Below are 63,009 nucleotides of genomic sequence, written 5' to 3' on the forward strand. Positions count from 1 at the left end.
AAAAAAGATTTACTTTATGTATATGAATACATAGGGCATCAGATTGCATTACAGATGGTTGTGAGCTACCATGTGGTTGCTGGGAATTGAACTCAAGACTTCTGGATGAGCAGTCAGTGCTCTTAACCACTGAGCCATCTCTCCAGCCCCACTCATATTTCTCTTAGGTTGGAGAACATGTTGATCAACAGAAATTAAGGAGATTTAGACACAGAGCTCCATCTGTGACAAAGGAAGTGTACATTCACCCTTTTGTCTTGTTATGTGGGTTTGTCTGCTGTCACTTACAGATAAAATAACTTTGGAAGCCACAAGTCCACTAGTAGACAAAGTAATGTTTGTCCTGCCTATGCAGAGCTGACTAGGAAAAACCATGAATTTTACAGCCTGATTCAGAAGGCTGCATGCTTTTCTAGTGCTTTCCTTACCCAGAAGGGATCTGGTTTCATCTTTGGGAGTTTGATGGGTCCCAGTCTCTTTTGCTTAGTTTGTGACCTTGGTTGGAATCCATTGGACTCACCAATGTGGACCATGTGGGCCAGTGGTACCCAGAAGCAGCAAAGAACTCATCCTTAGGGCAGCTGTGGTAACATGTACATCTGAATTCTTGAAGCCATAGGTGCAATGCTTCACAATTTGTGTTCTGTGGTAGAAATTTAGCTGTGGTGCCAGGCCCCAACATCTCCTTCATCCCAACTGATTGGAGGCTCTATGGACTCCCCCATCAACCAGAGAAATCTTTCCTACCTGTTTTCTGTTGCTTATGACTAAGACCCCTACTGACATACACAGCCTTCAAGCCCAGAAAACTCATCTTACCCTGAATCTCTTTCCTGATCTCCCCCTAGAAGCCACATGCTCTTCTCTCCAGCACTTCTAACTTACCTACTGTCAGGGACAGCTGACAGGTGACTTTAGTGCAGCTCCACCCCAGGATCAGAGACATCCGGCTGTGCTGAAACCACAGGCCTCCTGGACTGTGGAACAGGAAGTGTGTGCTGTTTCCTAGGGCCACTGGTGTGGGAAGGACAGAGAGGTGATGTCTCAGATTTTGCTCAGTGAGTTCTTGAAGGCAAAGACTTGGGGCAGTAAAGCTAGCAGGTTCCTAGGGACTGTGAAGGGAATGGGCAATCTCCTGAATTCAGCAGACTCTGTTTCTAAGGAAATGCCTGGATTGGGAAACAGAAGGATGGAGGCCAGTGGCTGGCCAGCTGAGGGGGAAGGAAGGCAAGAAAAGAGAGGAAGAGGAGTCTCTGGCACCTACACCAGCCTGTGGCTTCAGTGACAGAGAAGTCTCAGCACAAGTCATAGAGTCTGATGATGCCTGTGGCCATTAATAACATCACCAGGACACTGAACCAGTCCGGCATCCCCTACCTTTTGGCTTATTGGGTGAATAAGTGGTATGAAGTTGGGGCATTGCTAGTTAGCCATTTTAATCTTTGATCAACCAGATACACTTTAGTTGACCTATGTTCAACCTTCCAAAGCCTTCCTCCCTTTCTCTACACAAGCTAGGATGTTCCAGAAGTTCCCAACAGAGGCACATGTGGCCCTACTGGATGATTTAAAATCATTTGTATTGCCAAATAAGATGGATCTTATACCAACCCATCCTTCTCTCCCTCCCTCTCTCCTTCCCTCTCCTCTCTCCTCCCCCTCCCCCTTCTTCCCCTCCCCCCCCTCCCCTTCCCTCCTCTCCTCTTCTCTCTCTCTATCTCCTATCCCTCCCTCCCTCCCTCCCTCTCTCTCCCTCACTCTCTCTCCAGGATCTCATTTATAGCCCAGGCTGGCCTCAAACTCACTATCATCCTGTCTCAGATTCCCGAATACTGGAATCACAGGCATGCGTCACTTTTGGTATCAGGCTTCACCTTGTTCTCGGAGCCTGTCCTATGAACAACAGGAAGTAGTGCTAATAAATGCAGCTTATTTTTTTCTGATGCTAAATCCTCTCTTTGGATGGAAAACAGTCCATTCCAAGTTTCCATACATTCTCAATGGGGGTCCCCTCTCCAGGGGGCTCCTGGGTAGCATGTAAGTGCAGGAGGCATACTGCCCATATTCCGGTAAGACTGTGTGTTCACATGTTTTCACTGAAAGCCAGTTTTATTCCGTGACTTTTTATTCCATGAGAACAAGTCCTGATGCAATCTTATGCTAGTGTTATTTTTATGACACTCCAATTTTTTAAAAAAATGTTTCTTTATCTTATGTACATATGTTTTACCTGCACATATGTGTGTGCACCATGTGGATTTCTGGCCTACAAAGGCCAGAAGGTGGTACCATATCCCCTGGAACTGGAGTGGTAGACAGTTGTGAGCTGTATTGGTGCTGGGAACCAAACAGAGTCCTGTGCAAAAGCAATAGGTGCTTTCACCTGCTGAGCCACCTCTTCAGCCTCCAACACACATTGAAATTCCATAAACCCCCAAATTACTCTAAGAAAAGTAAAGAATAAAGGGCTGGTGGGTAGATCGGGCCTGGGGAGGCAGGTGAGATGAACAACTGGGCCTCAGAACATTTGGGTCTCAGTTTCCTACGTCCCTGGCTAGGTTTGTTGGCATAGATGTATCTGTCAAGGGTTATTGGGTCTTAGGGAACGACTCAAGGATATGACTCGACTCCTGGTGCCCACATGTAGGTGTCATCCCTAGCAATGGCCTAACTGAACAACTGTCCCTGTACAATGATTGCTGCTGGAGGCCTGGTAGGTGTTTTATATTTATGTGGTAGAGCTGGGATTCAAACCCAGTCTATCGGGGCCAAAGCTATTCTCTGCTCCCCATTGGAATCCTCCTTGGGGTAAGGTAGGGGACATGTGGGTTTTGTTTGAGTCTGGAGATTTTAGAAGAGGCATTGGTCTCTAAGCAGAGCCTATGGGCAGCTGAGATTCTAGTCCCACCCCCTGTGATCTAATAGATGCCCTAGAAACCATGTGAAGTTCTATAGGCACTGGGCACTCCCACATCCCATCCCTCATCAGAGAGAACAGGCAGTACAGTGCTGGGAAGAATGGACAAACACGGTGAGTGGGGTTAGAAAGGGTGTGGACCAACCTTGAGCAACCAGCCCATCACCATGATGATGCTGGAAAATTTGAACTTTTCCTAGTAATCCATCCGTGTTTCTACAACCCCTTGGCTTTCTCCTCCTTAAATATTCCTGTCCTCCTCCATCAGTTCTCTTATCTTTGCTTGTTCCTCTTCAGACCTCTCTTGTCTCCTCTGGCCTGGATGTTAAGGCTCTTTTTTCGAGGGGAGAGGCAGGGTGGGCAGGGTGGCATTCAGGAGGCAGAGGAAGGTGATTCTCTGTGAGTTTGAAGCCACCCTGGTCTACATAATGAGTTACAAGATAGCCAGAACTATAAACAAACAATTAAGAAAATTCCACTCCCAAAACAAAAACAAAATTAGAGTGTAGGGGGTTTAGACGGGACTCAGATTGTAGCCCAGGCTGGTTTGGAACCTATTACATAACACAGGATGCTGGTCTGAGCTCTCAGCAATCCTCCTGCTGCAGCCTTTCTTGTGCTGAGATCATCAGCATGAGCCACCACCTATTTTTTTTACAGTGATTATTAAAGTCCCCTATCCTGTTGTAGGGAACATGCTACAAGACAGTCTGCACATGCCTCAGAACATCAGAACATGCATGGCTTCCCATCACTGACAACCAGCTTCAAGCCCTAGCCTCCCCTTCCAACCCCATCCCCTATTCCTCTTTTTCCCAAACCGTCTCCAGCAACTCTTTCCGGCTGGGTTAGGCCTGGCCTTCACTACCATCTGTTTCCCTGTGGCAAGGCCAAAAATCCGGCGGTTTCAGATACTCTTGGTCACATTTAGAGAGACCCCTCCACGGACCACCCCTTAACCCCCATGAAAAGAGCTGCCAGGATGAAGCGGCACCGTGAAAAAGCGAGTTGAGCCCATAGTGCCTAACAATCACTTGCTTTTCCTCTTGCTGTGACAAATCCCTGACAGAAGCAGCAGCTTAAAGAAGGAAACAGTTATTCTGGTTCACCATTGAGGGTCTCTTGTGATGGCAAAATCCTGGTGGCAATGCGAAAGGTCACATGGCATCTGCACTCAGGACACAGGGCATCTTGGTTTTCTCCTTTGCACTCAGCCCACAGGACGGTGTCATTTATATTCACAGTGGGTCTTCCCACATCACTTAAACCAACTCAGAAACTCCTTCTCACAAACTCTTAGGTGTTTTTTTGATCCTGTCAATTTGACGTATTAACCATCACAGTGTCCAACACACACACACACACAAACACACACACACACACACTTTGTTGTCCATTACTATTATTCTGCTCAATTTTCAACCTGGGAAACAGATGGATGGGTCTACAGAAATAGTCCTGGATCTTTCCAGGGCAGACCCCAAGCCCTCCACCCCCTTGCTCCCTTCCCTGTGTGCTAGATGAATACCTGCTGAGGGAATGATGGATACCTCCCAGAGAAGGCCTGCTTGTTTTCTGTGTCAGCTGAGGAACTTGCTTCAGGCCCTCATCTATTACTAGAAGTTGTGTGTGAGCTGACAGAAGTGTTAGGTAGAGGGGGTGGTATGGCTGAAATCCACTTACAATTGGTCAAGTCTGAGACCCGTTTCTGGTTTAATCATCTATGCCTGCCCACCCCACCTCCAGTGAAACTGGGCTTCCTGCCACCAGGGAAAATCACACTTAGAAACAAACATACTCAGGAGGCAAAGGCAAGAGGATCTTTGTGAGTTACAGACCAGCCTGGTCTATATAGTGAAAGCTTCTTCTTCAGCTAGAACAACATAGTGAGACTGTACCAATAATTAATAATTACTAATTCATTTTTATAAACAACCACTTATTGAAATAACAATTGGTTTACTAATGTTGGGTAACCCTCCTCCTTCCGGGTTGGCAATATATGTTCGTTGATTGCTTGCCCAACGCCAGCAGGAAACTGCTTTACCCAGATACTATCTGAAGTCAGCCTCACAGACACTCTTGAGGTAGATGCTACTTTTCCCGCTTCAGAGACGGAAAAATGGAACTTGATGGAAGCGAGGTGACTTGCTTGGAATCCTTAGCAAGGAAGCTCAGGAGGGTGGGAACTCGGCAACAGTCCGGGAATCTGGGACTCCAAAGCCCTTTGGCAGGTAGCAGCCGGCCGGCGGCATCTCCCCCACAGCAGCCAGGGTAGGGGGCTGCACTGACCCTGTCCCCGCCTACAGGCGTGAAGGCCCCTTTGTGGAGGAAGGAGGTAGAGGATCCCGAGGCCAGAGAGGAGGAGCTGGAGGACGATTCATCATCGTCCTCGTCGTCGTCGTCGGTAGAGGAGAGGTCGGACCCGGAGAGCGCGACGGAGACAGAGGAGGACTCCCGAGACGCGGATGAGCGTGAGGCCCGCTCGGTGTCCTACAGTCCGCTGCGCCAGGAGCCCAGCAGCCAGCAGGTGGCGCTGCTGCGACGCTCGGATAGCAGCTTCTGGGGCTGGCTCAGCCCGTTCGCTCTGCTGGGTGGCCTGGCGGCCCCCGCGGACAGGTGAGACGCAAAGGACCTGGGGCCGAGCCTTAGGGAGGAGGGCCGCCGGGCTCTGAGCACACATGTCCCCGGCCCGCAGGAAGCGGGGTGCCCCGGAGGAACCGTGCGTGTTGGAGACGCGGCGGCGGCCACCGCGCCGCGGGGGCTGTGCGCGCTGTGAGATCCTTTTCTGCAAGAAGTGCAAGACTCTGCACAGCCACCCGGCCTACGTGGAGCACTGTATTCTTGAGCACCCTGACCTGGGTAAGGCGGAGGCCGCCGGCAACTCTGAGCACATCCACTCCCAGCCTCTGCGCCCTCAATGCTCCAAACTCTTCTATCTGTAGTGAGTTCCACAGAACTGTCCCTTCAAGCCGCCATCCTTAGCGCCTCCTTCCGGTGAGAAGTCCCTCTGTCGGTTCACGGTTCCACCTGTTGTCTTGCAGAAACTAAGCACTCCTCCCCAGACAGTACCCAGCACGTGCAGCCCTCCTGACCCTCACGCCTTCAACACAGCCTTACCTGCATCGTTTTCAGGTCCTCTGGCCTCTATCCAGGCAATGGCCTGGAGAAAAATAGCCTCGGGGTTTCCTCAGCCCTCTTAATAAATTGCCTCTCTCCCTCTAACTCGGCAATAAAGTCTCCAATCAGAGTCGCTTGAGGTGGAACGGAGTGAAAAACATGAGACTCTCCTTTCTCTCCCGCTGGGTACAACCCAGACAGCAGGAGGCCAGCTGGGCGGTTCCTCCATGTTTTCCCTGAGACAGGGCAGCACAAAGCACTTGCATCCAAGGGCAGTCAAAGGCCATTCTGTCCACTGCACAGAGAAGAAAGGAGGGCACATGGCCAGCAATGCCTCTGGGGAACTGTGGGCTGCTCCCTTGCCCGATTCTCCCCGAGAGCTGGCTGTTGGTGGTCACTGTGTGTGTGTGTGTGTGTGTGTGTGTGTGTGTGTGTGTATTTGCAGAGACACTGGTAGATGGAGAGAGAGGAGTGAGGGCTGGAGATCCAGATGCTAAAATTAATACTGAGACAGGCTGAGACAAAAGGGGAAGGCAGGGAGCCGGTTCCTTCTCCAGGAATCCCAGCTATTCTTGGCTAGACAGCATGAGCTTCGGAATGCTGCTGCGTGTGTGGCCTGGAGAATGGGGCCATTGCAAGCAAACGGGCCTCACCCAACCTGCAGAGTGCTATGGCAGCTACATCCTGAGCGGACCCCCAAGGACCCTCTTCCATCTTCCTGATGCTCAAGGTGTCCATCTTGGAGGCAAATGGGGTGGAGAGGTTCTGCATTTTGAAGAGAGGTTCGCCCCAGTCTCTCCATGATAACCATATACAGCTGGCTGGCCCTGGGTTGAATGTAAGACCGTGGTCCTCGTGTCTCCAGCACCCAGTGCCCATGTGCTTCTATTGAGAAGGGTGGATGATTCTGCCCAGGGAAGGCTGCTACACCTCTAGGTTGACCAACTGGGGAGTGCTTTTTCATTCGCCCAGACAAAAAGTCAGTCCCAGGAGGAACACAGTCCCTTCTGCTTTGCCTCCTGATCCAACAGAGAGCATCTGACAGTGGGGATCCTTGAGATTTCACTACATCCCTGCTTGCTGAGGGTAGGAGGTGGGGCAAAGTCTCTGATGAAATAGCACTCGATTTCCCAAGAACTGAGCCTGAAAGGCACCGAAGGGGAGGGTCTTGCAGATAGTCTCCTGGCTCAGCTGAGTTTTGCATCTTCCCGGGACTCAGCACTATGGACTTACAGCATCTTCACTAGAACAGAATCTGCCTTCCCACATACACATACAAGTGGGAAGGAAAGAAGTCCTTGAGGGAAAAGGCTATAGGAACTCTAGTTCTCCTTCCACCGCAGAGAACAAATGCAGACTGATTTCCTGCTTGGAGTCCTTGCTGCTCAAGAGCTTCTTGAGAGGTTCAGGGCCTTCCTAGACAGACCCCACCCCTCAGGCGGCAGCAACCACGGTTCATTCAGTGATGGGGAGCCTTCAGAACAGGGCACCTCCTGAGTTGGCATTCCAACAGCCCATCCAGGACAGCTCGGTGGCCCAGCGGCCGGAGCTGGTCACCCGCAGTTTGGCTTGATCCAAGTGCCAATAGTGGTCATCTCTGAAGAAGATAATGGAGCCGTCCGGCCTTGGCAGGGCGCCGCTGACCTCCTCAGGGACCCCGGCCCAGTCTCGCAGGCTGCGGGGATAGTAGGGCTCCACTTGCATCCCTCCTCGAGCCAGCACATAGTAGCGGGAACCCTTGAAGAGAACTAGGCGGCGCAGAGGCGGGAAGAAGAGAGCTGCGTCCGGGTGTCGGGGTAGACCACCTGCCCGGCAGAGCTTTGCGAAGCCCCACACGGACTTCGTTCCCTGGAACCTCCAACAGCGATTCCCTGTGGGGCATTGAAAGCCAGAGTGAGGTGGAGGCGCTCACTCATTGGCTCTCCACTCCATCTCTGTCACCCTGGTCCCTACTCTTTCTAGTCGGAGCCCTAAACGGTATCCTTGGAGCCAGGTGTAGTCTAGACTTCACCCGGCAGGTGTCGACAGAGAGCGGAGGATGCAAATGACCCCAATCCCAGGCTGGGAAGGGTAGAAGGGTGCTGAGCTGAGAATGGGCATGAGAGGTGGAAATAGGATTTCCTGCCTGGGTGTAGAATGGAAGATTGGGAATGCTTGAACTTGTCTTCACTTCCCAATTACCAATAATTTCCCGAGGGCAAAGGTGGACACAAGGAACACAGCATTGGTTGAAGGAATGGATGTCGCTCAGAACAGTATTACCACGTGTCCAGTCCACCCTTCAGTCGCTACAAGTTATCCGGCTTCCTCATCACACCTGAGTACCACTTTCTCTATCCAAGAAATACAAGTTCCAAAAGCTAAGCGACAGGCCAAGTTCACACTGCCAGGATGGCAGGGCAGACACGGCCAGCCTTTCTGCTGGCTTCAGACTGGAGAGCAGTCTTCTCCCTACAGTCTCTACACAGGACACCCTGGACACTTGATCCCAATTCCATCTCTAAAAGGAGACTTTCTGGGCCACAAATTCAGCTTGAGGTTAGTCCCTGAATTCACCAGGGACTCATTGTTGGGGACCCTCCCCTCCTTTCTCTGCAGGCAGGACACCCACCCACCACATCTCAATCTCAGCTGACTCAGGGCTGGTACCTTTGAAGAAGTAGAAGTCTCCATCTTCCAAAGACACGGCAGCAGCCTCAATACTTGGGGGCAGTCCCGGCCATCTTTTCTGTACTGGATGAGGCTCTGAAACATTGCCATCAGCCGTGACTTCCCAAAAGTGACTCCCTTTGAAGATGTACAGTCGCCATTGCCCATCTGTCCCGAGACAAGCGACGTGAGAAGAGGCTATTGGCCTCCTGATGATTTTGGAGGTTTCCCAGACAAGCTGAAGGTAGAATGCAGGGGGTGGGGAGGGGCTGAGGGAAGCAGGAGTTCTTTGCTCAGCCTGAGCTCGCCCATCTCTGAGGAAAGCGTGTGATTTCAGATGTCTATATTCTAGATATCCCCCTCACACCTTGTAATTCAGCTCTAGACCCCTGGAGATGTGGAGGACGGAAGAAAGATACCAGGCATGGTTGGGACCATCTTACCTACAGTGATGGCATCAAAGGAAGAGTGGCAGTATTTAGGACCTCTGGTTTCCGAGCGACTGCTCTGGGAGTTGTGGGGGTCCCAGGCCTCAAAGTTAGTGAACACCTTTCCGGGGAGTTGGGTGGTTACTGAGCGCCCCAGAGGCTTTCCTTAAGATCGGGGTGGGGGGAGAGACAGAGAGAGACATTCATGGGTAGGAGCATATGGAGGGCTCAAGACCCTTCCTTCTGCTCCGCCTATGATCTGAGACAGGTGAAGGAAAGAGTAAGGGGTGTGTGCGGCCCCAGTTGTTGGTTTTATCCAAGAGCTCACTATCCCAGAAATCTCTCCCACTCAACAGCCCAGGAGTGATTTACTGAGATGAGAGCGGAGACCGAAGGGTTTTGAGCGAAGGACAGCGGTTTGCTCTTATGGATTGCTTGGAACTGATAGATAAAGCAGAGCCGCGGATATTCAGATTTCAAGGGAGTCTTAGGGGCTTTAGGACAAGGAAGGACTGAGCAAGGAACCGAGGAGGGGTGAGGGTGTGGGTATCCTATTTGAGAAGCCAGAGTCCGAAGACCCCAGGGGCTGGAGGCTCACCGTACAGGCTCTGCACCGCCAGCACATCGTCCCAGCTGAGCAAGGCGTCGCGGCCCAGCTTCTTGTAGTAGGGCGCCATGAGCGCACGTGGCGCGGGCGAGTGCGTGAGACCGAGCGTGTGGCCGATCTCGTGCGCCAGCACCACGAACAAGTTGCGCCCACGGCGGCTCAGAGACCAGCGCTCGTCTCCGTCGAAATGCGCTTCGCCCCGGCGGGGCAGGAAGGCGTGCGCCAGGGCGCCCCCTGAGTAAAAAGTGGAGGGTCAGGGGGAGCCAAGACCCGGAACTCCCTCCTGCAGGCATCGGCTCCCACGTTAGGGGTGTGGTCTACTAATTTCCGTCTCTGTAGAGTCTGATGGATGCAGGAGTGCGGGCAGGTGAGCAGATGACTCTTAAGAGGAAGTACACTGTAGATTTAGGGGCCAAACTGCCTTGGTTCCAGTACTAGATTTACTTTTTACTAGCTGTGTGATCTGAAAATGGGTATGATGATGAACTTTTTCCTTATAAGAATGAACGTGTGTTACACTTGGTTCTTAGGACATAGCCTAATCTAGGAATTATTAATGTTGGCTACCAATAGAAGAGGGATGGTAAGGCTTTCTGAGGCTTCCTGACCTGGGCACTTGGTGTGTTTCTGTTCAGGAATCTGCATATTTAACAGTGTGCTTCTATGTGTGGAATTGAAGGCCAGCAGGGGGCTACATTAGAGAGACTGGTTTTTGTTGTCTTAAGTGTGTGTCAAATGTGACTTGTGGGGATCAGAGGACAACCTGAGGGACTCCGTTCTCAACTTCAACCATGCGGATCCCAGGGACGAAACTTAGGTCCGCAGGCTTGGCAACAGGGACAAGACCCTTCACCCATACTCCTGAGTCATACCAGGGTCTTATTATGCTCTCTCTCTCTCTGTGTGTGTGTGTGTGTGCGTATGTGTGCAAGTGTGTGTGTAAATTCATGTATGTTGCATGTGTGCTCACCTATGCAGGCCAGAGGCTGATACTGGGATGTCTTGTCTCAGTAACTTTTCTAACTTAAACACACACACACCTGCCCCTTTTTAATCTTTTGAGACAGTGTCTTTTTGTAGCCCTGGGCTGCTTGGAGCCCTTAGATCTTTCTGTCCCTGCCTCTCAAGTGCTAAAATTAAAGGTAAGGGTCCCTACATCCCCCCCCATTAAATGATCTAATTTATTTTATTTATTGTATTTTGTCTGCATGTGTGTCTGTGTGTACCACGTGTGCCTGTTGCCCTCAGATGCCAAGAGAGGGTGTGGGACACCTGCAACTGCTGTTACAGTTATGAGCCGTTGTGGATGGTGAGAGCCAAAGTTGGGTTCTTCAGAGGAGCCACTGGCGCTCGTAAGCACCGAACCACCTCTCCAGCCCCCCCCCCCACTAGAATATCATTGTTACTATCAATTTCGAGACAGGGCCTCTCACTGAACCTGAAGCTTGCCATTCTGGCTAGATTGGCTGGCCAGTGAGCCCCCAAGGTTTTCCTGTCTCCATCCCCCAGTGCTGGGGTTACATTCGTGCTGAGAATCTGAGCCCAGGTCCTCACACTTGCACAGCACTGAGGCATCTCCCCAGTTTCATGGCCTCCGGGGTGCCAGGGTTACAGGCATGTGCTACCACGCCTGGCTGATGTATCTAGTTTTGTGTAAACATGTGTCTTCCCCTGCCAGGGCTCCTCTAGGCCCCTCTCCCTGTTCATCATAGGACTGAGCAGAGACAGTAAGCTCCTCAGTGATTGTCACAAGTACATCTGGGTCCCCACAGAAATAACTAGATGTGGCTTCTAGGTCCTGCCCCTCATATACACCTTCCACTGAGGCAAGTGACCCTGACAGAGGTTAGCAAACAGTACTGTGACAGTGTTAGCCTAGGAGCTCATCAAGAGCCCTTCCAGCATTGCCTTCTAGGAGCCCAGGTGGGCAGGGTCTGACAGGCAGGGGGAGCACTAGCTTTAGCCATCTCCAGCACTGCTCAGCCTGCTCAGCTCTCACTGAGGAGCACAAATAGCAGGTAGTCAGATTCTGAAGGCCAGTGCTGAGCAGAATGGAAGAATGGCTCACTTTGTAGAGGAAGCCTTCAGGCTGGGGACAAATGGACCTGGCTGTGGCTCTGATCTCTGAAGCACTTCTGTGAGTGTAGGGTAAAGACTCCTGACTATCAGGAGACAGGGGAGGAAGGGGCTGATGGAGGCCTCAGGGTATCTTGTGAAAATCTACTCTGAAGAACAACAGAAGCACAGGTCTGTCTAGAAGTAGGAATAGACAGGATTCCTGAATATTCTCGAGGAACCCAGCATACTCTAGAGCTAGCAAAGTGCTTTCCACACCAAATCTTATCTGGCTGTCCTTTCAGCCATGTGGTACACCTTGGGCAGGGCCTGCTGTTCCCGTTTTACAGATGAAGTGATAGAGGGTCCTTTGGAGGAGGAACTTGGTTTGGCTGTGCTTTCAAGAATAGAAACTCTACTGCCACCCCCAGGCTGCCTTTCCTAGGTGGGCACCTCTCTCGCTTGTGGAAGGAGGCTTCGTGACAGCACCTGGGCCATCGAAGGCATTGGCCAGCCCATCATTGTGGTCTCCTTGGAAGAAGGTGAGGCGGATGTCAGCAGGGCCTGTGGCTGGGGCCTCCCAGAACTCCAGCGCTGACACATTACTCCACAGCTGGAAGGCAGCACGTACGGCCCCTCGAACAGCTGGCTCCGGCAGGCGCTCAGGCCAGTTCACCAGGCGGTAGGAAAGATGCTGTTTGTACCATTTGTTACCTGTCACCCAGAAAGGCCATGTGAGTCATACGTGCTACGGAGGCTGGTCCCCACAGGCCCAGTAGGATGGGTTGGCCCTGCCCCAGGAGCCCTTGATCTGATAGGGAACACTCAGCTCTTGCCTTGGGCAGCCTCCCATTTGATAGGTGGAAAGATATGTCACTGTGGAAGCAAGCTCTCAGCCTGGGCAGACTACCCTTCCCCTGAAGACTCTCCAATTTATTGGTCTGGGAGGTCTGCTGTTAGAGATGATGTAGCTTCTTCCAGGAAAAGACCCCCCTTCAAGGATCAGTCCGAACCCCTGGTCTCCCGTCTTATTCTTCTCCACAGCCTAGGCTGCGTCTGAGGAAGCTATATGCCTCTTGCTGACTGACAATCACTCTGAAGCCCAACCTCAGTGTCTGGATGGAGAGACAATGAGGGTCACTGAGGTCACAGCTGTGCCTGCCTCAGGCGCTCCATCCACCCTCACAGTCTCCTGCCACCTCCCAGAGCCTCCACTCTGCACTTGCGAGAACCTAGGGCCCACAACTGGCCAACAACCAAAAACCCCATATATTCGAGGTCTTTCCTTAACCCCTTGACCTCCTCTCCAATTCCTTGGGGACTTTGGCGAGCTCTGAGTTGAAGATGAATAAGAACAAAGGGTGTGTTTTGTCACAGGCCCAAAATAAGTTTTCCATCTCTTCTTCCTTAAGTCGCTTTCCCTTTGGCTCAAACCTCAGATCCTCCCTGAGGGCTGGGACTCTGGCCTCTGCTACAGCCCTAGGTCATTCATTACACTGGACTCATCTGCTGTTTTGCTGGACAGCCAGGAGCAGAGTAGCCAGAAAGTCTGGCTTCTGGGTTTGTCAGGGATGGCCTCTGGGCCCCATACCTCAGAGTCTGAAATCCCAAATGGAAGCCTTAAAGCTTTCAGGCAAGATTCCAGGGGCCCAGACTTTGATGCCTGTGACCCCAGGGGAAGGCTCCTGCCCACAGCTGCAGAACAAGAGAGGAACTGAGCTGGACACCCCCTCCCTACACCCTCCCACACCCTCCCTGAACCCCCTCCAACCCCTGGCCCAGGACTCCTACTGTACCACATAGATAAGCAAGCAATCCTTTCCACAGAGATGCCAGGCCTATAAATCTGCTTAAACATCACTTGGTCCCGTCAAAGCTTAGCAAGGGCTGAGATTTCCCCAGATGGAAGGGAGGTTCCTTCTGGCCCTCTCTACCCATGGAGTAGAGGTGGGGTGTGCCCCCTCTACTCAAAGCAAGGCTTCTCCTTGAGCTTGTTTGGCCTGGCAACCACCCAACTACTGCCTCTCAGCCAGTGACCAGTCCTTAGGGAGTGAAGAGGGAATTATTTTAAAGGAGGGAGACAGGGAAGGTGGAGGCAAGGTTGGGGGTCCCGAGGTATCCACCCAGGCAAGTTCATTCTTTACTGAGAACACCCTGCTGCTGCTATAAGTCCTCCCAAGGCACAGAACAGCTGCACTAGCCTTTCTTACATCGTGTTGTGACTCTAAGACTCGTCCCAACCACTGTCACCAAACCAAATTGTTAACCCTCTAGCAAATGATGCCATCCCCCTCACCTCCCTACCAGAGCAGGAAAGAGGGAGGGTGGTTGGTAGTCATTTTAATGGCCAATGAAGGTGATAGGTCTCCAGAAAAGAATCCTCTGTAAAGTGTGGTGGGGGAAGGGTAGGGAGAATGAATAGGAACAGGAACTGGGGGAGGGGAGAAGAGTGCTTTCCTCAGGAGGGACCAGGAAGGAAGGAACTGCCTGCACGGGTAGGGGCAGCACTAGGCTGAAACCTTGTCCTCTTTGACTTTGGCCCCCAGGAGATGCTGCCTGTTGAGGCCCTATTCTCAAGTCCTGCCTGGGCAGGGCTGCTTTTCAAGATAATCCCAGGCTCTCAGCATGTGGTATTGCCTGCTAGGTCCTCTCTTCAGGGTCCCAAAGGGACCAGGGAAGAACAGGAGCTAAGGAGGCCAGGGATGGGAAAACTAGAAGTTTGGGGTAGGAAGGATAGTGGAGGCCTGACTCCCAGCAGGCAACTATTGATTGGAAGGGTTATAGGCAGAAATTGTAGTCCTGCACATGCAAGCCCCCAGGAATTGGTGGAATCTCTCTGAGCCTCAGTTTCCCCCCTCTGTACAGAAGCCTTATCTTTTAGAATGGCATCAGGAAACTGCCTGAAATGCAGTGAGGGCTTAGAAAACACCCACTTGCTTTGATTTCCTTTTCCAACTCTGATGTACCACCCCGCTCCTCAACCCACCAACTCTGTGGAGAAGAGGTAGACTTCCCAGCTCTACTGAACTAGAACATGCACAGAGAGGAGCAGGTGCTTGACCTGAGGTTCCAGATGCAGCACATATGAATACGGCATGCCCAGTAAAATTTGAACGTGAAAATATAAATACAGTCCCTTATTGTTCATCTGAGTTCAGTTTTAACTAGGCATCCTGCATTTCTCTGGCAATTAGGTATTCCAAACTGCTAGCTACAAATGCACTAGATCCTACCTTGGGGGCAGGAGAAGGTAAGACAGCCAGAAAGAAACATCCCCAGAACTCAGGCTCAAGAGTTTCTGGGCCTGCTCACTTCCCACTACATGCCTACAGGCCATCCAGAACTTGGTAGTCTGGGGGTGGGGGGTGGGGGGTTGGTGGAGGTGGGGGGGGTGAGGGGAGGGTTGGTGGAGGTGGATGACTCTCCTTTGCAATTCAGAAAGGACTGACCCTTGTGTGAGGGAGGAGGAGGGATCAGAACTGAGTGCTATGACTTGGTTGTGACAACTGATATTTGAGCCCCAAGCTTCGAGTTCCAGTGTCCTCTCTGCTCTGGCCTGTTGTGAGCCTGTGCCTCCCTATTTTTTTACTTTACTTTTCTTTCTATTTCCCAGGAACACAATGGGATGTCCACATCTGACACCAAGGATATCTTTACCCCAGGGCCACGACCCCAGAGTTGACTGTGAATGACTATGGTCATTCAGAACAGGGCAGTCGGGGTGAATGGACATGCAGATGCACCAGCAATGGACTAGCACATGCCTGGAAACAGTCACCCAACAGCTGCCCACAATCTCCTTCTACATTAGCCAAGACAAGAAAACATATTCTGTGTACAGCAAAAGGAGCTGGTAAAAACAGCACAGTTAAAAGTGTGCACGGGGGCCAGGCAGCGATGGCACACCTTTAATCCCAGCACTTGGGAGGCAGAGGCAGGTGGATTTCTGAGTTCGAGGCCAGCCTGGTCTACAGACTGAGTTCCAGGACAGCCAGGGCTACACAGAGAAGCCCTGTCTCAAAAAAAAAAAAAAAAAAAAAAAAAAGTATGCATGGGGGCTGGAGAGATGGCTCAGCAGTTAAGAGCACTGACTGGTTTTGCAGAGGTCCTGAGTTCAATTCCCAGCAACCACAACCATCTGTAATGAGATCTGATGCCTTCTTCTGGTGTGTCTGAAGACAGTTACAGTGTACTCATATGATATACATAAAGAAAAACATGCATGGTCCAAAGTGTACCCAATACAATCAATTATACTTGAAAACTTGACGGAAAAACCATATCTTGTGAGCAACCTTGAAAGCTGCAAAAACTGCTCAAAGAAAAACTGATTTAGTCAAAGCAACCATGATACTAAAATTCCACACAGTAAAACTTATTTGTGGAAAATAGACAGAAAAATCAAATCTTCATAAATCTTAAATGGCTAGCATTTGACCCTGGAATATTTGACTGGGGGATGCAGAAGAGTAAGAGAAGAAAAAAAGAAAGAGAGAAGGAGGAGGAAAAAAGTATCAGGAGGGAGAGGAAAAAATGGGAGGAGGGAAAGGAGGAGAAAAGCAAGGAGGAAGGAGAAGAGAGAAGGACTGCGACATAGGTCAGAGGCATCACTCATGGCTCTGGGTTCAAATACCCCTTGGAAAGGAAGTAGCAGGAAGGGAGAAGAGGAGAGAGAAAGAGAAGACAAAAACAGCTTCCAACAAGAGAAACTGGCTGGGCGGTGGTGGCGCACGCCTTTAAACCCAGCACTTGGGAGGCAGAGGCAGGCAGATTTCTGAGTTCGAGGCCAGCCTGGTCTACAGAGTGAGTTCCAGGACAGCCAGGGCTATACAGAGAAACCCTGTCTTGAAAAAAAAAAGAAAAAAAAAAGAAAGAAAGAAAGAAAGAGAGAGAGAAACTGGCCAGAGCACACAGTAGGCTGTGATGAAATGTTCAAAATAGGCAGATCCCCTGAGACAGAAAGCAGATTAGTGGTTGCCAGGGCAGGCAGCAGGGTACAGTGGAGAGCTAACTGTTTGTTAATGGGCACAGCATTTCTTCAGAGGATAATGAAAACGTTCTGGAAGGAGGGATTAGCTTGTGGTAATGGTTGGACAAGTCTACAAATATACTAAACCCCATTGAATTGGATACTTTAAATGGGTAGATTGTGTGGTAAAATAATAAAACTTTTTTTTAAAATGCTATGAACAAAATAAAACTCAGTGGGTCACATCTTGGTTAATAAGTGTTATGAAAAAAATAGACTCTTCTGGAAATAGCGGCAACAAGATATACCCAAAAACTACTGTCAACAGCTTAACTGCCCTGCACAGAAAACTGATCAGAGAATTGAGTGGCCTTGATGAGGTTTAATCTGGAGAATATATGTACAATGAAAACTCATCAATGCAGATAAAATTTAGAGTTAAATATCTGTATTCCTGATTAAGATCCTTGAGTCAAATAATCTGCCTCCAGGGAAGAGGGGCTTCTCCCAGAGTTTTGTCTCAGTTCAGCCACTTTTTTTTTTTTTTTTTTTTTTTTTTTTGGCCACAGGCCCTTCTGGACATGGAGAAATCCCAGCCTGGTTGATTTTAATGCACTCACCTGACTTTGCAAAGCGTTTCTTACGCCTCGTTTTGGCTCGGTGTCCAGCAAGCAGGGCACTGGTCCTCTCTGTCCAAGTTGCATGACTGTCAGTATCTGCAACCCCACAGCGTGGGCGTGTCATCTGGCGCAGTGTGGCCTGGTCCAGCACACCACTGATGGGCAACTGGGATACCCACTGGAACTCTCTGTCAGGAGGAAGTGAGAGAAAGGACTGCAGAGGAAGGGTCCGGGGGAGCTTGTATCTTGCACTCCCTCACATCCCTCCATCATACCTGATGGCGTTACTGAACTGATCGGAGGCTGGAGATTTGGAACCCTGCTCACTGAGGTATCCGTACTTCTCCAGGAATGCCTGGGGGAGAGAGGACCGTCAGCTCTTCTCATCATGCTGCACTGCACCCTTGTCTCCTCTTGTACAAGGGCCTGAGGCACATACATCCAGACCGGTTTCCCTTCCCTGTCCCAAGAATATTTGTAAATGACAGCAGAGAAAGTTCTGGCATTAAGGTCAGAAGGGCATCATCGATTAGCTGGAATGTCAAAGGCAAACTACTAAACATATCGAACATCCAGCTTTCGTATAATCTCCTGGCATTGTCGGAAACCTAGTGGGGTGCTCTGGACAGGGATGGTCTCTGGAGGTAGGCTGGTCTGGATTTGAATTCAAACTTTTAAGTTACTTCTCTAAGCTACATGTTTCTCAGCTACAGAGCAGTTGTTATTAAGAACTTACTCTTTTATGAGAACTGGTCACAAAAGCACTTAATGTGGCTTCTGTCACAGGAGAGGCACCCCACACTGAGTAGCTGGTGTACCTGTTTTGCACATAGACAGTATCCATGTGCATTGCATTTGCTTTGAAATATCTAAGTGCTCTAGGAGCTAACTGGGTCCTGGCTCTGCCCTGCCTGGTCTTGCACAAAGTTATCCATCTGATTTCAGCTTCTTTCTAATTCTCTTCTCCTAAAGGGCAAAGACGTTAAAGCCCTTTGACATAAAATATGCTTACTGATATAAAAATACGACTTTCAGGGGCTGGAGAGATGCCTCAGCATTAAGAGAACATATTGCTCTTGCAGAGGACCCGGGTTCTGTTCCCAGTGCCCACATGGTGGTCCAAAAACACCTATAACTCTAGTTCCAGGGGACCTGACACCCTCTTCTGACCTCTGTGGGATCCTGCAGGCATGTGGTGAACAGGCACGTGCATTCACATAAAAGAAATAAGTATTTTTTAGAAACCAAAAGCTGGCACACACCTTTAATCCCAGACCTCGGGAAGCAGAGGCAGGCAAGTCTCTGACTTTGAGGCCAGCCTGGTCTACAGAGCGTGTTCCAGGACAGCCAGGGCTACACAGAGAAATCCTGTCTCAAAAAACCAAGATAGATAAAGAAATAAATAATAAATAAAATAAAAAATAATAAAAAACCCCAACAAAACAAAGCAAGCGAAATATTCCCATCCATCTTCAGTAACCTCAACTGTCGGACTTCCATCAGACACATTCTGTAAGGAGCATCGTTCTGGACAGCAGACCACTTCCCAACCCAGCCTGGCTGTTTCTCTGATGGTTTATTTGTGTCTCAGCACCCTTGTTTTCATCTTTCCCTTTGTAATATATATATATCATTCTCACACAAATATTGGAGTAAAGGAGTCCTAGGGTCTCAGTCAGCGAGATTATGTGTTGCTCACCAGACTTGAAGATAAAGAATGTTTCTAACCTTGACTCTACTAGGTGACAGGACATTATTTCTTTGAGCTTTCGTTTCTGTTCTTTTTTTGTTTTGTTTTGTTTTGTTTTCCTACAATGTGAAAATAAGATGAACCTCACAGGCTCCTCAGGATGACAGACAATGCATACAGAGTGCGGTAGGACCTGCCTGTGATCCCAGTACTCAGGAAGATGAAGCTAGAGGGTCTTTGGCTCAAGACCAGCTTGGCATAGTGAGTTCAAAGCCACCCTGAGCCACACTGTAAAATGCTATCTTAAAAAATAAAATAATAAAGAAAGCAATGCACATCTGGCAGAGTGCCAGACACACTGTAAATGCCCAGGAAGTGCCAGTTTCACTAGTTCTCTTTAGCAGGGAAAATTAACTGTAGGCTTAGAACATAGCTCACCTGTACCTCCGTGCTCTGTTCAGGAACTGCTACCTGGCACTTGCCTCACTTCAGTGAGGCTCCAGCTCTCCTCCCTACCCCTTCCCTTTCCTTTGGTGTGGCTGGAAAGAGGAATTTACACTGAAGCCTTTTAGCTGGACCAGTGACTTCCAAGAGACCCGGACACAGGTCAGCTTGGCTGGCACTCCCTTGTTTCTCTTCCCACAAACCCTCCCAGACTTTATCAGGGAGTTGGCTGAAGTTCTGGGACAGGGGGGAGGAGGGGAAGTTGTGTGGTGGGGCCCTTGTTTCCTGGCTGGGCTGCATTGCTTGGTACTCTGGCAACAAGTTGGGGCAGAGGCGGGTTCAGAGGTCGTTAGAGGGTGGAAACGCTGGCCTCTGTAGTGGTTCTGCAGAGCTGAATTCCCATTAAGGAGAAAGAACACACGCCCAGGACACCAGCCAAGCCGAGGCACCAGAGAATGAGAAAAAGGCATTTTAAGAATTTGACATTTTATATTTCCATAACAGCACTGGAATATTATAATGGAGATCATCTAGATTTATGGACTTCATGCTTATGCATAACAACACATATTTAGACATTTAAAATGACATACAGGAAGGGGCCCCTTGCTACTGCTAGTACTCTGAAGTTCTGGGCAGTAGAGGAGAGAGGAGGTAGGCTCCTGCCCCTGGAACTGTCCTAACCTTCTTTGCTATTTTTCTGTGCCTCAGTCTCTCTGCCCAGATTAGAGAAATGCCCAACCTTGCAAAGGAGAAAGATCGGCAGTAAGGTGAGTAGATAACTGCTTGACAGTGGGGAACGAAGGAATCTCACAAGACCCAGACTGCTGGATGAACACTGGGCCTCACTCATGCCCCTTTGGGTTGGAATCTCTCTTCCTGGCTTCCATTTTCTGACTTGTGTCTTTGGGACTCTGTCCAGGGTTATCTCTTCCCCTGCTTTCTGAAGGTGGTGCCAGGCAGCTCCTCCCTGCCTAGAACTCCAAGCAACTGGCTGTCTCTCTCTCCTGGTCTCTGCTTGCCTGTTCTCTCTCCTAGGGAGCCCAAGGCTAGATCTAAAGGGAAAGGAAGCTGAGGGCCTTACCCTTTAGGTGATTCACCCTGTTTTAGCCTAAAAACTTGTGCCAACATGCCCGGCCCATCTTATGTAAGGATGGTGCCACTTTACTGGGGAGTCATTTCTGAATGTTCCTGGGAGTGGCAGTGGTACCTGGGTAAAATGAGCATGCTCACAGGCTGGGTGGGACTGCCACTCTAGAGGATGTCCAGTATGGGTCCCTACTTGTCACGAAAGGGTGTATGTCTAGCTCAGCCTGTTCGGAAAGGGAAATTCTGGCCATTTCTGAGCATAATAATGAGGCAGAGTCAAGAACTGAGCCACTGGACTGAGAGTCGGTGAGTCCCTGCTGCTACCGTGTCCTCAGGTCTGTTATTTTCTGGACCTCAGATTCCTCTTATAAACATGGTACTGGATTAGAGCCGGAGATCTCACCCAGCCTTAGCTGTCATTGCAGATAAACGGCCAGTGTGTATACTCTGATAGAAGTGCCTAACCACTCTGCCCCAGTAGACATCAGGTGGGGGACCACTACCTGACTGCCCTCACCACACATTTGAGTAAAATGCTCTGGGAAAGCTCCAGGGAAGTCATCCCACTAAAAACAATATTTTAACATCTGTGGTTACAGGGCTTTATTGGCAGCTGGGACCTTTGCCAGGCCACTCTAGTCATCAGCCTCTTAAACACTCTCTGCATCAATTTCTGAAGCAAAAATAAGCCAAAGAGGCTGGCAAGATGTCCTAGCAAGTAGACACTCACCACCGAACCTGACAACCTGAGTCTGATCCTCAGGACCCATGTAGTGGAGAGAGACTCCAGCAGGCTATCCTTTGACCTCCACGGGTGCATAGTATCACAATGGCACAAACACACATGCACACACACGAGAGTACACAAACACACACACACACACACAGCACTTAAAAATGCAAAATGACAGATTCGTGCAGAAGCCATGTTGGCTTACTCATGCACTAGGCCACCTACCTTTCTTCCTCTTGTCATTTCCTTCTCTTTTTTCCTTTTCTGTTTTTTTTTTTGGGGGGGGGTTCTCGAGGTGCTGGTTGGCCTGGAACTTGTAGCAATCTTCCTGCCTCTATCTCCTGCATATTCTACTTCATGGTTTCTGTGTCCACACAGCCACACGGTGAGTTCCACTTATCCCTCAAGTGTACCTCTAGCTACTAGCCGAGCTAAGATATAAGGGACATCAGCTAGTGTCCTGCCTTGATCTATGTAAAGAAGGTCTCTGGTGACCAGGAGCACAAGCAGTCCTTCAAATCTGTGGAGCTTTCTAGATGTTATGCCTTCTTTGAACCTTATACCACCTTGCAGGAAGATAGCAAGCGCAGGTGAACTTACTCCCATGTTAAAGGACAGTCGGGGAGCAGGCATCATGTTGAAGTGACTCTACCTAATGAGGGGTAGAACCAGTAGTTGAATCCAGACCCCATGGGAACTAGCCCAGGGGTTTTGTTGACATCTGCATTAGTGATTCCTCAGCTTTTATGTGGGGGTATGGAAGGATGAGGTAAGCAGCTCTCCCAACCTGGACCTGGCAGTAGTGGCTCTCAGATATACCAGAGGTGAAGCTGGGGTTTTCTTCTGCAGGAAGTCGGGTAGACAGGAGAAGCTGCTTGGACAGTGGACTCCAGTGTTGTCAGATGGAGCCCAGGCACACCCTAACAGATCATTTGACAAGCCACAGGTTCCCAACAGTACTGGGCTGTGGACTTCAAAAACTCCAACGTCTGTTTCCAGAATACTCTACTTCCCTGGCTCCGGGGGAGAGGGGTCAGCCCAGCCCTTCCCCTGTGGATTGGACCTACGCCTTTTCCTCCTATCTGTCTGATTCCTCTCCTTGACCCAGTTCTGCCGTTCACAAGGATTTGTCCAGGTGTAGCCTAGATAACACCTGAAGTATTCTTTCTTTTTGTCCTTAGGCAAGATGGAAATTATTGTCTGGCTAATCTCCAACAAGATTCAATCTATTTTTTTATATTTTTATTTATTTATTTATTTTGGTTTTTCGAGACAGGGTTTCTCTGTATAGTCCTGGCTGTCCTGGAACTCACTCTGTAGACCAGGCTGGCCTCGAACTCAGAAATCCGCCTGCCTCTGCCTCCCAAGTGCTGGGTTTAAAGGCGTGCGCCACCACCGCCCGGCTTAACAATTTTTTTTTTACAAGACTCAATCTTATTCCATCCCTTTCCTTAGGGAGGAAGTCTGACTGTAGCCAGGCAGGCCTTGAACTATAGGTCCTCTTGCCTAAGCCCCAAAGGGTTGGGATTACAGTCTTTCTAATGCAGAATTGCCTTTTGTGTGGACATGGTCCTTACTAGGTTTTCAGGGCTAAATTCGGGGTGCCAGATAATGCCCTAGCCATGACTAAGTTAACGGGGAAGCTCAGCAGACTCTCCTCACTGGGGTCCTGCTTCCATTCCACAGCTTTTAGATTTTTTTGTTCTCAAGCTGGGTTGGTAACTGCTTTCCCACCGACTTATGGTCCTCTGTGATCTTTCTGGTATTTCTATTTACCCTTTATTTGTGAGTCACTATGCTGAGCTCTTGGGAATGGCTTCCACGCCCAGGCTTCTAGCTTCTGAGTCACAAAAGTCAAATGAATGGCTCTGGGGTATGAGAAAGACACTCCATCTTGGCGTCAACACTCTACAGAAGCCTAAGGAAGTCTCCGGAGAAATAAACAGTCTAGCTTCTTGTACCTCACACTGGGAGTTGCTGTGCAGATATGGGGAGGTCACTGTGTGGAAGGCAGGTCATGGGACCACTTAGTAGCCTGGTTGTTGTAAAAAGATCCAAACAAAGCTAAGGGTAGATAGATCCCTTGGGAGAGTTTGTTGCCCAACATAGGACAGAACCTGGCTGGAGTGGGGGCCAGGGCGGTGATGTCATTCATTAACTCTGTCTTGCAGCTCAGCGCTGGGGGCCCTTTCTACTTAGGAGTATTGTGCGTAGCTCCAGTTTTCCTAACTGGACAACAATGAACTTGTTCATAACATTTTGAAAGCAGTAAATCTCCTCCCAGACAAAGCCCACTCTGGAAATCCCTTAACTTTATCCCTCTGTGTGCACACAGGGAAACAGACACAGGCACATTGGATATATGAACGGATGTGACAGACACATTCAGGTGGACCTGATCTACAATCCCAGCTCTGGGGAGGCTAAAGCAGGAGGATCACAAGCTTGAGGCCAGCTTGGGTTACAAAGCAAGACCCTGTCTCAATAAGAACGAAACAAAACCTCCAAGTTAAACAAAAACTATAGATATGGCTGCACAGGGCAGGTGCTTGTACACATACACACACACAGAGACACACACACACACATGGGGGGGGCACAGCTACACAGCATGGACAAACACTAAAGCCAAACATTTTATCTGGAGAGACTCTTAGATGTCATTCAAACCTTTTACCTCCTGATTTTACTGCAGCCCAGAGAAGAGAAGGAATTAGCCCATGATCACATAGCCTATTTCATCCTTTCTTTCCTTCTACCTCCTGTTTCTTTCCTAGCGTCTCTAGAATAGAAGTCTAGATCAATGATCCAAACTCCTTCTCCTTAGCCTGGCCATGGACTTGTACACCTTTAATCCCAGCGTTTAAGAGGCAGAGACAGGTAGATCTCTATGAGTTCATGGCCAGCCTGTTCTATAGAGCAAGGTCCAAGATATGAGGACTACATTGAAAGATCCAGCCTCATTCCCCCCAAAACCCCCACTTTCTTGTGCACTGTAGGCATTTAGACCTTTACATTTCACTAAATAAATATTGCTTTAGCTATATCCCTAAATGTTGCTGTGTAAAGTGTTTTCCGATTTTTCTTGTGAGCCCAATGACTTGTGAGTAATTCAAAAGTATGTTGTTGAATTTCTAAATATTTACAGCGTTGTTGTATATCTTATTACTGACTCCTGATTTAGGTATGTTTTAGTCAGAAGGCATAACCCTCAAAGCTCCTGCTTAGAAACATATTTGGACTTACTTTACAACCCAGGGTATGGCTATCTTGGTAAATAATTCACAGGCACTTGAAAAGAATGCATATTCTGGGATTCTCAGGCAACGGGGTGTTTGTCCATCAATATCAACTAGGTCAACACAGTTGACATGCTGCTCAAATCTTCTTCAACCTTAACTATTTTTTTTAAATTTATTATTTGTTAATGTGCATGAGTGCATATGTGTGTGTGTGCGCGCGCGCAAGCGTGCACATATGTGTGTACATGTGCCACAGCATGCATGTGTGGAGGTCAGAAAACAACTTTCTAAGTTTGTTTACTTCCACTGGGAATCCTGGGGGTTTAACTGAGGTAGTCAGGCAGTTGATCTTGCTCAGCAAGCGCCTTTACCTGCTGAGCGAGCTCAACACCACCCTGGTGTCTGTGCTGGAGAGAAAACCCAGGACCCAGGACCTTCCGCACGTCAGACAAGAACTTTACCCCTGCTTAAAACCCCAGCTGGTTTTGGTATTTATTTATTTATTTATTTATTTATTTATTTATTTATTTAATCTTTTGAGACTTTATTTGAGAGGTCTCTTGTAGCTTTGGCAGTCCTCAAACTTGCTATGTAGCCTTGAACTCAGAGAGATAAGCATGCCTCTGCCTCTTGAGTGCTGAGAATAAAGTTTCATGCCACCAGGAGACCATGAGTTATTGTTGTTGTTGTTGTTGTTTTGACAGGGTTTCTCTGTGTAGCCCTGGCTGTCCTGGAACTCACTCTGTAGACCAGGCTAGCCTTGAACTAAGAAATCCACCTGCCTCTGCCTCCCAAGTGCTGGGATTAAAGGCAGGTGCAGCCACTGCACTGTGGGTTGTTATTTTTAATGTATATTTATTCTGCTCTTTGTTTTGTTTTGGGTTTGATTTTTTGAAACAGGGTTTCTCTGTGTAGTCCTGGCTGCCCTGGACTCTCTCTGTAGACAAGGCTAGCCCTGAATCCAGAGGTCTGCCTGTCTCTGCCTCCTAAGTGCTGGGATTAAATGTGTGTGCCACTGTGGCTGGCTTTGTTCTGCTCTTTATTGGGTTAGAAATGTTCAAACTCTCCAAGTCTCCACAAATACCACATTTTAGGCGGGGAATCCTGGTTTATGCCTGTGGTCCCAGCCTTGAGGAGACTAAGGCAGAAGGCTCACCACAAGTCTGAGGCCTAGCTGAGCTTCAGAGTGAATCTGAAGGGAGCTTGGAGCTACAGAGTGAGACTTTTGTCTTAAAACAAACACACACACACACACACACACACACACACACACACACACACACACGCGCTCAATTCTCACCTCCAAAAGAAAAGAAATCTCACCACATCTTATATGATTTCATTTCTACAGACTGTTCAGAATATGTAAACATGCAGAAGCAGATCTTTGCGAGACTTGGTTTGGTTCTGGGCATACGTATCACTTCCTTAACTCATCTCAGTGCATCCTTAGCCTATTTTAGTCCACTTACAGTTACTATTACACCAGTATAACACTTCCCACTTGACACATTCCGTTTTCTGCTTCACACCAGACGCTTCCAATTCAGTAATCTATTACTGCACGGCGCGCATAATTTCCTTTCCTGCCCTGCCTCCCTCATTTCTTGTTCTATTGCCAAACATCTTGGATGCGGCGTTACAGAGTCCAGTGTACTGGTTATTTAGTCAGTTGTCTTCTAAGGAAATTCCAGTAAGGGACAACACATTCTATGTCCCCCAATTTCTAAGCTTTGGTCTCACTAGGACCTTCTTCACCACTAACACACGGTATCACTGTAGGCTCGCATGGATGCCTGGGGAACTCAACTTTTGTCTACTTTGTCTAGGCTGGACCTCTAACATCTTCCAGATCTACTCGGTTTCCCAATCTTTGTTTTCCGTCTCCAGTCATACACCAGTTGTCCTCTGGTAAGCCCCGCATTGTCTAAACTTGCACATGCCAGGGAAGTCCTCAGGCAAAGGTCGACAGTGAACCCCCATACAGACTTACAGCACCCCCTTGAGCCTAGTTCAATTCCTGGTGACACTGCTCTGCTCACTCCAGATGCTTCAGCAGCTCTAAACGCTGGATTCTGCCACCTCAGTTCAGCTGGACTCTGGGCTCGGCCTTTGCTCTACTTCCCTGCACTGCACTCATGGAACTGTGTCCAAGCCAAGAACCGGACTGGTGGGCTCACCCTCCGAGCTCCCATTCTGTGAGGGCTGTATTTCCCTCGGTGACCCAGTACTCCAGTTGAGAGCCAGAGTGGGAGACAATATCCCCAAACATTTTCGAGTTGGAGAAAAGCTGTCCTGGTGTGCCTTATCTGAAAATTTGATCTATAGTATCTGTGAACTTAATAAAGTATTGCTTTATTTCACCAAATCTTAGAGGGTGAGTCTGTTTTGTTTTGTTTTAGTTTGGTTTCACTTGATACAGGACTTCTTGTATCCCAGGCTGGTCTCGAATTCACTATGTTGCCAAGGATGACCTTGAATTTCTGATCCTCCAGCTTAGACCTCCTAAATGCTGGGATTACAGGTGTGTGTCATGTGCCTGATTTTTATGAGACATAATTTGTCATAGACATAGTTACTGCAACAGTATAAGGAGCTGCAAGCCCTCTGCTAACTGTTGGTCAATGCCGGAAAAAAAAAAAAAGCATTGTCTCACAAGTTTTGTTTTGTGTTGTTGTTGGACAGCCAGACTCCTGGCCAGGAGCTCCAGAGCTGAAGCTCGGTGCTCTAAGATAACAACACAGAGAATTCTAACATCAACAGCATTGAGAACAACTTCTTCATACAGATTTCTTTCTATATACTGGGTACTGGGCTGAGTGTTTAAGATACACAACTATACATCAATCTTGAGAAACAGGCATTATGGGTGCCTACTGGTTAAGTGACTTATCCTGGTGTACATGCAGGTCTGGAAGCCCATGTAAGCAATAGACATATTAACCACGCACAGAAACACAGATAGACTCACACACACAGCTGTGTTCTTGCACAGATACACAGAGATGCACACTATACATTTCCAGAGCATGTATACCTTTAAAACATTTTTTTTATGCCCAGAGCTTAAAATCTCCTTTCCCCCAATTTATGTTAAACAGATCAAAAGGAACTCAATCTGCTAGATATTAAGTTTCCCAAGCATACCCCAAGATGAAATTCTCACCATCTGGGGCCACCACAGGCATGGGCAGCAGAGATACTGTCTCTGTTCCTCTGCCAGGGATTGCCTAAGGGGAGAAGGGGGTGGGACTCATAGCAAGACTTGGCTTTGTAGGCAGAAGCCTTCTCCTGGGACCTTACTACTCTTGATGCTGTAAGAGTAAATCCAGAGAGACAATCGAATCCTTCTATGTGAAAGGGGAGAGTTGCCTCCTCTATTGCAAAGGGAAGACCTGAATGAGTCGGAGAGGATTACCTGTTGAGACAAGATATTCCCAGCAGTGATGGGAACTAGTGAAAATGGAAGAAACAGGGCAGGGGGGCAAGTTCAGGCACAGAAGCTGGACTCAAATGTTGAAAGCTTATTCCCACCTCTTCTTACAATAGTGGAGACCTAGGCCCTACTCTTGAGAAAAGAAACGGATACTTCTTGGTGTGTGTGTATGTGTGTGTGTGTGCGCGCGCGTGCCCTCCCGTGAAATTGTTGCTAGTACAATCACAAAGTGGAAAACGTACCCCTTACACCAATCCTACTTCACCTCACAAAGGTCCATGCTACCCGCGCCAAGCAGAACTGAGGAAAATGAAATGAGAAATCTTTTGAGCTTTACCCCTGTCTCTTCTCCTTTTCTCACTTTTGGTCCAAAATTCTAGTTAAAGCTCCCTGATACTCGCCTCCGCAGACTGTCCTTGAGTGACAGATTAAACTATTTTTAAGCAGTTTAAAAGGCTTGCTTTCAGTAAGCAAGAAAGCACAAGCCAGGAGGCCACATTCACTCTGTTCAGTCAGCAGTACCCTGTGCACTGCGCTCAAGGTGTGGGGGCATTTGATGGGTGAGCAGCTAGTCACCCCAGCTTAGCGGTGAAGGTGGGGTTCTCTCTTGGCTCTAGCCTTCCTGTCCTGTCTGGTAGCTGTGTCCTGACCCTGCTAGTCAATGAGGGATTCCAGGCCTGTGTGGTCCCAACAGCTCTGGCTTAGGGAGTAACCCTGTCCCGTCTCTGTCTTTGTAAGCTGTCAGGGCAAAGGGACACAGCTGGTCGCTCAGAGGGGACCGCGGGTGACGTCCCCCTCTCCGCCAGGCACACCCCGTTTACCTCTGCCTCCTGGCGCAGCTCCGGGTGTCCGTGCTGGGTGGGCTGTGCGTCCTGGCAGCCCCATAGCAGTAGCGGCAGGGCGCGCAGCAGGAGGCTCACGCCAGCCACCATCGCAGTGAGCTGCTGGGCGGCGGTGGTCAGCTGTGCCCGACTCCCACGGATGCCAGCTCGTCGCGGCCCGAGTGAGGACCCACCAGGTCCCCAGACTCTCCAGTGCCTGGCTCCACCGCCGTCCGAGGTAGTCCCGCACCGGCGATGCCCGCCTGCGGGTCAGTCCGCCGGAGGACCGAGAGGGCGGAGAGGGGCGGGAGTGCCGGCCGCCGCCCCACCCACCAGCCCCGCTGCCAGCCCTAACCTCTTCCGCCGGCGGTGTAGCGGCTCCCGGCTCCTGCTGCAACTCTGGGCTTGGTCCTAGTTTGTCCAAAAGGGCGCGGGAAGATAGGACTCCTAGTCCTTCAATTATCTAAGATTTTGGTAAAGGGTGGGGTGGGGGTCCTGGCCTATTCCAGGCCTAGTTCAGTCAGGTGAGGGGCGAGGCACTTGACTGGGGTCAGGGACCTGGGGCTTGAGTTTGAGATGGGCTCCTTTGGAAATGCTCTGGGTCGCGCCCCAGACACCAGCAGGCTGTGCGGGCTTGTCACCTTTTCTGAACCTCTTATCATGGGGAAATGGGGATAATACATACACAGATCTTGGAGTTTGGGGGAAGACTCAACGAGAGCATGCCTGTACATTAGTAAGCATGCACGGTGCCTGGTATCAGTCAGAACACAAACGGCAGGGTGCAGTGGTGCCACCTGTGGAAAAGGATCATCTAATTTTAAGTGTCGCTTTCTTCATCAGTAAAAGGAGAGTATATGGCATTTAATTCCCTGAATAGCATGTAAATGAAGGGTATACATAGCCTATACAGTGTGTAAGAACGGAGTGGAAAGATTTTTTCTGACAGCCTTTGCTACACACATACTGAGCAAAGGCATCTATCTTTAAGAGTGAGCGCAGGTTGCTGTCTCAGTCCACTCATAAGTAAAATGCAAATGGACCCAGAACACTTGGACTTCATCTTTCTGGGATTAGAGGAGGGTTGTAAAAATAATCTGGACTCTATTAAATGTTAAACAACAACAAAAAGTAATGCAGTGTTGTAACCCCAAGGCTTAGGACCTCAACTGCCCTCAAAGTCTTGTGCTCTTAGAACTACTGGAGTAGAGGAATTGGAAAAAATTCTTTGCCTACATATCTCCATCTTATAAACAGGCATTCCCTGTGGCATTAACTGGAAACAGCACCCTCTTCCCCCATACCTTCCAACTAACCAAGGAAAAGGGGCACCCATCTCTGCGGAGATTGATTAGAGGAAAGCACTCCTGAAAGACCAATGAAAAAAAGCCCCCTTTCCTTGGGCAGACAGTCCCTGTGCCAGGAGGCAGCTGGGAGCAGAGTTGGAGATGGGTTTGCTTAATTATGCAGCGTGGGGGAGGGGTGGGGTATTGGGGTGGGGGCCACAGGGGGGGGGTGGCACCTCAGAAGTGAAGCCTGGAGCTTGAGCCTTGCCTCTGAGAGCTTTCAGTCAACCTAGATGACCTACAGTGTAATTCTCAGCTAGGAACAAAACAAACCATGGACACGCTTTGGTGGCCCATAGATGAGATTCTGAAGAAGAGTGGGAGGGGGTTGCTAGAGAGAGCAAGTAAGAGTACAGTCCTCAAGTAAACATCAACAGTTGTCCAATGTAGGTGGATGCCACGTGGTATGAGGGACAGGCAGACTAAAAGTGATCAGGCTAGACAAAGGTCAGCTGGGCAGCTTGTGATTTAACCGACAACTGTAGAGGATGTATACGAGTTATGGGTATGACAATGGCGTACGGGTAGCCTTGGCTAATGGGTGGATTCTAACAGGCTGGAAAACACTTACTTTGGCTCAGGGAGATTTGGGCAAGTGTCAGTAAGGGAGTCCTATCTGAAAGAAGATTCCAAGCTGAAGTCCAGTCTGGGCTTTCTAATTCTTTCTCAAGTTAGATTCTCTCCATCTTCTCTGGCACATCCCAGAGAGTCCATTTCGGCTGCACTAGTAAGAAACGGGGAGAAGGAGCTGTGGGTCTCTAGATAACCAAGTATCTGGAAAAACGCAGGTGTGGATCTCTATGAATTCCCCAGTTAGCCCCATCCAGTGGGGCAGTACCACTGCTGAGCTTAGGAGCTACCTTGTTCCACTTTACCTTGTCTCCTTGGTTATGCTATTAGGGGAAAAAACAAGTGAATGAATGAATGAATGAATGAATGAATGAACGAACGAACAAATAACAACAACCCCCCCCCAAACCCACACTTATCAGACACTAGAGTGATGGCTCAGTGGTTAAGAGCACTGGATGCTTTTGCAAAGAACAGTAGTTTAACTTCTAGCACCCAGCCTGGATGGCTCACAACTGCCTGTAACCAAAGCTCCAGAAGATCTGATCTGATGCACTCTTCTGATCTTTGAGGGCATCAGTATCTGTGTGTACACACTCACACCTGTACACACACAACTAAAAATTAAATATTTTAAAATAAAGATTTACTTTAAAAATTGTATGTGTATGAATGTATGTATGTATGTATGTATGTATGTATGTATGTATGTATGTATACCACATGTGTGCAGTGTCCTTGGAGGGCAGAAAAGAGCATCAGATCACCTAGAACTGGAGTTACAGTTGTCAGCTGTCACATAGGTGCTGGGAACCAAACCCAGTCCTCTGCAAGAGAAACGATTGGTTTTAACTGTGGAGCCATCTCTCCAGCCCCTAAAATATATCTTTAAGGGATGGGGGAAACCAGGTGTGGTGGCACATGCCTTTAATTCCAGCACTTGGAAGGCTGAAGCAAGCAGCCTCTGTGAGTTCAAGAACAGGCTGGTTACAGGTCAGCTGGGGCTACATAGAAAAAGACCCTGTAACACCCTATGAGAAAGCTACAATTCTCTGCATTTTCTTCTTTTTTTTAAAAGGATGAGGCACCTGAGGCTTTGAGATTCCATCATTTGCTCAACATCACAGTTCTAGTAATGCAGGCAGGATTCTAGAACAATGAACTATCATACATCAAGTGAAATGCATAAAATGTGGTTCTTAGGTCCTTCACAGAAGCACTTACTAAAAATTCTGATTCTTGGGCTGGGCTATATCTCAGAGGTTGACTGTTTTCCCAGCAAGCATAAAGCCCCAGGTCCAGTCTCCAGAACCCCTCTTCCCCCTTCCAGAAACCTTCTAATTCCTGAGCCTTACTGCAGACTTAACAGAACAACACTAAATACTAAATACCAGCGTCCAAGAGGAAATCAGCTCTGAGCTTTCCAATGGTCTTGTTTTCAGGCTTCCTTCCTAACCCATCTTGCTGAGTGGTTCCTGACTGACCCAGCAGTGCTGTCAGCATTCACCATGTGTCCTCTTCAAAGAGAACTGCTTCCCCTCCCTTCCTCCTGCAGAACTTGGGGTTTGGCTTAGCTCCTTAGAGCCTGCCAATCATCCCAGAGTGGACAGGACTCTGGAACTTGTGCCAGGCCTGGGCATGCTGTATGCCAAGGGGAGTGGCTGTCAGCAGACATTCCTTCTGTTCTGACAGAAGGTCACAGCAGGTCCCTGAATCAGGTAAGATGTATAAACTGGAACAGGGGACCTCTAGGCCTCAGTTTCTCTCTGTATAATAACAGGAACCATCAGCTTTGTCTTTGTCCTTTCCTCCTCCCGAGGAAGTATGCAGAACACAAAGTAGATTGTATCAGAAAAAATTCTGCACTCCCAAGAACGGCATTGACAGGAGGACCAGCCTCAAGGGAACCCAAGAAGAGGGAAAATCCAAGGAACAAGGACAGGAGAGGATATGGAGTGAGGTGGAGAGGCTTTCCCTGGGGCGGTGAGGGCTTCAGTGGAGATACCCAACTCCTCTCAGGCAGTAGCCTCCGAGCTTTTAGTGATGCGATTCCCCACTTTCTAGCAATCACCTCTGCCTATCACAGAGGGAAGTCACCCGCTCCAGCACAGTGGACATGGCCTTCTCAGCTTGGGCCACCTTCACAAGTGCACTTGCCTAGATTCTCTTGGTTCCCTGCCTCTGTCTCCATCTCTCTCTCTCTGATCTGGAAAAGCAGAACATTTGGAATGAGACAGACCTGGGTTAGAATGTTGGCTTTTTCAACTTGTGTGACCCACCCTGAGTGTCTGCTATGTCTCAGGTAGGACAAAGAGAATTCTTGTCTTTTTTTTCCATGCTCCTGATATTCGATGAGAAGTGAGCAAGATATTTAGTAACCTGAATCCTGTCAGGTCCTGACTATGAGTTGCACAGACACAAGTGTTCACCCATGTACTGTGCCCTTTCCATACCTGGGCGGGGTCATATTCCAGAGGACACACTACAGAACAATCACAATACTTACTGACTAAGGAGTGCTCAGCCCTGAGCAACCCCACTGCCTCATCCTCATCACCACAGCTTAACAAAACCATCAGCCTCTTCTTGGTTTGTTTTTTAATCACACCAGGACCCTGGGGACTTGCAAGGAACACAATAAAACCTGGGCCAATCTGGCACCCTGCGACTTCCACATAAAGGCTGTCTGCCCGCCAGGCATCTGGCCGGCAAGACTGGGCTGTGACTTGCTCAGCATCTGCTGCTTTGCTTAAGAGACCTGCTAACAGGAAAATGTCTGGTTCCTTTCCACCCCAAACAGGAAGCGCCTGCCAGGGTGGGAGGACTGGGTAAGCCTGGTCATTTATAAGGAATCTCTTGCTGCAGCTGGGAGGCCTGCTCTCTAGGAAGGCTAGAGGAACTGGGCCCCAGGAACATCTCCCTCGGAGAGGTGGAGTGCTGACAATGGCTACAAGCTGCCTGTGGTACTTGGCACAGAACAGCAGCCATGCTTTCAGCAAACACTCACGAGACACTCACTTGTGCCCCGTGGGAGACATGGGACAGTTCTAGATAAGCTCTTCAAGTTTGAGGAGTTGTACACAAGCCAGACAGGCAGGTCATTTCTGTGTGGTGGAATTCTTATTTATGTATTCATTACACACAGGTTTCCCCCCATCTTCCTTTATTTTATTTTATTTTATTTTATTTTATTTTATTTTATTTTTTAAAATGCATACTGTTGGTGCTAGAGAGATGGGTGGATTAGTGGTTAAGAGTACTTGTTACACTTCCACAGGACCTGGTTGCCGTTCTCAGCACCCACACTGGCAGCTCCCAATCATCACTAACTCCTCAGGTCCGGGGGATCCAATGCCCTCTTCTGACCTCTGCAGGCATCAGGCATGTATGTGATGCACATGCACACACCCAATACACAGGCAAAACACCCAATACACATCAAATAAGAATAAATACGCCTGCCGGGCAGTGGTGGCGCACGCCTTTAATCCCAGCACTTGGGAGGCAGAGGCAGGTGGATTTCTGAGTTCAAGGCCAGCCTGGTCTACAGAGTGAGTTCCAGGACAGCCAGGGCTACACAGAGAAACCCTGTCTCGAAAAACCAAAAAAAAAAAAAAAGAATAAATATGCTTAATTATTTATGACTACTGTTTTAAGTATTGGGGTGAGCGCTGTAGGTTCAGAGAGAGAGAGAGAGAGAGAGAGAGAGAGAGAGAGAGACCACTTATCTACATAACAAACTAAAACATTGGAAAGCCTTGACAACCACAAGATCTCACTGTGACCTGGGTTTGACCATGCTTTGAGCAATTACTTTGCTTGGTGTCTCCTTGTGAGTCCTGTAGTTCACTGTATTTTCAAAACAGCAGCCAGAGAAATCCTAGTTGAACAGGTCACACCTCTGCTCAAATAGCTCTCTCTGACAGCTTCTCCTTCATTTTACATAAACCTAGTCCTTACAATGTCCTTGCAAGGTTTGCATCAGTGATGGAAGAGTTGGGGAGCTGACCTGGCAGTGGAGGCAACTCTCAAATTGTCCATGGTAACAATACCAGACTATACCAGACATGAACCAGAAGGACAAAGGAAGGGGTGGTTTATGGAGCCAGGGATCAGGGCTCTGAACATTGCCCACCTTCAGGAGGCAAGTGCTAGAGCCCAGGTCACCAGTAGAACTTGAAGCTCTTCTCATTCCCTGAGGAATGACTTCCATTTCTTCTTGTGTTTCTTCTCTTGTCTGATTTCCTATCAAGTTTCCCGCTGACAAACTCTGGGTTTTTTGTTTGTGTGTACATGTTTGGTATGTGTATTTAAGTATGTATATGCAAGTTAATGTGTATATGTGGAGGTATTGTGTGACAGACTTTTCCTGGGAAGACATAACATACACATCAACTCATCCTAGAAAGCAAGTACAGACCAATGCATGGATCTACCAAAGTCCAACTTGGTGAACCAATGAGTTCTATTGGGATTACTTATAGGAATATTGAGTTGGGGTTATGACTAATAGGAACAGAAATGACTCAAAGACAGCTGCATCACCAAAGTCTACTCTAACATGTGTGGCAGCTCACAAAAATTGGAAACCTGGTACACACTGCACAGCCTGTAGGCAGCTCAACAGGCTGGAGTGTGTCTTTTCCTGGTAAATCAGTTAGAGTCTTTTCCAGGCAGCTGGACTTGTCCAAGACCAACTCTCAGGAGTCTTCATTGCTCATATACTCTTAGGGAAGAAAGAACTGGTGAATCTGCTCAGTTTCAGGGACTTCCTGAAGTTTGGAGTAATATATTTCTTGTCTTGTAGAACTTTCTCTACAGGTAGAATGTTTCAATCCTTGAGAAAACTGCTACTCAAGGAGGCCAGAGTTTGTTTAAGTCAGATGTCTTCTTCCATTGTTTTCCATTTTATTTACTGATTCTCTCTTTGAACCCAGAGCTCACTTGACTAGTCTAGCTAGCCATCTTGCCCTGGGGATCCCCTTGCCCCATCAAGTGCTGGGACTCCAGGCAGGCTCACATGATCACCAGCACTGACATGGGTGCTGTGGATCTCAATTTTGATCCTCATGCTTTTCTCTCTAACCCCTAACTTACCAATTCTAGTGGGAGTAAATAAGCAACTTTTAATTTAAAATAATTTTTGCATGGCTGAGGATTAAAACCCAGGACCTGATAGTTAGCTGGGCAAGCAGCCAACCTAATACTCACCCCTAATGGGTTAGAGTGAGGTAAGGGGTGATTTCTGAACTGAAAGAACACAATTTGCAGAGGCCAGATCCTTCTGTGAGGTCATGGGAAATGGATCAGAGACAAACAGACCCAGAAACATGTTGCTAAAGCTGTTGGGTTAGATGTTCCTGCTCTCTTCTCTCAGAGAGTAGTGGTGAGTGAACATCACTGGAGCAGGAGAAGGCAGCAGGAAGCATAAGTGGGTGAAGATGAAAGCTTGTTGCAGAGATCACGGATCACTGGATTCATCAATGAGGAAAAGCACAGGAGGCAGAAGGCACAGGGTTCAATCTGTGACTCTACCTTTGATAGAGAATGACCCAGAACAGTATAGACATCGGAGGAGTTTCAGGTTTGGAGGTCAGGGACACTGTGCATAGGTCACTGACCTCAGTTCAAAGGTTTGGAGGAACACTGCTTCTATCCCTAACTGGCTGTGTGTCCTTGATAAAAGTGTTCACCTCTCCAAGTTTCAGGGTTCTCATCTACAAAATATAGGCCCTGATTTCACAAGCCTACCCAGAAAATTTGAGATAATGGATATAGAAAGCTAATTGTCACTCCTAAATTAGCTTCCTCAGAAGCTCTCACTTTTCTTATTTGTTTATTTATTTATGCACGTGGAGGTCAGAGGACAACATGCAAGAGTCACTTCTCTCTCTCTCCAGCGCAGACTCCAAGGACAGAACTTAGGTTTTCAAGTTTGACAGTAACTGACTACCTGATGAGACGTTTCGTTGGCCCCAAAGTTCCCATTTAAACAACTTTAGTATTCAAAATCCTCCATAAAGCATACAAGGGCCGGGCAGTGGTGGTGCATGCCTTTAATCCCAGCACTTGGGAGACAGAGGCAGGCAGATTTCTGAGTTCAAGGCCAGCCTGGTCTACAGAGTGAGTTCCAGGACAGCCAGGGCTACACAGAGAAACCCTGTCTCGAAAAACAAAAACCAACCAACCAATCAACCAGACAAACAAACAGACAAAAAGCATATGAGGCCTTTGAGGAAGTAGCCTGCCCGCCCTTCTCTCCGGGTTTTTGTCATCCAAGCTGACCTCAAACTCAGGATCCTCCTGCCTCAGCCTTCCGTTGGCTGGGACTATCTGAATGCCCACTTCTATCCCAACATTTCTTAGCATCCTTCATGCCTGAACTCCACTGAACCCAATCAGGGGCACTTATATTCCCCTAAGTGTTCTATCACTGGCTGCTGCTCTTGGAGTACCTATTGGCTAGGTCCTGCTCTTTCTTCATAGCTCAGTTTAGGTGGCACCTCATGCAGGAAGCTTTCCTCCATAAGCCTACCTTCCTATGGATAAAGTGTCCTATTTCTAGAACATCTTCCAACCCTAGAGCATTCAAGTCTAGAAAGTGGTAGGGACCACAGGTCTGTACCATGCCTATTATATTATATGACTGCAGATTCTGGAGGCCAGAATGCTGGTTTTGTTTCTCTGTCTCTAGGGTTTCCCAGGTTCTATACAGAGAATGGATATTAGGAAAGAGAAACTGGAGAAATAATGATATAAACTTACACAGTCAAAGATGAGCAATACTCTGTATTTCTTTCTTTAAAAAAAACAAAAACAAAAACAAAAAACAAAATTAGAATCCAGAAGATCTTTCTTCCTCCTGTAACCTGATTCTCTACTATTGCATACACTCTTCTCTGGGTTACTCTCCTCGATACAGATGCTAAAGTCCTATGCCTCATAGTAAGGAAAGAACTTTTATTTCTTTTTTTTGTTTATTTGTTTTTTCTTTTTTTTTGTTTTTTGAGACAGGGTTTCTCTGTGTAGCCCTGGCTGTCCTGGAACTCACTCTGTAGACCAGGCTGGCCTTGAACTCAGAAACCCGCTTGTCTCTGCCTCCCAAGTGCTGGGATTAAAGGCGTGCGCCACCACCGCCCGGCGAACTTTTATTTCTTTAGCCTTGCCTTTTGGTCCTGTCTACAGGTTTCTAGAATCTTCTGTCTATACAGTTGAGGGCACAATGAGGAAAAAAGACCTCATGTCCTTTTCTGACCTGAAGGTATCAATTCTGAAGTTACCCATTTCTTTGCTCCACTCTTTTCCTCTTGGTCCCTATCATAATGCACGGCACCTCTGTCTGGCCATTCCTTGCACAGGCTTTTATCGATTCCTAAGTGTCTGTGGTTTCTGCACTTACCTCCACAGCTGCTTTATGCGTCCTGTGCACTGCCATCTCTCTCACTAGCATTTTGTTTTGAAACAAAATAACAATAAAAATAAAAATAAAAAAGGCTCTTTGCAGTCCTGTGCATCCTGGAACTCACTATGTATACCAGTTTGGCCTCAAAATCAGAGGTCCTCCTGATTCTGCTTCCTAAGTACTGGGATTTTTAGGGGTGTGCCACCTCGATTGGTTTACAAAATTATCAGTGCTGGGAATTGAACCCGGGGACTCAAGAATGTTAGCCAAGGCTTGGATCACTGAGCAAAATTCTCAGTCGCGCTTCTCTCCCCCACTTTTAGACACCTCGCATCTCCAACCTGCTCTTCATTCTGCAGCTGGAAAATACAGATCTAATTTTCCCCTTCTGAAGTTCTTTAGTGGGTGGATCCACCGCCTTCAGGACAAAGTTCAAACTACAAGAACTCAGCTATGTAGCCTCCTACTTTTCTGGCATGTTCTACTTTTCTCCCCTGGAGGCTACACTCCAAACATATCAAATTACTTGTTCTACGAGTCTGGACAGATCTTTTGCCCACTTCAACTTGATTAACTCATCAGCCAGGCCTTGGTTCAGGTGTCACTCACTTGGGGAAATGTCCTTGCTGGTTCTGAGTTTTCCAAGCCCTTTTCCCAACTGAGCTTACTATACCGCTTTAGCAACACCCCTCAGCAACGGATCGGGTTACCAGGCTTCAAAATTCCACCTTTGCCCTTTATTAGCCTCAGGCTATTCAGCTGTATCCGCAACTGGGGCCGAGGGTGGGGGGGGGACTATTTCATCAGTCTGTTGTGCGAATTAAATGAGATGATGTAAGACGCTGACAATTTAAGAGTTAGCTGTTATTATAGAGGACTAAGAAAGATCCATTCCTGCATCGCCTTATTCCCGAAGCCAGTTATGCGCGTGATTTAGACTGAAGTTACATTTTTGTTCTGGTCTCACCTTGATTTTTTACTGGACCAAGGCGGTTATAACAAGCCGGGAGGTGATCAGGTACCGAGCTGGTCACGACTTTCGTTCCGCTCGCAGCCCAGACTCGGAACGCCCCCAAGTGGTTCAAGTTCTGCAGCGAGAGCCTGAGCGAGGCCGACCACACCATTCCCGATTTTAGAGGAAGAAACGACTTTTCCAGGCAATACGTTCTTATTTATAAAAGGGGCGCCTCCTCTTTCGCTTCATAGCTTCAAATTCTACCAGACCCAATAAAACTAGAACTAGGGTTGTAAACGGGGCGGAGCGAGCTGGCCCGCTTTCCTCCCCTAGCCCCACGAGGGCATTGGTACTTTCCTCTCTCAATTCCCTCTCAATAATGGTACGGTCGCGGAGGGGGGATCCGGGAGGACAGCAAGGCTCTGTGGACCGGAGTGGCGTGGGACCACTCCTCCGACTTCGGCGCGGTGGTATCGCCCACCGCGCGCTGATTGGCTGCCGAGGCCCCGCAGTCGGCCCCAGCCCGCCGCGCCGCCCTCAGATCAGCTCCAGCAGCCGCGCCGCCTGGCTTTTCGTTTTCCTTGTTCTCCGCGGGCCGTGGGGGGCTCCGCGCCGCGGCTGTTAGTCATGTCGGGTAGGTGACTCCGTCAGCGAGCAGCGGCAGCGGCGAGAAGGGGTCCGGCGGGTTCGGGCCGCCTTCCCGCCCACCAGAGGGCCGCGAGGGAAAGTCTCCGGCCTGAGGGAGGCTCGGGTGGGGGGGCGGCCGCGTCGCCGCCATGTTGGACTGGAGGCACGCACGCTCCCAACGCTCCCTGGCTACAAATCACGGCGGGAGCGCTCTGGAGCTCTTTTGATCCTGCCTTTGGAACCTGGGGAGACCAGCAGCTCCCCGGGGAGGGTGTGTGTGAGTTGGGGGGCGGAGGCCCGTCTACGCCATCGTAAGGGCGGGGGGAGCCGAGATCTGAGCTTCAGCCTGAGGACTGGGGCTTCGGGTCCTCCGCTCCGCCTCAGATCTCTCAGCGAGACCTCCGGCCGGTCGTCTCGCCGCCTCGTCCCTCTGTTTCCCCATCCGAGAAGTGGAGCTGGGCCTTCCTGACTCACCCATTCATCAGGTGGGGGTCTTACGCTCTGGGAGCCCTTTTCGAAGCACGTTGCCTTACACGAAATTGCGCTTACGGTCATTCCCTCTGCTGTAACCATTGGGGTTGGGGGTGTATGTTTATTCGGCTTCACCTTTGTACTCCTTCCTCCACTTGTTAATCTCTCGAACTTAAAAATAAGCCTTGACAGTTACTGACGAGCACTTTTAGGTCTTCGTGGCATTTCCCTTAAGACTTAGAGACCAAGGACTGCGTCTTTCTCAAAGTAGTATTTATTATAGAGGCCACTGATGTGTGGAAGTGAGACTTTTCCCTCTCCAGGACAGGCAGTCTGGGTCCTGTTAAACCAGAACTTAAAAGTCTTCTTAATTCTAACAGTTCCAGTTGATCACATAAGGTCCTTTACTTTAGCTACATTTACAGGTGGCAAAGACAGACCCAGAATGAGAGTCTGTTCTTTACTTCTGAGGAAAACATTGCCTAAAGCTGTATGGCTGAGATGACATAATGCCTTTGGTAGTTTTTCACCTATTTATCAGAGAAAGGATCTCATTAGGTCTCCTTAGCTCTTCTGGAACTCGCTACGGAGTCCAGGCTGGCCTCAAACTCACAGATCCACTTAACCCCTGCCACCCAAGTGCTGGGACTAAAGGTGTGCACCGCTATACTATGCCTGGAAGATTTGGACGTTTGTTAATTGGCAAGCCTTTTCTAAAGGTTTCCCCAGTCCACCAGGAGGGATGTGTATGATCAAAGCAGCAACTGGAGAAGATTCCAAACGAGCGTGAAAGACAGGACAGAGAATGATAATCTTCCCTTAGAATGGCAGTGATTAAGGAGCTAGGAATCTCATCTTTTTGAGTAGGGTACCTGTATGATGGAAAAAGCTAAGCTGCAGTGAAGTTAGCTCTTTTAAAATTCTGTTTAATTCTTGTACAAACAAGGGATTATTTGTTCCAAAGGACAAATTGGCATTTTTTTTTCTAGGTAAAGGTCCAGAAAAGGATGCACAAGTGCTTCCTTAGGAAGGGTATATGTAGGTTAACTGTGACTTAAATTAAAATTCTATCCTCATGTAGGAATTACCAAGATTCAGTGTAAGTATTGCTCAGGGATTGTTTGGACAGGATCTTCCAGTGTGTCCTAGGCTGGCTTTGAATTAATTCATCATCCTTTAACAGCTTCCTGAGTGGAGTTACAACCTTGCTGCATTTGGTCCATACTGTTGGTTTTTTTTTATTGTAATTCATATAAGACAATGACATTTTAATGGACTGGGTAATTCCAATGAAAGGTTTAAATTTAGAGGCTTAAATTTAGAATTTTTCTTACTGTTAAATACAACTTAACATGTTTTGTGATGTGTATGAAATACCTTGACTTTTGTATGTGACTTGTTTAATGTCTTGTTTAAATTAATAAACTTAACAGAATAAATCCCCCCCTGTAAGCAACTAGTATCATTAATACGCTACGTCCTTTAAACAGTCCAGATTACACTTAGAAATTTAATTGACTTAACTTATTTAGATATTTGCTGTGGCAGACTTACAAACCTATTAAAATACAAGCACTTGGAGCACAAATTGTTTAATCCCTGCATCAGGAGAAAAAAGAGATACGCATAGCACTTAATAAGTCAAATTTATTGTCAGTCTGACGTTCAAGTGTTATTTGCAAAAGTAAATTACCAAAGCTTTTTAATTAAAATCACAAGTAAAATGTTAGTTATATATAAAATAAGTCATTATTTCTCATTTTGTCAATTAGATCAAATATACATACCTCAAAAAAAAAAAGACAAAAATTAGATAAGTCTAAGATCCATGGTAAAAATGTAGTGTGGTATGCACAGAACTACTTTGGCAGTTAATCTATAGAGAGTATAGATCTTGCATAGTTGTTTTATTATCTAAGAACAGGTATAAATCCTTGAACTGTTAGCCAGATAATGAAAACTGAAACCCTTATAAATCTTGGTTTTTACAGATCGATTATAGATTTGAAGGACTATCAGTGAAGGGATGAACAAAGGGGAATAATCCTAGTGTTTGCAGTAACCAGAGAGCGTAGACACTGAGTAGAATCTGATAGTTTGTAACCTGGAACCTTTTACTTTTAGTACTCATTTAGCCTTTAGGAAACCTCAAAATAGTATAATATAAAAATTTTACAAATTTGGGCTAATTAATGTGTTTGAGTTCCTAGTTGAAAATATGAAAAACTTACAGAGGAATTCTCACAACATAGATTACAAAGAATCTGTGAGAATCCAAACCTTTCTTTCTTTTTTTTTTTGGTTTTTTGAAAATCCAAACCTTTCAAAAGGTGAAGTTCATGGTAACTGTTGAACTAGGAATAGCTGTCAAATGAGTCAAATGACAAACAGGGTTAGAGAAAATGTTCTTAGGTTGAAGATTAAAAACCTAAAAAAAAAAAAAAAAAAGAATTGACTTGAAGACCAATGTATTATGTGGAAAGGCCACATAGATTTGAAAAAAGGAACAAAATACACTTTTTAAAAATTTCATTAGCATGTGGGCAAGTGTGTGCTGTGGCGTGCCTGTGAAAGTCAGGACAGCCTTAGTTGGTCTCTTTGACCATGTGTAAGTACCAGATACTAGACTCAGGTTGTCAAGCTCATGTCAGATAACTTTACCTGATGTGCTGTCTCACCCCTTCCCTTCCCCCAGATATAATTTCCAAAAGTGGAAAGTGAAATAGCAAACCTAGCAGAATTTTAGATGTAGTTGCAGTCTATCTTACAAAACTCAACTTAGAAGGGTAGAGAAGAAACTAAAGTTTGGTGGGTATGGTTGTACACACCTGTCACCAGTGCTCAGGGAGCTGAGTTGGGAAGAGCCCTAGTTTTGAGCCAGCATGGGCTACGTAGGAAACTCCTGTCTTTAAAAAAAAAAAATCTAAACTGTTCCTATTTTTGAGACAGTCTCACTAGCTCTAGATGGCCAGGAACTCACAGAAACACGTGCCTCCTGAGTGCTGGGCTTAGAAGGTGTTCACCAAGCCTTAGTGAGTTGAAGTTTTTAATCAAGCATTAGTTCAAACATAATGCCTAGGAATAATTTTAAGCAATCTATGAAATTACAGATTATAAAATAATAACCCATAGAAAACAATTTTAGGAGGGACCCTGGAGCTCTTGGCACAGAGAACCAGAGTTGGTTACCAGTACTTACATCTTGCAGCCCATAATTACCTGGAATCTCCAGCTTCAGTGGCTCTTACACCTCCTGTTTTGCATGCATGTGTGAAAAATAAAAACAAAAAGATTTTAGAGAGTAAATAATGAGTTTATACAGAAAATAATGACCTTGATGCCAAATAAACTCACAGTCATATTGGTCTTTGCTAAAGAATTAATGTATAGAAAGGAAGAGTAGTAAAAATTGCAAGGAGAATAAAGGCGAAGGTTTTGGTTCACATTAAGATAGTAAAGTACGTTTTAGTGGAGGTTGATAATTTTGAATTTTGCCAGAAAAGATGCAAAAATTTAGTTAGGAGGCCACAGAAATAAAATATAAGTAATAGTAAAATTGTGGATAAAGAAAATGTAATAGATAGTAGGAAAGGAGTTAAAAGGAAAAGAAAAACTATGGTAGCTAGAAAATTCTAATTTAAGATGTTAGGTACAAGTAAAAACAAAAACAGCCCACTTAAAGCACAAAGGTGTTCATAATGTTAAAGTACCTAGATAAATACTGTTCAGAAATAATAGACATAAAACTCATGTTGGAGGTACGATGGAAAGAGTAACCAGGCAAACATCACCTAAAATGGAGTAATGTGCTTGCAGCTTGTGTATGATTAAAGGAAATTCATAAGTCAGGATTTGTGGCTCATACCTTAATTCCAGTGCTTGGATCACAGGTTGGACACACTTGGTTGTTTGTCTTAGAGTCACAGTTGCTGTGATGAAACACCAGGACTAAAGCAACTTGGGGAGTGAAGGGTTTGTTTGGCTTACACTTCCATTAATGTTCATCATGGAATAAGTCAGGACAGGAACTCAAACAACATAGGAACCTGGAGACATTGCTAATGCAGAGGCTATGAAGGGGTGCTGTTTATTGGTTTGCCCAGCCTGCTTTCTTGCAGAACTCGGGACCACCAGTCCGGGGATGGTACCATCCACGATGAGCTGGACTCGCCTCTATCAATCACTGATTATGAAAATGTCCTGCAGCTGAATCTTAGGCATTATTCTTAATTGATGTTCCTTTCTGATGACTCTGCTGTGTCAAGTTGACCTAAAACTATCCAGGACAAATAACTCCTGTCAATTTAAAGAGTTAAAATTCAGTATCTTTAAAAATCTAATGTCTCTTTTTAAAACCTAAAATATCTTTTAAAAATCTATTCTCTTAACTGGACTCCTGTAAAATGAAAAGTATGTTAACTGTCTTCTACAAGAGAGAACCAAAGCAGTTACTGTCTGAATACAGCAAAACCAAACTCCAACTGAAATAACTCAGTGTCCAGTGTCTTTGGTGTTTACCCTTGATCTTCCTGACTCCTACAAAAGGCTTCGGTCAATTCTCTGAATCTGCCCTCTGCAGCACACACAGCTTGTCTTCTAGGCTCCAGCAGCCTCTGCTTCACTGCTGCTGCTTGTTCTTATTGGTCATCCTGTGGTACTGGCATCTCAAATTCTGGGACCTCACTGCACAAGGCTGCACCTTCACCAATATTCTCTCCTGGTCTCTTTTCATGGTGCCAAGCCTCGGCTTCTCTTCATGCCCCTTCCATTCCTGGGGCTCCAACTGCTACTGAGGCTTCACCTTTAGTAGTGCCAAAGCCTCAGTTATTCTCCACGACTCCTTTATGCCTTAAAGACCAGTACCACCTGGAGACTCTTAAACAATACCAAGTTTGGCTGCCAACACAAAAGATACAACCTAGCCACCTTTAGAACATAGTTTCTGTGTGTTAACTCTCAGGAACCACTTCCTAATTGGTCTTTTAATCACTACAAGTTTCTTAGCTGACCAGCATCAATTGTCCCAGTAAAGCAGTAGTTTTACTTTAGTGGTTCTGGTAGCTTGTTAATCACAGCTGACTGTTCGGCCCCAGCTGACCAGAACCACAGATTCTTCACACAAAAGGCCCAGTAAAGTCTTTGCTTCTCTCAGAAACTTCCCAAGCCAGGTCTCCATCATCTGCATTGCCCTCAACACAATTATTTTTTAAGCTCCTGCAGAAAATCTCAATGAGCTCTTAATATTCAATGGCTTTTTTACTCCAAAATTCCAAAGTCCTTCCTATCCTCTCAAAAAGATAAGATAGTCGAGCCTGTCACAGCAATATCTCACCGTCTTGTCTTAGGCTTAGTATTGCTGTGTTAAAATACCATGACCAAAGCAACTTGGGAAAGGATTATTTGGCTTATTTTTCCATATCTGCTCCTCATCAAAGGAAGTCATGACAGGAACTCAACCAGGGCAGGCAACTTTTGGAGGCAGGATGCAGAGGCCATGGATGAGTGATGCTTTCTGGCTTGTTTCTGATGGCTTGCTCAGCCTGCTTTCTAATAGAATTCAGGACTACCACCCACAGTGGGCTGGGTCCTTCCCTTTCAATCATTAATAAAAAAATGCCCTATAGCTGGCCCTTAGGGAGGCATTTAGCTCAATTGAGGTTTCCTCCTTCAGATGACTACTAGCTGGTGTCAAGTTGATATAAAATAGCCAGTACACTGGTACACTTTGGTAATTTAGAAGCACTTCTAAATAATGGACATGTCCAGGCACAAAGCTCAGGTGTCAGGTAATTTTGACAAGGATCTATTTGAGTTGCCCTAAATGGCCTTTATAACCCATTTTTTTTAACTGAATAAAAAAAATCTGCATTTTTATTATTAAAATATATTTTATGTTTATTTGTGTATCTCTTAAGTTTTCAGCTGAAGTCTAATTTATAGTTTCAGAGGACTAATTACTTAGGCTAAAGTTAAGGACATAAGTATTAGATTTTAAGAGAAGGTCATAAGATCTAAGTGCTTTATAGTTAAAATGTTTTTGTCTGGACCAAAAGGAAACATTGAGATGTTAGAGGTCAATAGAGGAATGAATGCATGTATTCTCAAGTCATTGCCTTCCTCCCCCCAATCTTTTTGACTCTGATTCAGGTGACTTTGCTTTGATGGGTACATCTAGTCTCCTTATGGTCCAGGTGGAGTCTTCCCCCCATCCCCCTATTTTCCTTTGGTTACTAGCTACAACTCTTACCAGTTGCAGAAATAGTGCCATATTTAAGGTAGTTCCATACCCCCCCATTTCAGGTCTCCTTGTGTCCTTAATTTCATAGAAATAATTCATCAGATCTCATTTAATAGTCTTAAGGATTTTTAAAAGAAATGTCAGATTGGAGATATTTACAGTAGAATGGTGGCAAACTTGCTGTCACCTGCTTAACCAGCCTGTAGTGTTATATGATAACTTGATATAAATTGCCTGAAAAAGGACACTATTGTTTTTACTTGGATTGATCATTAAAGATTTTAGGATTAGTAAGGCTGACCATATGATCAGTTTGACACTTCTGTTTTGTAGTTGTAATATTTTAGATAACATCTATTTTACTTACAGCTGTTCATTTGACATTGAATGCAAACCTAAAGGGTAGAGAGAGCCTCCTCAACAATGTTTGTTATGACTTAAACTTTTTTAACTATGGAGAGAAGCTTATAGTCTTTCTTCTTCTGCCCCTTTCCCTTTTACTTGACATGTTTATTTATGCAGATATTATTGTTGATTTAATGTCACTAATTGGCTAATTACTTGAAAACTTGGTAAAATCATTAGTTTTTCTTAGCAACTATCTGGAGATTTTATTGATGCTGACAGCTACAGTAGTCCCAATATAGAACAGTATATGTGTTGATATGGTAGAGATAAGTGAGTGCGGTTCTGTAGATATATCATGTCAGAATGCATAGTTTTTCCTTTTCTGGCTCTGATTAGTTTAAACATACTTTTTGTTTAATATTTATTAATGTAAAATTAAAAAAAATAGAGTAGCTTGAACTTTTGAGGTGTGGGTTGTATTTTCCTTTTTTTTTTAATATTTATTTATTTATTTTATATATATGAGTATACTGTAACTGTCTTCAGACACACCAGAAGAGGGCATCAGATCTCATTACAGATGGTCGTGAGCCACCATGTGGTTGCTGTGATTTGAACTCAGGACCTCTGGAAGAGCAGTCAGTGCTCTTAACCGCTAAGCCATCTCTCCAGCCCCAGGTTGTATTTTCCTTTGAAGCAAGTCTCACTGTAGTTCAGTTAGCCTGGTCTGGAAGTCTGTATGCCTATACTAGGCTGGTCTTGAGCTTGTGGCAATCCTTTTGCCTTAGTTTGCCAAGTGCCTGAGCCACTACACTTGGGTAAATTTTTTGTTTATTTTGTTTTGTTTCTAAAGAATGACTTTTTACTGATTTCATATTTATTTCCCTTCTTGTGACCACTAGCACATCTTGTGGAACAGTGGTTTTTAACAGTGTTGTTACTTTTTTTTTTTTTAAAAAAAAGTAAACTTTTTAAAGGAAATGCTGTGTAGGTTTCCCCATGCACAGATTATTTTCTAGGTTTTCTTTTTTGTTTTGAGTGTGTTTATTTATTTATTTTTTATTATTTTGAGACAGGGCCTCACTGCAGCTCTGGCTGGCCTAGAACTCACTGTAAACTAGGCTGGCCTTGAACTCAGAAATCTGCCTGCCTCTGCCTTCAGAGTGCTGGAATTGAAAGTGTGCCACCAGTCCAGGCTTCTAGTTTTCTTAATGTAATTTTTGACAGTTTCTAGCTGTATATTTGTTTTTGTGAACTGAAGTTAGTCTTAGGGGAAAGCATAATTTAAAATTCTTTTTATGTGTTTTAGATTCTGGAAGTTACAGTCAGTCTGGGGGTGAGCAGCAAAGGTAAAGTATACATATGTTTTCATAATATCATGAAAGACTAAAACTGAGAAAAAAGATAATACAGTTTTCTCACTGAAATTTGTTCTTATTTGGATGAATTAAGATAATAAGGCTAGATGTAGTAGTTCAGGCTTGTAATCTCGCACTTAGGAGCTTGAGGTAGGATCGTTACAAATTTAAGGCCATCCTGGGCTACATACAAAGACTCTATCTCTTTTTTTTTTTTTTTAAAGGGGTGGGAGAAGCATTATAATTTGTTAATGGGGAGAGCTTGCCTTTATAAATAAGTGTCATGCAACATTTTTTCCTTTTTTAAATAGTTTGATTAATAATACATCTTAAAGATAAAGACAAAAATCATAGGTATTGTAAAGATTTTTTTCCTTGAGCAATTTCTTGGAGAAATTCAGAAATTTCTTCTTCTTTTTTTTTTTTTTTTTTTGGTTTTTCGAGACAGGGTTTCTCTGTGTAGCCCTGGCTGTCCTAGAACTCACTCTGTAGACCAGGCTGGCCTCGAACTCAGAAATCCGCCTGTCTCTGCCTCCCAAGTGCTGGGATAAAAGGCGTGCGCCACCACTGCCCGGCTATTGGTCATATATTTAAAAGTTACGGATTCTGAAAAAAAAAAAAAGCTGAGGAATTTTAATATTTGTTATCTCTAAACCAAAAGATTTTATTTTGAAGATCTTTTGGGGGTTATTAAAGAGCCATATGTCAGAGTTGGTTGGGTTTTTTTTTCTTCTTCTTTTTGACTTGTTAGTACTTGCATGATGTAATTTTAAAAATTTAAATCTTAGGAAAGTAGTAACATTCAGTCAGACAACATATTTATCAAACTACATGTCAGTTTTAATACAATATAATTTGATTTGATATTGGTACTTTGGGGAGATATATATATATAATTACTAATTACTGAGGCATTTAAATTGGGTTTTGTTCCATATTGTACCTGGGAAGTTAAAGACATTGGAACAAGTAGTACAAAGAAATTAATCTGTTCAGATATAGCTAATTGGTTAGTATTGAAAAGTTATATTTTTAAACAAGGTGTGCTAGCACATGCCTTTAAGCCCAGTACTCAAGGGGGGGATCCCTGAGTTGGATGCCGCCTTAGTTTACAAAGTGAGGACAGCCAACGGTACACAGAGAAACCCTGCCTCGAAAGACAAGCAGAAAAGTTATCTTTTTTCTCCTTCGGATAATTACTATGGGTCTCTTTATGCAGTTTTTGGAAATAACACATTCTTAGAAATGTTTGGTTGTTTTTGTTTTGAGACAGGGTCTTACTGTGTAGCTTTGATATAGACCAGGCTAGCCTTAAGCTCATAGACATCTGCCTGATTCTGTCTTGTGAGTACTGGGATTAAAGGCCTGGGTCACCATGTGGTTGTTGGAATGGTTATTTGTATAAACATTGTTTACATTGTATATGTTGTGCAAACAGCTGTATATGCTTTAAGTATTAGACATCTGTGTACCTGATACTAAATAAAAACCTGTATGTGGAATGATACTGTTCAATGCCTTTCTGTGTTTTGTTATTTATCCCAAAGCATAATTTTCTTACTTTTGCAGCTCTGGTGAAATATTATTTGTGAGAAAATTTCACAGCAGCACTTTAGATATTGATGTTCAACAGGTCTGAGAATGACTTCATATATGTCTTTAGTTGTTGTTCAAGAATTTAAAGTCTAAGTGACAGGCAGAATTGTTTAAATGTAAGCAGTCTTTTATTTTAACTCATTTATTAAGTACAACCAAAATTTTTTTTTAACCTTAGGAAATACAAGAATTAATATCCAAAAAACAATTCAGATGAGAAGAAACACTATGTTCTGTTGAAAGCAAAGTTTTGTATTTAAGTTTTAAAATTTCTTAAAGCATATTTCTTTCAAGTATTACAATTTTCTTTTACAGTTATTCTTCCTATGGAAATCAAGGCAGTCAAGGCTATGGACAAACATCACAAGTAGGTTAAAAAAAAAAGTTGTCTTTATTTTATTTAATAAGTAATGACGTTTATAAATAGTTATTTTATCTAGTAAGTAATAAAGTTTGAGTGTTTACCTGAATTTCAGAGCTATTCTGGCTATGGGCAAACGACTGATTCTTCGTATGGACAAAACTATGGTGGTTACTCCGGTTATGGACAAAATCAATCAGGTTGGACTGGTTTGTTAAATTGCTATTTTAGAGAGTCAGAAATCAGAGCCTTTACTAAATAGTATTCTTACTTAATTTTTAGGTTATTCACAGTCCTATGGTAGCTATGAAAATCAAAAGCAGAGTTCATATGGCCAGCAATCATATAATAACCAGGGACAACAAAACACGGAATCATCAGGAGGGTAAGGAAACAGTGAACTATTGAAATTGTATTGAGCATGTTTACCTTTTTTATTTCTATTTAATTATTTTTGTGGTGCTGGTAGTAGAACCCATGACTTTGGGTATGCTGTTTAAGTACTCTACCACTGAGTTGTGTGCCCAAATCTTTCAGTTTGCTTTTGAGCTACTTGATGCATTATCTTTTTAAAAAAAATACATTTTTACTTTATGAGTATTATGTGCATATGTGTACCATGCATGTGCTTGGGCTCACAGGCTAGAGGTGGAGGGTGGAGGCTAGAAGAAGGCATTGGATCTCCTAGAACTGGAGTTGCAGGTGGTTGTAAGCCACCATCTAGATGTTGGGAATTAGTTCTGAGTCCTCTGCAAATGAGCCATCTCTTTAGCCCTCTCTCCCGTTTTTTATTTAAAATAGTATTTCACTATGTAGCCATGGCTGGCCTAAAACACTGTGTAGGCCTCTATAAATGAAAGTAACTAACTAGTATTATTTCATAGTGGGGCTTTTATTGTGCTTTGTTTGATGGACTTATTCCACATTCCCTAATGTAATTGATCCTCAGATACCACTATGAACAATATTAGTAGTAATTTCCATTTTATAGACATAAAGAAGTTTAAAAGAATACAGATTGAAGTCTCCAGTGTTTTCTGGCTGCAGTGTCAAATACTTGAGGTGAAATTTAAATAGCACTGGGGAAAGAGTTGTGAGGTCAAATTATTGGTCTTAGAGACACAAGAATGTTCTGAAAAGTAGAAAGTACATATAGAGAAATAATGTCTGCAAGCCATGCTGCATTAGGAAAAATGCCAAGCCTTTATTAGTAAGTATAATCCAAAGGAAAATGCTTTTACAAAGGCTATATATATTTGATAGCATGAAATATATGTAAAGCAGAGAGAAATGTCTTTGGTTTTGTTTTTTAATGTGTTTTTCAAAGAGATAAGGTTTCCCTGTATAGCACTGGCTGTCCTGGAACTTATTCTATAGACCAGGCTGGCCTCTAACTAAGAGATCTGCTGGTCTCTGACTCCTATTCCCTCTGCTGAGATTAAAGGCATACACCACCACCGCCTGGTGAAGAAATGCTTCTTTTGATCATTCTAAAGTAAAGAGTTAGTGTTCATACTATAGTTTTGTGGTGCTTTGAGTTGGGAGTTGGAATAGATTGTTGAGGTATTCTGGAGAGTTAGGTGTGACTTTTAAGAATGAAGACAGCTCTGCCTAAGCTCCCTTTTTTGAGACCAGTGTTTTCATAGCTTAGGTTGGCCTTAAGGTCATAATGTTCATGTTTTCCGAGTACCAAAAGAACAGCCATCATGCCTGGCTACAAATAAAGGCATGTTGACAGGAAGTGACATAGATCCTTTCAGAGTAAGAGAACTCATCACTTCATGACCATGTTTGTAGAAGAATCATACATACCATTGTATTTTGGTAGTTATCCTATGTTTTTCTTTTAACTCGGAGAAGTAAAAACTAGTTACTTTGTTAATAGTATCTAAAGGTTCTTGTTTCTGTTTTTATTGTTGTTTTTCCCCAGTTAAACAACTTCTCTTTTCCCCTTTGGCATTATTTTAGTGATAGTGAAATTATCTTTGGAAGGCATTCCATTGATAAATTTTTTTTATAGATAAAAGAACCAAATAATTACCATGAAAAATAGTTTATATTGCTGAGGTTTAGCTGTATAGGGTTCCTTTTTATTTTTTTTAATGTGCATTGGTGTTTTGCCTGAATATGTGTCTGTGTGAGGGTATTAAATCTTAGAGTTACAGACAGTTGTGAGCTGATGGGTTGGTGCTGGGATTTGTTTTCTTAACTCCTGAGCCATCTTTCCAGCTTAATATTAGCAGTGTTCTTTAACTTGCTTCAGCAAACATAATTCTGTAAGTTCTCATGTTCCTGATTTCTGTTTAGTCAAGGTGGAAGAGCACCTTCATATGGCCAGTCAGACTATGGTCAGCAAGATTCTTATGACCAGCAGTCAGGTTATGATCAGCATCAAGGCTCATATGATGAGCAGTCCAATTATCAGCAACATGATTCCTATAATCAAAACCAGCAATCTTACCATTCACAAAGGGAAAACTACAGCCACCACACACAAGGTAAGATAATGACCTCTTTTTCACCATTCCCTCACAGAATTATTCATTGAGTTTGGATTAAAACACCCTTAGAATTTTACTTAGTGTTAGAAACTTGGCATGACTGGAAATAGATTTCTCATGGCCATCGAAACTATTACTAGATTTTTCTTTTTAACTTTTTGGAGATTGTCAGAAGGTTGTGTGGTGATGTTTTTGGTTACTGATTACATTTCTCTTAAACTGATTCTGTTTCTTAAACTGAGCAGTTGACAATGCTATTATCAGTTTTTTTGGTGATGGTATACTTGATAAGTTAACCTATGCTAGTCTTCTCTAATCTCTTGTAAGAAGAAACAGTCATTAATGTCTCTTGTTTGATAGCACTTTATATACATTACTGTGTATAAAGTATAGGACTCAGACCACACCATGAAAGTCAGTGATTCAAGGGCGGGTTTTGGTGTGTTTTTGTTTTGTTTTTTTTTATGCCCTCATTGTTTACATGGGACTTGGCTCCTAGTAAATGGTCATGAAATATTTTTGCTGAAAAGAAAATTAATTTGGCAGTGCTAGGAATTGGCCAGTATCTTTGTATGTGTTGGATTAAACACTTCATCGCTGAGCTATATCCTAGTCATATTGATAATAGAGTGAGTGAGTAAAAATAGTCTCCGGATATCTATTTTCTCGGTTTGAAAGTGTGTAGTGGCTGTGGTTTTCCAGGCCTGACCTGTGCTTGGCTTACATTTAATGTCTTTGAGGTGAAGGAAATAGAATTAGAATTCTGTCTTTAATTTATTAAAGTTCTTGAATCCAAGATTTCTAGTTTAGCTTAAGTTATTTTGTTGCTGTCTCATTTTGTAGTAAAATGGAATCTGATGTGGATGTAATTCTTAAGCACATTGAATTCCAGAATATTATATAATAGTTTGCATTTTGGTGTATTTCTTTCTTTCCCTGAAGGACATTTTTTTGTGTCTCAAGGAGCCATTTACCATTATTGTTTGAAACATTTAATCAGAAGTGACAGTAGTTGCTGGGTATGGGGACATACATCATACATAATTCCCATATGAGAGCTGGATAGGAGAATTGCTACTTATGCAGGAAGACATTTGTTGTAACAAAAAAAAATCAAAGTGACAATATTTTTGTGTGTTACATTCTTTTTGTAGATGACCGTCGTGATGTGAGTAGGTATGGAGAAGATAATAGAGGATATGGCGGGTCACAGGGAGGAGGTAGAGGGCGTGGGGGATATGACAAGGATGGAAGAGGTCCTATGACAGGATCAAGGTAAGTATTTAGATACAGATGCCTTCATTTTCTCTCTCTTAGTGTTTTCCTTATTTTATTCTGCCACATAAATAAAAAGGCTTTTAGAGATTATATTGTAGAAAGAAGAACAGAAATTAAAACTTTATTTTCAGTCTTTTTTATGTCATAAATCATTTCATAAGAGGCTATATTGATATTATTTTATATGGTGTATATTAACTTAAACACCATTAAAGCTCTCTACTTTTATTATGATTAGATTAAATTACTTGATTGGTTTTCCTGCTGGAGCTGGACTCAAAACTCCTTTAAAAGATACCTTTGGAAACCAAAGTATTTAGTGTCTTAACCAATAAAAAGGTAAATTAATCTATATAAAAGACAAATAGTTCCCTTGGGTAGGGAACGTATTATATATAGAATATAGAAAGGTGGGATAGATACGTAAGAAAGCTTTAATATATGTCTCAATGAAACTTAATTATTGAAATAATTGATACATCATAACATTCTGTAATTTTTCTGGTTGTAGCTGTGGTATATGAGGCCTTTAATTTCTTGTTGTTTTTAAATTATTGATGTTGGTTTCATTACTTATGACAGCTTATAAAAGCTGATTTTAGCATAATTTAAAATATCTGTAAAGTTAATGCATTGGTCTTGAAAATGGAATGAAAAACCAGTTGGCCTATGTCCTGAGATGAGATTTATAGATTGTAAATTTGTACACAAGCTTTAAAATAATTTATGTTTACTGAGAATTGAAAGTGTCGGTGGCCTGCTACTGATATTTAATGATATAGCAGTAGCAGTTCAGTTCTGTGATATGAGAAACAACTAATACACACAGCCATTTCAAGTGCTCCCCAAATTTGCTTATATCTGTTTTAATATACTATATGCTTTGATATTATGGAAATGCCAAATTTAATGATTTTGAAAAATTTCATAAGAGAGTTCAAAGACTTTAAAATTTTGATGTTAGTTTTTTGATTAGTAGTCATTTTACCAAGATAACGATATTGTACATATCTTCATTAGTTGAGATTAGTTTTTTGGTTGTAGTTATTTGCTTTACCAAGATACCGTATTTGTTTTCATTATCAAAGAGCAGTGTGCCACCAGTATAGTGAAATAGTATTCAGGTTTTAACCCCTGAGATAACAAAAGGTTTGAAACTTAACTTTCCAATGAAGTTGTTTTATACTGGCTACCTGTAATTCTATAAATGTTACATGTGTCTTAAATTTAATTTCTGCATAAGGAAGTTACAATCTAATACATTATGTATTAAAAATATGACTGTTGGCTAGGTGTGGTGGTTGCACACCTTTAATCCCAGCACTCAGGAGGCAGAGGCAGGTGGTCTGAATTTGAGGCCAGCCTGGTCTACAAAACAAGTCCAGGACAGCCAGGCCTGATACACAGAGAAACCCTGTCTCAAAAAAGCAAAACAAAACGCCTGTGACTGTTTGACTGAATAATGGAATTCCACTTTTTAGGAGGAAGGGAATGGGTAGGGAGTCTATAAATAACATTAGTTTGTGAGCACCCATCTTAGAATCACAGGATTGAAAGAGTGTTAATGATTCTTCCCTGATGAGGGAAATAGCCTGGGTTCTTCTTCTTTTTTCTTTTTTAAAGCAACATATCTTCCTTGGCAATATATCTGAGTTTAATTTGTAGCTCAGATACTAGTTGATAAACTAAGTTTTTATTTTTAGATCTTTTTATGCATAGAAACTCCTTATACAAAGAGTTTGTGCAGAAGCCTGCTATTTATTAGTTCAAAATGATGCTGATGTTTAAGTGGTGGTAAAGTGAGAGAGAGAGAGATCTTAGTCTTAACTCCTTCCTTGTCCTCCAGTATAGTAACTGTTCACATAAAGCCTGTTTAGAAATCTGGGTGGCTATTTACTCTTGGTATTGAGTTGTCAAGGTTTGATTTTTCTTTTGATGAAAGACAAGATAGTAAATGGTTTGGGCGTCAACTTTGTCCTTGGAGCACCAAAGTAGGCATAAATGAATGTAAACAAACCTGTCTCTGTCTTTATAAAACTTTATGAATACTGAAATTAGATCTCTATGCTGGGTGTTATGGTATATGCCTTTAATGCCAGCACTCCAGAGTCAGGCAGACCTGTGAGTTTAAGGCCAAGCCTGGGCTACACAGAGTTCCTGGACTATTCTCTCTTTCTGTCTGTCTCTCTCTGTCTCTCTCTCTCTCTCTGTCTCTCTCTCTCTCTCTCTCTCTCTCTCTCTCTCTCTGTGTGTGTGTGTGTGTGTACCCAAATAAACAAAAAATAAATTTTTCATTTTTTAAAAAATATTTATTTATTTAGTTTATGTATGTGAGTACACTGTCACTCTCTGGAGAACACCAGAAGAAGGCATCAGATCCCATTACAGATGATTGTGAGTCACCATGTGGTTGCTAGGAATTGAACTCTGGAAGCACAGTCAGTGTGCTCTTAACCACTGATCCATCTCTCCAGCCCTGAACTATAACATCTTTAAGATGTGCCTTTTAGCTTATTCATTAGGTTACAGCATTGTGAATTTGACTGTAAATGCCCAGTTTCAAGATTTCTTCTTTTTTTTCTTTTAAACACACTTGGTTTTGTGCTTAAATACCAAAATACACAGACATTTTAATCTTCAGCTATACTATTTGTTTTTCTAATCATCTTACTCAGTAGTTTAAAACTGTGGGCTGTAGAAGGCTAGGAGGGACACAATGATATGAAGAGTACCTGGCGTTAAGTAGATTTATCACCTTTAAAAAGGGTCATAGTTAGAGGGTGAGGGTTGAGCATGGGGTAAAGAATGGGTTGTTCTTATTCTGTGACTGGTTGCCTGGAGGAAGGCTTAATACCAAAAAAGAAATCATTGACTTAATTTGGAGAGAGATATGTGAAGTTCATAGGAACTGTTGGAAATGGTCTTTTCATCGAAGAGCAATTGTTGCAAAGAATACTGTGTTTCTTACTGTCCTCTCACATTGACATGGTAGTGGGCTAGAAGCTAAGATAAAAATGTCTCAGTGCTTTTTAGTTTTCTCATTGACTACTCTCTTGCAGAATATCTCTTTTCCATTGTTTGTATTTGATAGAGTTAAGTGATTCAAGCTCTTAAATGTGAATTCCAAAATTCTGCAACTTTGAGTATTTTCTTCTTTTCGCAAGGGAATTTAATTAGCTTTCTTAAAAATATGTATATGTACAGCCAGGTGTGGTGGTAGTGTCTGCCTTTAATCCCAGCTCCTGAGAGGTAGAGGTAGGTGTGGAAGTACACACAGAGACTCTGTCTCAAACAGAGTATGTATATGTCCTGAGTATGCTTTAACATGGTTAAAAACGGTGGATGCTAGCCAGGCAGTGGTGGCACACCTTTAATTGAAGCACTCTGGAGGCAGAGGCAGGTAGGTCGTTATGAGTTCAAGGCTAGCCTGATCTACAAAGTGAGTTCCAGAACAGCCAGGGCTACACAGAGAAACCCTGTCTTGAAAAATCAAAACAACAACAGAAGTCCGATTCTATCCCAAGTAAGTACCTGGATATGATAGCGTAGTATATATGTTCTAGTTGTAGTGTAAAATATCACTGCTCCATAGAAAAACAATGTGGGTCATAAATTTGAACTATGTATATATAGTTTTAAAATTTCTAGCCTGGCAGTGGTGGCGCACGCCTTTAATCCCAGCACTTGGGAGGCAGAGGCAGGCGGATTTCTGAGTTCGAGGCCAGCCTGGTCTACAGAGTGAGTTCCAGGGCAGCCAGGGCTACACAGAGAAACCCTGTCTCGAAAAACCATAATATAATAAAATAAAATAAAATAAAATTTCTAGTAGCCACGTTGAAAAGAAAACAGCCCAGGGTTATAGCTCACTTTGTGCTAGTATTTTGGATTCAGTTCTTAGGACTGCAAAAGAAAGAGGAAACAGAAATAACAGTAGTAAAAACAATTTTATTAATACACTTTAACCTAGCACATCTAACACAGTTTATGTAATAGGTAAGCTGTAATTCTAGAACTAGAAATTTGTTCATTTTTGACATTTAGAACTATCATTTTTGTCTACTTATAAACACTCATGCAGATACTAACTATATATTAGATATTGTAACTCTAGAAATCTTGATTCTGAAAGCCTTTTTGTCATACGTATACAACATGGAGGGAAGTAAATCAGACTGTTGAAAACGATGTTCAAATTGGTTGAATCATTCACATATGACATTTTTGGTCATTTCCTCTCATTCCCAAAATGTGTGTTCTGGATTTATTAGTATAAAAACTCAAGCACAGAGCAAGGTTTTAAGGTAATACTGCTTTTTAGCTATGCCCTTTTTACTGTCTAAGTGAGTTCTAGGATTAAAGATTCGTGCAGAATTAGAGCTTGAACTGAAGACTGTATAATTTAGCAACATTGCTCTGGTTCTAGGTACCTGTATAAGGTGTCGGTATGGTAGTATGACGGCACCATCCTGTGGCTGTCTAGGAATTTAGTCCTTCAGTAGAGATGTGTAGTCTTGGGTTCTTTTGTTTGTTTGTTTGTTTAATTATCAGTTGAAAGCTTAATGTGATGCCTCGTGTTTGTTATCAATACCAGCACTTGGGAGAATTGCCATGAGTTTCGAGGCCAGTTTGGGGTCCTTTGTACAAGGCTGGCCAAAGTTATATAAAATGAGAGACTGTCTCCAAACAAGAAAAACGTACAAGCCCCTAAAACAAAACCTCAAAGGAATTGTATGCATAAGAGATTTTCCTTAAAAAACGTTTTTATCTTTGTATTTTTTATAACTATATGGGTATTCATTCTTCCTGCATATAAGTTTGTATGCTACATGCATGCATTGCCCAGGAAAGCCAGAAGAGGACGTTGGATCCACTAGGATTGCAGTTCTAGGCTGTGAGCCGTGTGGATGATGAAAACTGAATATGAATTCTCTGAAAGAGCAGCCAGTGCTCTTAACCACTGAGTTATCTTTTTCTGCCCCCAAATTTTCCTTTTTATTGAATGTGTCTTTTCTAAGTATATGATGATGACATCAAATTGAAACCTCCAGTCTACCCTAGAGTCCTCTTTTCATTGTGGTTTTGAATTTGGAAGACCCATATCTTCATATCTTTTAAGTTTCTTTATGTAGGGATACTTAGCCAATTAAGTTGAAGATACCTATGTGTCTTAAATATCCCTGTTACTTTACCTTAAAATATTCTTGGGGAATTCTTTATGTCTACTTTTTTGCTTCTATTTCTGGGATTGAAAGCAAATTTGCAACATTTTGATGCAGCTGTTGACATATCCTTCTGTCTTAATTTGCTAATGAGACCTTAATATATAGAAGAAATGACTTTGACTTAACTGTAAGTTTGAAAGAAGCATTAACCACAAGAATATCTCCCTTACTCCTTGAAGTCTGTTTCTGTAGTTAATACACTAAATTTCCTAATAAAGGAGTTGTAATAGAATTCATATATAAAGCTTACTTAAGGAGTGAGAATGATTGAATGACATTTGAATGTACAGGTAAACATTAAGATCAGTATTTCTTAGACTTAAATATATATAATGAATTACATGGGGCTCTTATTAAAATGTAAATTACCATTCTGAGGAGACAGCCTGCTTTTCTGAGAAGCTCTTAGGCTATGTTTATGCTTGTGTTTACCCTTTGAATAGTAAGGATATAGAACTGAGTTTTGTAAAGACGGAAACTCAGCCTTAATGTTTTTATATATCCTTTTAGAGTATGCATCTTTAAAAAGTACTTTTGTTTATGTGTATTTTTTTTTTTTTGTAAATATTTGCCCTGTGGTGGTACCCACAGGCAGAAAAGGTTGTTGGATCCTTTGGAGCTAGAGTTATAGGCAGTTCTATTGCAACCACTGAATATGGGTGCCAGGAAACTGAACTTGGATCTTCTGAAAGAGCAGCAAGTGCCCTTAAAAGATAACAGCTGAGTTGACTCTACCCTTTTTTTCTTTTTAAAAAATTATTCAGCCAGGTCACACAGTAGTGAATTCTTTTAATCCCAGTGCTTGGGAGGCTGAGGCAGGTGGATCTCTGACTTTGAGGCAAGCCTAGTCTACATAGTGAGTTCAAGGATAGCTAGGGCTCTGTAGAAAGACTCTGTCTCAAAAATAACCACTACCACCAAAATCATTCAAAATTGTATTGTTGGCAAGAATGGAAATGAAAGTCTCCCTTACATACAACATTGTATGTTTTTCTTTCATTGTGGGCCAGATCAGCTGTTTTGTTGACAACAAAGCAATTAGGATATATCTTATGAACACATAGCTTCTAGTTCCCTTGTAAAAAGTCTTTCTTCCTCTTTAACCTCCTAAAACACTTTAACCTCCTAAAATGGGCATGATAACACATGCCTGTAATCCCAGTGCTGGAAAGAGGAGACTTAAAGATCCTAGGGGCTCAGTAGCTAGGTAGTTTAGCTGATTCATGAGCTTTAGGTTCAGTGGAGCTTAAGAAATTAAAGATAAGGTGGAAAATAAGACTTCTGATAAACCTGACCTCCACATAGCTGCACACACATGCACACATGTGTGGGCGCGCGCCCAAGCGTGCATGCACCTTATGCCAGGAAAAATTTTTTTTAAGAAATGTGGGCTTGATATTTTCATGAATTCTTGTCTGTCACTGGGGTTCTGAGGTTCATCTTTGAAAGAACCTTGGCTTCTAATACAATTTTCAAGGGGCTTGGAGGATAGCTTAATACTGTACCATTTACTTAAGCAAGCATGAGACCCCAGTACTGAAAAAGAAGATCATTTTATTTTCAACAATTTAATCTCTGCTTGTTCATGACAGATGCACTTTAGAGGATGAAGTGAAAGTGTTGTGGTAAATTTTATTTGGGGGTTTCTACCCCACCTTAATCATTTAGTTCCCAAATAAAAAAAGACAAAACTTTTATATTTATAATAAGCCTTAAAACATTAGAGTTGGGCAGATATTAACCTCTGTGCTCTTTTGTCTACTTTTTTGTCTGTCAGTGTACTCTCCATGACCCCAAATATCACTTGCCATGTTACACTTGGGCCACTCCTACTCCAACAGGTGGGCCTTCATGGCTATGTGCTCAAGTTCTATCTACCCCAAGGCGCCTTCTGCCTTCTTCCTGCTCACTCCAACTGGACTCTCTGCCTCAGATCCCAAATCCAGGAACCAAAGCCTACTCCATTTCTGCCAGCTACCGGCTGTAGACATCTTTATTCAACCAATAGCTTTAAGGAATAAGAATGAGAAAGCTTTCTCATTTAGTCAGTTTTCATTGGACAATTCAGAAAGGACTCTCCATCTAGAGAGTTGGGTAGTCACTAGAGCAGAGGTTTGTAAGCAGGTAATAAATTAGGTTAGTTTCTAGGATATTATCTGAAAACTGTTAGTTCCTTCCTTATCAGCGCTTGTGTTATAGAAGGTTTATGTATTTTACTCAAGAGAAACAGGCTTTTATGGGATGAATAGAATTTGAGGGTTTTTTTGTTTGTTTGTTTGTTTGTTTGGTTGGTTGGTTGGTTGGTTGGTTGAATTTCTTGATTAGTATGAGCTGCTTAGATTTGTTACATAAAACCATGTGTTCAAGGATCATTGACTTAACTGACAGTGTAAATTTGCCAAATAAAGGCATTCTGTGGCTTTGCATCTTTAACATATTTTGTTGGTTTGATATTTAGACCATTAGGCAGCTTGAACCTCTGCTGTGATAGGAAAAGATCTCGTATTCCAGTGGATCTTGGAGAGGAGCAGTTTTGAGTTTAGCTTCTTTTAGTCCTCACTTTTTATCAGTCTTCTTAAGTTTAAAGTTTTAAGACTTTTTATTCAGACTCTTTTTTTTGTTTAAATTCATCCCTTTAAAAATTAATAAAACATAATTTAATATCACAGCAGAATCTGTTCTCAAGTTTTTACCTTTCCTGTTTTGCTATCAAAGTCTAACTATTCCCCTGTTCTTTTAGCTTTTTCTTTCTTATATTTAAAAAATATTCCTAGTACTCTAATTTCATATTTTTCATGCTGTGCCTGCAGCTTTAAGTTATGGTTTGAGTAGTAATCTTTTGGCTTGGGGCTGGGAAGATGATTTTCTTTTAACATAAAAAGCATATTAGATGTGTTATAATAAGTGTGAAAAGATAGCTTATGGAAATCAATCCTTGGGAAAGCACTTAGATTGAATCATTGAGCTCTGAAGTGGATTTACTGGAAGGTTAGTGGTGCTACTATTTTCCTAGGAACTCTACTTGTGACAGTTAAGTGTAGATTGAGCCCAGGGCTCAGCACATTAGAGACTTAAGGAAGAAATCATTTCTTCAATTTTTCCTCTGCAGTGGTGGTGACCGCGGTGGCTTCAAAAATTTTGGTGGTAAGTGCTGAGTATCCCAAAATGTTTCAGTGGAAATGCTATATAAAATCTAAAAGCCACCAGTATCCCGAAGATGCAATCTAAGCCCTTCTTATTCTGTTGAGGCTCGTGTGTTGTGTGCATTACAAAGTACTCTCTATACATGCTTATATATCAAAGTAGATATTAAAAGCCAAATCTGATCTCAAGTAGTCCAGTGCGTTTTCTACACAGTGCATTTGCATTTGCATGAAAGAGTCTGTGACCAATGAATGAGGACTTCACTGGGTTTTGACAATAGGGTTTTTTTTTTTTCTTTTGTAAAGGTAGCTGGCGTGGTGTTTTTAAATTATTAGGGGTTTCCAATCAGCCTTACAACCAGTGCTTGACAAAAGTGATACTAGAATAATGACAAAAGTGGGTGCTGTCTTGGACAAGGCTAAAGAAATGTTGGCATTCGTCTTGATTTCCTAAACTTTAAATAGTAAAAATTTATGTAGTTATTTTAAAACCTGTGATGGTTGACTTTCAAGGATTTGAAGTACTGACTTTACATGCTTTGGTTATTACCGTTTCCTTTTTAATTTCAAATAAGTTGTCTTAGACTTTCCTTTTCTTCTCCCATAGGTCACAGGGATTATGGACCCAGACCAGATGCTGGTAAGATTCTTGATAGTTTGGTTTTCTACCTCTTAAAGAGGAATTAAGTGTTTGGAGGGGTAAATACTGGAGGGAGGTTTAGTTTAATTTAATTTAATTTAATTTAATTTAATTTAATTTAATTTAATTTAAT

At 44.2% G+C, this 63,009-nt stretch overlaps 3 protein-coding genes across 5 annotated transcripts in view; 2 read left to right on the forward strand and 1 right to left on the reverse strand.

Annotated features, from left to right (window-relative positions):
• Positions 1–3,018: 3,018 nt before the first annotated feature.
• CUNH17orf50 (chromosome unknown C17orf50 homolog) lies at positions 3,019–6,158 on the forward strand. 2 transcript variants are annotated; one of them, XM_028772397.1, is made up of 4 exons: positions 3,019–3,031; positions 5,227–5,536; positions 5,616–5,861; positions 5,962–6,005. In XM_028772397.1, coding segments are annotated over exons 1-4 (570 nt in total). In that variant the 3' UTR covers positions 5,963–6,005. The 2 variants fall into 2 exon arrangements, with proteins under 2 accessions (XP_028628230.1, XP_028628231.1); XM_028772398.1 differs by having other exon boundaries at positions 5,616–6,158.
• On the reverse strand, positions 5,741–28,931 carry Mmp28 (matrix metallopeptidase 28). Its single transcript, XM_028772399.1, has 8 exons — positions 28,821–28,931; positions 17,641–17,720; positions 17,366–17,553; positions 12,266–12,490; positions 9,713–9,955; positions 9,130–9,279; positions 8,687–8,854; positions 5,741–7,908 (listed from the first exon to the last, which is right to left on the reverse strand). Exons 1-8 carry the CDS (start codon positions 28,929–28,931, stop codon positions 7,514–7,516), a joined length of 1,560 nt encoding a protein of 519 aa, XP_028628232.1. The 3' UTR covers positions 5,741–7,513.
• Positions 28,932–39,630: 10,699 nt separating this feature from the next.
• Positions 39,631–63,009, forward strand: part of Taf15 (TATA-box binding protein associated factor 15) — a 30,954-nt gene continuing 7,575 nt past the window's right edge. Inside the window, exons 1-9 of one of the 2 annotated variants that reach the window (XM_028772282.1) lie at positions 39,631–39,727; positions 48,087–48,126; positions 50,047–50,098; positions 50,208–50,292; positions 50,375–50,477; positions 52,400–52,590; positions 53,748–53,868; positions 62,203–62,237; positions 62,844–62,876. In XM_028772282.1, the coding sequence (XP_028628115.1) occupies positions 39,721–39,727; positions 48,087–48,126; positions 50,047–50,098; positions 50,208–50,292; positions 50,375–50,477; positions 52,400–52,590; positions 53,748–53,868; positions 62,203–62,237; positions 62,844–62,876 (667 nt within the window). In that variant the 5' untranslated portion in view covers positions 39,631–39,720. The remainder of the gene's footprint in view (positions 39,728–48,086; positions 48,127–50,046; positions 50,099–50,207; positions 50,293–50,374; positions 50,478–52,399; positions 52,591–53,747; positions 53,869–62,202; positions 62,238–62,843; positions 62,877–63,009) is intronic. The other variant, XM_028772283.1, reaches the window with a different exon arrangement.

Source organism: Grammomys surdaster, unplaced genomic scaffold, assembly GCF_004785775.1.
Source record: "Grammomys surdaster isolate TR1022 unplaced genomic scaffold, NIH_TR_1.0 213, whole genome shotgun sequence".
In the NCBI taxonomy this organism is placed as follows: Eukaryota; Metazoa; Chordata; class Mammalia; order Rodentia; family Muridae; genus Grammomys; species Grammomys surdaster.

Excerpts from the sequence above, each read along its gene's own strand:
- CUNH17orf50 (XM_028772398.1), top strand. Across the intron at positions 5,537-5,615 it reads CTGGCGGCCCCCGCGGACAG|GAAGCGGGGTGCCCCGGAGG; the intron begins GTGAGACGCAAA and ends CCCGGCCCGCAG.
- Mmp28 (XM_028772399.1), bottom strand. The coding sequence starts at position 28,931 with ATGGTGGCTGGCGTGAGCCTCCTGCTGCGCGCCCTGCCGCTACTGCTA. Across the intron at positions 17,721-28,820 it reads AGCTGCGCCAGGAGGCAGAG|GCATTCCTGGAGAAGTACGG; the intron begins GTAAACGGGGTG and ends TCTCTCCCCCAG. Across the intron at positions 12,491-17,365 it reads GAAACGCTTTGCAAAGTCAG|GTAACAAATGGTACAAACAG; the intron begins GTGAGTGCATTA and ends TCTGGGTGACAG.